General features: G+C 49.1%; 1 protein-coding gene, 1 long non-coding RNA gene and 1 pseudogene across 2 annotated transcripts; all 3 read left to right on the forward strand.

The window, feature by feature from the left end:
- Window positions 1–10,189: 10,189 nt before the first annotated feature.
- Window positions 10,190–11,644, forward strand: LOC125512102. The gene is made up of 3 exons (XR_007285212.1): window positions 10,190–10,273; window positions 11,031–11,112; window positions 11,534–11,644. It is a non-coding gene; the product is annotated as an uncharacterized LOC125512102 (long non-coding RNA).
- Window positions 11,645–12,957: 1,313 nt separating this feature from the next.
- On the forward strand, window positions 12,958–15,203 carry LOC125517513 (probable rhamnogalacturonate lyase B). The gene is made up of 5 exons (XM_048682719.1): window positions 12,958–13,088; window positions 13,183–13,239; window positions 13,333–14,393; window positions 14,480–14,750; window positions 14,834–15,203. The coding sequence occupies exons 1-5, from the start codon at window positions 12,958–12,960 to the stop codon at window positions 15,201–15,203; spliced, it is 1,890 nt and encodes a 629-aa protein (XP_048538676.1).
- A 3,891-nt stretch (window positions 15,204–19,094) lies between these two features.
- Window positions 19,095–54,067, forward strand: LOC125516573 (annotated as a pseudogene).
- The last annotated feature ends 18,022 nt before the right edge of the window (window positions 54,068–72,089 follow it).

Genomic DNA, 72,089 nt, shown 5'->3' on the forward strand with positions numbered 1-72,089 from the left:
TAACCATCTTTGATCAACGAGCTAGTCAAGTAGAGGCATACTAGTGACACTCTGTTTGTCTATGTATTCACACATGTATTATGTTTCCAGTTAATACAATTCTAGCATGAATAATAAACACTTATCATGATATAAGGAAATAAATAATAACTTTATTATTGCCTCTAGGGCATATTTCCTTCAGTCTCCCACTTGCACTAGAGTAAATAATCTAGTTCACATTGCCATGTGATTTAACATCAATAGTTCACATCACCATGTGATTAACACCCATAGTTCACATCGTCATGTGACCAACACCCAAAGGGTTTACTAGAGTCAATAATCTAGTTCACATCGCTATGTGATTAACATCCAAAGAGTACTGAGGTGTGATCATGTTTTGCTTGTGAGAGAAGTTTAGTCAAAGGGTCTGCCACATTCAGATCCGTAAGTATTTTGCCAATTTCTATGTCAACAATGTTCTGCACAGAGCTACTCTAGCTAATTGCTCCCACTTTCAATATGTATCCAGATTGAGATTTAGAGTCATCTGGATCAGTGTCAAAATTTGCATCGACGTAACCCTTTACGACGAACTTTTTGTCACTTCCATAATCAAGAAACATATCCTTATTTCACTAAGGATAATTTTGACCAATGTCCAGTGATCTACTCCTAGATCACTATTGTACTCCTTTGCCAAAATCAGGGCAGGGTATACAATAGGTCTGGTACACAGCATGGCATACTTTATAGAACCTATGGCTGAGGCATAGGGAATGACTTTCATTCTCTCTCTATCTTCTGCCGTGGTCGGGTTTTGAGTCTTACTCAACTTCACACCTTGTAACACAGGCAAGAACTCCTTCTTTGACTGTTCCAGTTTGAACTACTTCAAAATCTTGTCAAGGTATGTACTCATTGAAAAACTTATCAAGCGTCTTGATCTATCTCTATAGATCTTGATGCTCAATATGTAAGCAGCTTCACCGAGGTCTTTCTTTGAAAAAACTCCTTTCAAACATTCCTTTATGCTTTGCAGAATAATTCTACATCATCTCCGATCAACAATATGTCATACATATACTTATCAGAAATGTTGTAGTGCTCCCACTCACTTTCTTGTAAATACAGGCTTCACCGCAAGTCTGTATAAAACTATATGATTTGATCAACTTATCAAAGCGTATATTCCAACTCTGAGATGCTTGCACCAGTCCATAGATGGATTGTTGTAGCTTGCATATTTTGTTAGTACCTTTAGGATCGACAAAACCTTCTGGTTGCATCATATACAACTCTTCTTTAATAAATCCTATTAAGGAATGCAGTTTTGTTTATCCATTTACCAGATTTCATAAAATGCGGCAATAGCTAACATGATTTGGACAGACTTAAGCATAGATACGAGTGAGAAATTCTCATCGTGGTCAACACCTTGAACTTGTCGAAAACCTTTTTGCGACAATTCTAGCTTTGTAGATAGTAACACTACTATTAGCGTCCGTCTTCCTCTTGAAGATCCATTTAATCTCAATGGCTCGCCGATCTTTGGGCAAGTTAATCAAAGTCCATACTTTGTTCTTATACATGGATCTCATCTCAGATTTCATGGCCTCAAGCCATTTCACGGAATCTGGGCTCATCATCGCTTCCTCTTAGTTCGTAGGTTCGTCATGGTCAAGTAACATGACCTCCAGAACAGGATTACCGTACCACTCTGGTGCGGATCTCACTCTGGTTTACCTACGAGGTTCGGTAGTAACTTGATCTGAAGTTACATGATCATCATCATTAGCTTCCTCACTAGTTGGTGTAGTAGTCACATGAACAGATTTCTGTGATGAACTACTTTCCAATAAGGGAGCAGGTACAGTTACCTCATCAAGTTCTATTTTTCTCCCACTCACTTCTTTCGAGAGAAACTCCTTCACTAGAAAGGATCCATTCTTAGCAATGAATATCTTGCCTTCGGATCTGTGATAGAAGGTGTACCCAACATTTTCTTTTGGGTATCCTATGAAGACGCACTTCTCCGATTTGGGTTTGAGCTTATCAGGTTGAAACTTTTTCAGATAAGCATTGCAACCTCAAACTTTAAGAAACGACAGCTTAGGTTTCTTGCCAAACCATAGTTCATACGGTGTCGTCTCAACGGATTTAGATGGTGCCCTATTTAATGTGAATGTAGCTGTCTCTAATGCATAACCTCAAAACTATAGTGTTAATCGGTAAGAAACATCATAGATTGCACTATATCCAATAATAGTACGGTTACGACGTTCGGACACACCATTATGCTGTGGTGTTCCAGGTGGCACGATTTTTGTGAAACTATTCCACATTGTTTTAATTGAAGACCAAAATCGTAACTAAAATATTTGTCTCTGCGATCAGATCATAGAAACTTTATTTTCTTGTCACAATGATTTTCCACTTCACTCTGAAGTTTTTGAACTTTTCAAATGTTTCAGACTTATATTTCATCAAGTAGATATACCCATATCTGCTCAAATCATTTGTGAAGGTCAGAAAATAATGATACCCGCCACGAGCCTCAACATTCATCAGACTGCATACATCAGTATGTATTATTTCCAATAAGTCAGTTGCTTGCTCCATTGTTTCGGAGAACGGAGTCTTAGTCATCTTGCCCATGAGGCATGGTTCGCAAGCATCAACTGATTCATAATCAAGTGATTCCAAAAGCCCATCAGCATGGATTTTCTTCATGCGCTTTACACCAATATGACCTAAACGGCAGTGCCACAAATAAGTTGCACTATCATTATTAACTTTGCATCTTTTGGCTTCAATATTATGAGAATGTGTATCACCACAATCGAGATCCAACAAACCATTTTCATTGGGTGTATGACCATAGAAGGTTTTATTCTTGTAAACAGAATAACAATTTATTCTCTTACTTAAATGAATAATCGTATTGCAATAAACATGATCAAATCATATTCATGCTCAACGCAAACACCAAATAACACTTATTTAGGTTCAACACTAATCCCGAAAGTATAGAGAGTGTGCGATGATGATCATATCAATCTTGGAACCACTTCCAACACACATCGTCACTTCACCCTTAACTAGTCTCTGTTCATTCTGCAACTCCCGTTTCGAGTTACTACTCTTAGCAACTGAACCAGTATCAAATACCGAGGGGTTGCTACGAACACTAGTAAAATACACATCAATAATCTGTATATCAAATATACCTTTGTTCACTTTGCCATCCTTCTTATCCGCCAAATACTTGGGGCAGTTCCGCTTCAAGTGACCAGTCCCTTTGCAGTAGAAGCACTTAGTCTTAGGTTTAGGACCAGACTTGGGCTTCTTCACTTGAGTAGCAACTTGCTTGACGTTCTTCTTGAAGTTCCCTTTCTTTCCCTTTGCCCTTTTCTTGAAACTAGTGGTCTTGTTAATCATCAACACTTGATGCTCTTTCTTGATTTCTACCTTCATCGATTTCATCATCATGAAAAGCTCGGGAATCGTTTTCATCATCCCTTGCATACTATAGTTCATCACGAAGTTCTACTAACTTGGTGATGGTGACTAGAGAATTCTGTCAATCACTATTTTATCTGGAAGATTAACTCCCACTTGATTCAAGCGATTGTAGTACCCAGACAATCTGAACACATGCTCACTGCTTGAGCTATTCTCCTCCATCTTTTAGCTATAGAACTTGTTGGAGACTTCATATCTCTCAACTCGGGTATTTACTTGAAATATTAACTTCAACTCCTGAAACATCCATATGATCCATGACGTTCAAAACGTCTTTGAAGTCCTGATTCTAAGCTGTTAAGCATGGTGCACTAAACTATCAAGTAGTCATCATATTGAGCTAGCCAAACGTTCATGACGTCTGCATCTGCTCCTGCAATAGGTCTGTCACCTAGCGGTGCATTAAGGACATAATTCTTCTGTGCAGCAATGAGGATAAACCTCAGATTACGGATCCAATCCGCATCATTGCTACTAACATCTTTCAACTTAGTTTTCTCTAGGAACACATATAAAACATAGGGAAGCAATAACGCAAGCTATTGATCTACAACATAGATATGCAAATACTATCAGGACTACGTTCATGATACATTAAAGTTCAATTAATCATATTACTTAAGAACTCCCACTTAGAAAGACATCCCTCTCATCTTCTAAGTGATCACGTGATCCAGATCAACTAAACCATAACCGATCATCACATGAAATGGAGTAGTTTTCAACGGTGAACATCACTATGTTGATCATATCTACTATATGATTCACGCTCGACCTTTCGGTCTCAGTGTTCCGAGGCCATATCTGCATATGCTAGGCTCGTCAAGTTTAACCTGAGTATTCTGCGTGTGCAAAGCTGGCTGGCACCCGTTGTAGATGGACGTAGAGCTTATCACATCCGATCATCACGTGGTGTCTAGGCACGACGAACTTTGGCAACGGTGCATACTCAGGGAGAACACTTTTATCTTGAAATTTAGTGAGAGATCATCTTATAATGCTACCGTCAATCAAAGCAAAATAAGATGCATAAAAGATAAACATCATATGCAATCATAATATGTGACATGATGTGGCCATGATCATCTTGCGCCTTTGATCTCCATCTCCAAAGTACTGTCATGATCTCCATCGTCACCAGCATGACACCATGATCTCCATCATCTTGATCTATATCAATGTGTCGTCACATGGTCGTCTCGCCAACTATTGCTCTTGCAACTATTGCTATCGCATAGCGATAAAGTAAAGCAATTATTTGGCACTTGCATCTTATGCAATAAAGAGACAACCATAAGGCTTCTGCCAGTTGCCGATAACTTCAACAAAACATGATCATCTTATACAACAACTTATATCTCATCACGTCTTGACCATATCACATCACAACATGCCCTGCAAAAACAAGTTAGACGTCCTCTACTTTGTTGTTGCAAGTTTTACGTGGCTATTACGGGCTTAGCAAGAACCGTTCTTACCTACGCATAGTTTGTCAAGTTGGTGCTGTTTTAACCTTCGCAAGGACCGAGCGTAGCCACACTCGGTTGAACTAAAGTTGGAGAAATTGACACCCGCCAGCCACCTGTGTGCAAAGCACGTCGGTAGAACCAGTCTCGCGTAAGCGTACGCGTAATGTCGGTCCGGGCCGCTTCATCCAACAATACCGCCGAACCAAAGTATGACATGCTGGTAAGCAGTATGACTTATATCGCCCACAACTCACTTGTGTTCTACTCGTGCATATGACATCTACGCATAAAACCAGGCTCTGATGCCACTGTTGTGGAACGTAGTAATTTCAAAAAATTTCCTACGCACACGCAAGATCATGGTGATGCATAGCAACGAGAGGGGAGAGTGTTGTCTACGTACCCTTGTAGACCGAAAGCGAAAGCGTTAGCACAACGCGGTTGATGTAGTCGCACGTCTTCACGATCCGACCGATCCAAGTACCGAACGCACGGCACCTCCGAGTTCAGCACACGTTCAGCTCGATGACGTCCCGTGAACTCCGATCCAGCAGAGCTTCACGGGAGAGTTCCGTTAGCACGACGGCGTGGTGACGGTGATGATGTTGCTACCAACGCAGGGCTTCGCCTAAGCACCGCTACGATATGACCGAGGTGAAATATGGTGGAGGGGGGCACCGCACACGGCTGGGAAAGATCAACTGATCAACTTGTGTGTCTAGAGGTGCCCCCTGCCCCCGTATATAAAGGAGTGGAGGAGGGGGAGGGCCGGCCCTCTCTATGGCGTGCCCTAGGGGAGTCCTACTCCCAACGGGAGTAGGATTCCCCCTTTCCTAGTAGAATTAGGAGCCCTTCCAAGTAGTAGGAGTAGGAGGGAAGGAAAGGGAAGGGAAAAGGAGAAGGAAGGAAGGGGGCGCCCTCCTCCCTAGTCCAATTCGTACCAGCCCATGGGGAGGGGTGCGGCCACCCTTTGAGGCCTTTCTCTCCTTTCCCGTATGGCCCATTAAGGCCCAATACGAATTCCCGTAACTCCCCGGTACTCCCGAAAATACCCGAATCACTCAGAACCTTTCCGATGTCCGAATATAGTCGTCCAATATATCGATCTTTATGTCTCGACCATTTCGAGACTCCTCGTCATGTCCCCGATCTCATCCGGGACTCCGAACTCCTTCGGTACATCAAAACACATAAACTCATAATACAATCGTCACTGAAACTTTAAGCGTGCGGACCCTACGGGTTCGAGAACTATGTAGAAATGACCGAGACATGTCTCCGGTCAATAACCAATAGCGGAACCTGGATGCTCATATTGGCTCCCACATAGTCTACGAAGATCTTTATCGGTCAAACCGCATAACAACATACGTTGTTCCCTTTGTCATCGGTATGTTACTTGCCCGAGATTCGATCATCGGTATCTCAATACCTAGTTCAATCTCGTTACCGGCAAGTCTCTTTACTCGTTCCATAATACATCATCCCGCAACTAACTCATTAGTTGCAATGCTTGCAAGGCTTAAGTGATGTGCATTACCGAGAGGGTCCAGAGATACCTCTCCGACAATCGGAGTGACAAATCCTAATCTCGAAATACGCCAACCCAACAAGTACCTTCGGAGACACCTGTAGAGCACCTTTATAATCAGCAAGTTACGTTGTGACGTTTGGTAGCACACAAAGTGTTCCTCTAGTAAACGGGAGTTGCATAATCTCATAGTCATAGGAACATGTATAAGTCATGAAGAAAGCAATAGCAACAAACTAAACGATCAAGTGCTATGCTAACAGAATGGGTCAAGTCAATCACATCATTCTCCTAATGATGTGATCCCGTTAATCAAATGACAACTCATGTCTATGGTTAGGAAACATAACCATCTTTGATCAACGAGCTAGTCAAGTAGAGGCATACTAGTGACATCTGTTTGTCTATGTATTCACACATGTATTATGTTTCCGGTTAATACAATTCTAGCATGAATAATAAACATTTATCATGATATAAGGAAATAAATAATAACTTTATTATTGCCTCTAGGGCATATTTCCCTCAACTTTAGTACCGGTTCGTGGCACGAACCGGTGCTAAAGGTTCGCCACAAACCGGTACTAATGATGTCCGCCCGCCTAGCCATTGGAACCGGCACTAATGGACACATTAGTGCCGGCTCAAATTCAAACCGGCACTAATGTGCTTCACATTTGACCCTTTTTCTACTAGTGATTGTGTGTCCGGCTTTCAGCAACATTGGTTGGCTTGGCAAAAAAAAGTGTTGCAACATCGTGCTTCTGACTTGTCATGTCAATTATCTGTCTTGTAGAAGCACCAGTCGGTCTTGCAATGCCGCGCGGTTTTGTAGCACGAAGGTTAGTTTTTTGTCATAGGAAAAAACCAACTACAATGGGGGCTGCAACGTCAAGCACAACGGTTGCAACACCGCCGCCCTTTGATCGTATCGCGGTTTTATAACACAACTATCCGACTTTGCAACAAAATACATTAGCACCCAAATTTGTAGTGTTGAGTATCTGGCATGTAGCATCACAGTCGTCGCTCACGGCATGGCTCACAACACCAGTGACGGTGCCGTAGCACCCGCTCGTGGCACCGGCCATGACCCCCACCAGATGGCTCGCAACACCACTAACGCTGTCGTAGCAACCGCAAGTGCAGTCGTGCACCGGCCATGGCCCTGCCGCATGCATCGCAAAGCTTGCTTCTAGCATGTCTCGCCACACAGTGGCACTGTCATACCATGGTGACACAACATGGCAACATCGATTCTCAACACCGGCGATGCTCCAACGACACAGTGTCGCTTCCTGCCCGAAGCATGGCTCCTCGCAACGTCGATTTGCAGCACTAGTGACACTCCCACAACATGGCGGCATGCCTCGGAACGTCGACTCGCAGCACCAGCGGTGCGCCTCATAATGTCGACTGGCAGCACCGTAGCACGAGGAAGCGCCTCACAATGTCGAGTCACGACACCGAAGACGCTCCCATGACACTGTCGCACTCCTGCAACATGATGATGTGCCTCACAACATAGACTTGCAGCACCAATGACGCTCCCACAGCACGGCAACACGCCTCACAACATCAATTCATAGCACCGACGACACTCTCGTAGCACGGTGGTGTGCCACCGCAACATCGACCGACAACACCAACGACGCTTCCACTTCATGACGAGGCATCGACTTCCCTCGTATCACCGGCTTGTCGTACGCCTTGCATCACAATGGTGGACCCTATAACACGGTGTCCCTCACAGCACCACTAGCAATATAGCGGTGTCACGGCAACAATGATGTAATGAAAATTAGTTATAAAAGTAGGGAAATACCATGCAGCAACAACGGTGCCAATTTTCACGCAATGATAATGAGTGAGAAGCTCCTAGCCTAGACATATTCTCGCAAAAAATAGAAGCAGTTTCTAGCTAGATATATTTTCAACAACAACGTCCTATCACGTGAAGTCAAGGCCAGCATATTTTAATCACAATACTGACGCAATTGCTCATACATACGCGCATACACTCATCTCTATGAACGCACACACTATTTCTATGAGTACATTCGAGAGCCTGGGCCGGCATATCATTTTAAGATTTACGAAGTCAATGTAGGCCTCGTCGTCGACGGAAACGTCTCCTCCCACTGAAAACGCATCGGCGAAAATTCTGAAATAAATCCAGAAATAATGCGAGCACCAGGATTTGAACCCTGATGGACTGGGATACCACTGTCCCTCTAACCATCCAACCATAGGTTGCAAGCTCAAGTTTGTGCAAAGTATAGACAAGGTGATCATCTACTACCCCTATAAAAGCACGAGAGGGCGGACAACCAAAACATCTACACCATTCAGAGCATCGAATCCTACGCTCCAAGTTGCTCCAATGTTTAGCAGCAAACCATGTTTTAGCCGCGCTTAATTAATTACCCACGCTGCCACTCGACCCACGCCGTCACAAAAAATAGAAACAACGACCCACGCGCACACGCTCGCACGTTCCTCACCCCACCCTTCTCGCTCCCGATCCCATCTCCCCACCGGCCTCAACTTGGCTATGGCGACGGGGAGACGAGGATCAACAACTCCTCTCCATTGCCTTCTCCACCGCCGCCCGCCACACGCCTCCCCGCGTCCCTCCTTCATCCCCGTCCCCGATTGGGCCGCCGCCACCACCGCACCATCAGGGGACGCCAGGGGAGTGCAACCACCGCGCCGCCAGGGTACGCCGCGTGTACCGGCCGGCAATGCGTGAGCCGCCGCGGGTACCGCGCCGATCGCTGCTTCTGACGATGCGGGAGCCGCCCCATCCGGTGAGGACGAGGGGCGCCGTCACCGTTGATCCTCACTTCCTCAGGGCGCATGCTGCATCTGAAGCCTCCCTAATGCGCTCCTCCACTCCGTTTCTAACACGTAGTTCGTACCTGGCTCGCCGCTGCCATGCGCCGCTGAGCTCTGGAGCAGCCGCTGTCGAAGCCCATCGCCAGCCGTCCTTGGGTGGGCCGGCACCGAAACTCGGCTCCCAGTGGCATCCCCGCTCGAGGTCCTTAATCGATGTGGTTGCTGGTGATTCCAGGCTGCCGTGTGTGTGTGTGTGTGTGTGTGTGTGTGTGTGTGTGTGTGTGTGTGTGTGTGTGTGTGTGTGTGTGTATTTGGTGATCTTGTTACACTTTGGGAGGTAAACAAATTAGCTTTAGATGAAATTGGGTGCCGCTGAGTAGCAAAAAACTGCTATTTAGGAAATATTTGGGGCGCTTCTAATTGGTTACAACAGCAAGGTCCAGATCGAGTGTGATGCTAAGCTTACCCTTGTGCGATCTATCAATATTTTTCTATAGATAGATGATTCCTATATTTGTAATCTCAATAGACTTTGCCAAATGTTAGTATGGTTCATTTATGTTAGTTCATCCCGTAATTGCTAAGGTGAAGGGATTACGATTTACAAAATGACATTTTTGCCAAGCATCTAGGAGAGAATCAGCTTGTATGAACTTTTTTGCATGCACTTCTGGAGAAAATATTAGTTAGCAAGTGCGGGTAGATATGATGTCATAGGCCTCTCCTGCTAAGCAAAGTCTTCTGAATAGAGAAAATGATAGTGCGATTAGTAATGAATGGTATAATGTTCCTAAATTGGCATGATAGTGTGTTTAAATTTTCTTTACTTGATCATGTTACCTATGGGCGGTTTCCATATTTTGAAATAGGTTCCTGATTTCCTCACTTCTCCTGAGATGAAGTCTATTGATGATGTGCCAATGTGAAGGTACCACTGTGCTTTTCAATGCAATGTGGAGATAAAACTTCTAGCCAATGTGAATTCAATATTATATTTATTTTCTTAAAACTACAGTGGTATCCATGTTAGTACAGAACTACAGACCATTTTATCTTTCCCTTTTGTACGTTATTTCTTTTATACTTTACGGCTACTTCAATATTCAAGATTTGCTTCCGGTCTTCTTTGGATTTAGGTGGATATTTATTCACATGCCTAAATATCTTCCATTTGGTTATGTATTTTTTTATCGCACAGAACAAAATGGTAACTATTCTTTTACCCAAGAAGAAATTGGATTTACCCAAGTTTTTGCAAGCTTGATGCGCACTTATACAAAAGTTGAATTAAAATGTTGAGTAGTGTTTGCCACCCCCTACTGTAGGTGGTCAACTTATATGGAAGCTCATCTATTTAGCATGTTTTTGTTTTAACTGTATACAAACTGCATGTTTACAAAGACTGTGGAACAATTCTGGTAAGTTCCTCGCGAGTCATTTAAAATCTTATGGTCTTGCATTATATAGATCAGTGAACCAAAATATACCATTGTTCCATTAATGAACCAAAGAAATACAGGTAGTGTGTCTGCCTGTACGGGCACCTAAACCATATTGATCACTATATCTCAGTACCTCTATGGTTTGTCTGTTCAGTTAGATGGACTTGCTATCAGATGAGAATACAATTACCATGTGTATTTTGTTATTCGGGAAGTATGTTTGAGATTTCATTTTTATCCCAGCATTGGATTGAAGTTGCGGATCAGGAAGCATTTTTTATCCCAGCAGTGGATCGAGTACTTCTAAACACAGTTAAAGAGTAAGGTATGTATATATTTGCCAGTTTAATTCCGTATTCCACATTGTATGATCTCAAGTTTCGGACATTCTTATATGATTCACTATTCTATGTTGTAGTGTTGGCACGAAGAATCATTATAGGAATATAATGAATATCGTGTCTTACTATCAAGATGAATAACAATCAACTCAGATAGTGTTTGATTATGTTTCTCCTAAAGCTACCTGCTCAACATCTGAACGACTCTAACTGCTGAGTACAAGTCCAGCTATAAGGATCAAAAACACCGTATGGAATTCCGAAAGGTCTTTTCCTAGACCGCGAGACCCTGTTTGGAACATGATAATTTTGTGAATCAACAACTACATTGTTTCCTATGAATTTCAGCAACTACATTGTTTCCAGTGAAATTCAGCAACGACTACATTTTTTCCTATCATCCAGGCATACAGAGGCTTTGATTTTTTCAAGTATAGTTCAGATTTTCAGGGAGCACTTCAACCCAGACATAAACAAAGCAAAGAACTTGATTACAAGGTACAATCGTAACTACCAATGCCGAGCTATTTTTGAATTTGACTAACACAAAGGGTGCAATATGTAGTTTTAGGGTGCTCCTATGCTTGGATAATGCAAGATGATATCCCCCCCCCCCCCTGTTAATTTGTATTTCTGTTGCTGCATGATGATATTATCTAAGTGATGAAAAGTGATTTCTGTATGTGAATGAGGGAAGGGAGGTTTCGCATCACAAAGCAAAAAAAATTACCCTATCACGATCCAGTGTTTGCATTTTACTTGCACATGCTCTAGGAATATACACAGTATGCATCACAGGCTTAATTATAGTGCTCATGTTCTCAATGGTATCCCCTATAAGCGTATGATATTAAATAGGTTTCTATTGATTCATCAACAGAGAAATTTATGTCAATTGATTTAATGTTGATATAAGCTTTATGCAAGTTTGTTTTTTCGAGAGTACACAATCGGTACTATTGCTTCTTTATGCAAGTATGCGATTTCTGAAGTAGTGGGTCCTACCAGGTTTCAAACTCGCAGAGCATATTGAAGGTGGTATAAATCATTGCAGAGTGAATTACATGTAGCTATATGTGGATTTGAATTGAGCGAAGCTTTGCATATTCAAAATTCTAAGTCAAATGAGACTTGCATCGCACGTGCAAACTTATTAGTGCGTCATTAAAGAACAGAGATCCGACGGTGCCGCGAGCGGTTTGCGCGTGCTTAAATTCAGTTTGAAACGTTTTTCCAAATTAGTAGTAAAAGGTATGGCAGTCCGGTTCGGTCCCGCGCCAGTTCGGCGCCCAGGCCGTAGCACCAATATATGGAGACCATGAGCTACGTACGAGCGATAAGTTGAATCGACTCTCGGCATCACGGTATCGATCGCGTGCTAGCTGCTCATCTGTTTTGCACGTACGCCAACCCGGCGACGGCGTACGAACTTGACTCCTCACGATGGCAACGACGGCGCGCTTGATCCTGCTCGCCGTCGCCGTGTCGTTGATGCTGCAGCTCGCCTCCGTGTCGGCGGCGCCACCGTCGGGATCCCGCGGCGGCGTTACGCTGCGCGTGGATGGTAGACAGGTGCGCATATATATAAGTATATGGCTAGCTAGTTGCTTGTCGTTGGTGCAAGTCCATGGATCGAATTCGTCGTCGGTTCCGACAGCTAGCTGTGTTGTCTGCATAGTTCGTTTCTTTTCAAACTACCTGGATGTTGACTATATAGACGGCTTTTTTGGGCCATAAAATCACATGCAATCAAGCGTTTTAAGCTGCATGTACATATATACGTATGACTCCGTACTTAATAGTAACTTGGATACTTACGTGTGCAATGCATGCAGGTGGTGGTGGACAACGGGTTGGTGCAGGTGTCGCTGTCGAGGCCCGGGGGCCACATCACCGGCGTCCGCTACGGCGGGGAAGGGACCAACCTGCTGCACTCCAGCAGGAGCAGAAACACTGGCGGGTTAGTACATGCTTCACGCTTGCTTGCGTGTTAATTAATTTGTTTTGGTAATTAGAAACAAGACCTGTATATATGATTTGTAATAAACTTGCAGGTACTGGGATATGGTGTGGGACATCCCCGGCTCCGATCAACGAGACTTGCTCAATTCGTACGTGATCGCGAATTAACTTAATCGCATTGTCTTAGAAATATATGAAGTGCAAATACTAAGCTAGAATCGCTGTATTGTGTACGTACGTAGGCTGGATGGCTCGGAGTTCAGGGTGGTAACGCAGAGCGACGACCAGGTGGAGCTGTCGTTCCGGAGCACGTACAGCCCGGAACGTCGGAACGCCGTCCGGCTCAACGTCGACAAGAGGCTGGTGATGCTCAAGGGCAGCTCCGGGTTCTACAGCTACGCCATCCTGGAGCACGGCGCGGACACGCCGGCCATCGACATCACCCAGGCCCGGCTCGCCTTCAAGCTCAACACGGACAGGTTCAACTACATGGCCATCTCGGACGACGTACAGCGGTACATGCCGCGGGCGGCCGACCGAGACTCGTCCCGCAGCTCCCCGCTGGCGTACAAGGAGGCCGTGCTGCTGGTCGACCCGGCGGAGCCGCAGTTCAAGGGGGAGGTGGACGACAAGTACCTGTACACGCTGGACACCAAGGACAACCGGGTGCACGGGTGGGTCAGCACTAGCAATGGCCAGCCGAGCCACGTCGGCTTCTGGCTCGTCACCCCGAGCAGCGAGTTCAAGAGTGGCGGGCCGCTCAAGCGAGACCTCACCTCGCATGTCGGCCCGACGTGCATCAGCATGTTCCATGGGAGGCACTACGTCGGGAACGACATTGTGGCGCGCATCGGGGACGGCGAGCAGTGGAAGAAGGTCATGGGCCCCGTGTTCGTCTACCTCAACTCAAACTCGGAGAAGGGAGACCCGCGGGCGCTCTGGGAGGACGCCAAGGCGACGGCCCAGGCCGAGGCGGCCAAGTGGCCCTACAGCTTCCCGGAGTCGCCGGACTTCCACAAGGCCGGCGAGAGAGGCTCCGTCACCGGCCGATTGCTCGTAAGGGACAAGTACGTGAGCAGGGAGAATATGCCTGCTCGGGCAGCTTACGTCGGCCTGGCCGCGCCCGGGCAGCCTGGCTCGTGGGCGACGGAGAGCAAGGGCTACCAGTTCTGGACAACGGCGTCGAACACTTCCGGCGAGTTCACCATTGGCAACGTCCGGGCAGGGGAGTACAATCTCTACGCGTGGGTTCCCGGGGTTCTCGGCGATTACATGAACACCACCCGCGTCACCGTAACACCCGGTTAGTACTACTAGCTAGTGTTTCAGAGTCTGCTTCGATTCAACACCAACTCTGTACTGTTTTGTTGACGATCTGGTTTGAAACAGGTGGTGCAATCAACCTCGGCGATCTTGTGTACGAGGCCCCGAGATCAGGGCCGACGCTGTGGGAGATCGGCGTCCCTGACCGGAGCGCGAAGGAGATGTTCGTCCCCGACCCCGACGCGAAGTACCTCAACAAGCTCTTCCAGAACAAAGACAGGTACAGGCAGTACGGGCTGTGGGAGAGGTACGCCCAACTGTACCCGACGGACGATCTCGTCTACACCGTCGGCGAAAGCCATCACTCCAAGGACTGGTACTTCGCACATGTCACAAGGTAAGACACACATATGGATCCATTTCCGCTTTAGTCCAAGCCAAAACGGCATAGGTACTGATCGGCGTTAATCTGTCGTGCAGAAAGGCCGGCGACGACATCGTGCCGACGACGCGGCAGATCCGGTTCCGCATGGGCCGCGTCGTGCCCGGCGGCACCTACACCTTGCGCGTGGCCCTTGCGGCCGCTCACGCGGCGAGGCTGCAGGTCCAGGTGAACGGGGGGACGAGGCGTGGTGGCGGCATCTTCGGCACGCCGGCGTTCGGCGACGGCAACGCGATCGCGAGGCACGGCGACCACAGCACGCAGTGGAGCTTCGAGTTCCCGATCAGCGGGAGACTGCTCCGGGAAGGCGACAACATCATCCACATCACGCAGACGAGGGCGAACAGCATATTCTTAGGGGTCATGTACGACTACATTCGGTTTGAAGGACCTCCCGGTTCTTCCTAGAACATAGTTTTTCTTTTTCTTTTTGAGTGATCTACTAGAACAGAGTTGCTTGTTGCTTGTTGAGATGTTCTGGAAGACTAAGTTGAACATGAATATTTGTATATAGATAATTTCCTTTTTCAAATTGTTAATGGGTGCCATTGTGCCACGATCCCATGGCCCCACAATCGACCAGCCTATCTTCCACACCCCTAAGGAAAAAAAAACGCTGCGGGAGGAACCCATTGGGCCGGCTCAGTCACGCCTAGGACACGAAACTCCTTGAGGCGAGACGGAAGATAGCGGCGCAGTATGCTGCTATATATAGCACTGGCATTGGTGTCTATGTTTTGTCAAGCCAAAATCGATCGAAAGGCTCGGAGCTATGACCAAGTGGACATGGTGTCACTGTATCATGCCTCGTCTAGGAAGACGTTGCCGTACCGTGGGAGTCCAGCCTTATGGTAAGTCGCCGCTCGTCGACTTTCTATGAGTTGTCCCAGTTCAATTCAGACGCCGAGTCCCTTGTGGTGACGACGATGTCGACGAATCATGAAACGAAGTCAATGAGCTTTGGTCTGATCGACTGCTAACACACTATGCATCGCATGGGACAGTGAAAGCACTGGAATCAAATGGACTTGCGTGCGGCGGGCGAGAGATAGCGTGGGAGACCGACTTGCGTGCAGGAGGATGAAAGGGAGTGGTGGGGGCAGTGTATCGACGGAGTTTCCTCCTTTCTTTCTCTTGACTAGGCTAATATACGCGGCAGACAAGTGGACCGACGAGGAGTCCTGCTTTTCTTCTCTCCCCAATCGCGAACTACTGCAGAAACAGTACATCAGCTGACGTGGCACGCGCGAGGAAGCCTCCTTGATGTGTATCTTATTGTTTTGGATAGCACTCGCGTCGTCCCCTTAAAAAAACATTAGCGTCAGCGTCATTTTTGGTCAAGCCAAAATCGATCGAAAGGCTTGGAGCTATGACAAAGCGGTGTGTCGTGCCTTGCGTAGGAAGACGTACCGTGGGAGTCCAGCCTTATGGTCAAGTCGCCGCTCGTTGACTTTCTACTGGTTGGCCCAGTTCAGTTCAGACGCCAGGTCCCTTGTGGCGACGGTGATGTTGACGATCCACGAAACGAAGTTGGTGAGCTTTGGCCTGATCGACTGCTAACACACGCATCGCATGGGGCAGTGAAAGCACTGCAACCAAATGCACACCTATTTCTTGGCCTCGATCAGAGTTTCCGCTCCAACTAACGGGGTCACCAGCCACCTCGCCCAACACGCGCCAGCCTACATGCAGAGTAGGGCATACTCACGCTCACGACGTTGTTCTGCCCCGCGGGCGTCGACGTACGTGGCATTTTCGCAACCATGCACTAGCCTCCACTGCATTATTGTCTCCGCGTCTTTCCAAAGGCGACCACTTCGTCAACAGTGGGCAGCGGTCGAACCAAGACGACGACTGACTCGGCGACCCCGACCCAGGGCCGGCCCATAGCTATACTGGGCCCAGGGGCAAGTCAAGAATAAGAGGCCCTTCTTCACACACGAAGGCTCAAACAAATTGTAGTACTTCATGTACATAACATAGATTAATGATCTTTGGACTCTAAAACTAGCAGTACAACTATTGACCGACTAAGAGCACTGTATGATAATAGTAATGAAACAATTAATATAGCACCCACAAAAGATCAATTTCCTAACTGTTACAATGGGGGCATCATTTTTCCCCAGAAAAAAATAACCTTGTCAAAACTGGTTGTTACTTTTTTTTAAAGTATTGTGTTACCATGAGATATATAAAGCTGGAGACCTTTTACAGTACATCAGGTGAATATAAGCCATCCATTTTTTGTGCTTGGACGGCCCAGATGAGGCGATACTACAGCCGAATTTTGGTAGTATATATTTTGTGGCCGGGGCATTTTTGACATATCACCGTTCATCAAAACCGCAGGGTTGGACAGAGCAGAAATTTCACCGATTCATTCCACATCCCTTCCCCGCACCGCAACGCATCCTCTCCACCGCTGGCCATTTCTCGACGCTGCACGCTCGCCATCGACAACGGCTATCGCGGACGACGATAGAAGGAGATGACGAAGTCGAGCCATCATTGTTCGCTGTCACTGCCATACGCGCTGCGTGAGGTTTTGCCTTCCGCCGTCGGCCGGATCAACCTGTACTGCACCGTCGCCCTCTCCTGTCCTAGCCGGCTGTTGTCCTTGGCGAATGGCCCTGCCGTTTGGTGCTCCGTTCGAACTTTCGGGATGTTGAGCGGGTCGCCGAGGGAGATGAAAGGCAAGCCGTCGCTCCGGCCGCATGGCCCTCTGTGCTTGCAGCTGCTTGTTGCCGGATGTGCCATGTATGTGGAGGTCGTCAATTGAGGGATCATCACGCTAGCCTACAACATCACGAAGAGGAGCAGCAGGACCAGTCTGCCCTTCACCTACTAAGACGGCATTTACCTCCTCTAGACGTACATGTACTTCACCAAGTCTGAGACCAAGTCCGTGAACGCCCTGCAGATGAAGCTCAACGCCGAGTCGCCGACGGCGCGTGGCGGCTGCATTGTTGAAGATCTAGGGATGTTGACCCAAGGCTGTGGGACGGAGCGGCCGGCCGTGTGCGACCAAGGAGACAGCCAGCCAGGCGACTGGGGTGGCTGCGTACAGTGAGGAATAATAGACAAACTAGAATGAGATTGGATCAAATTGTGACTAATTATATTATTTTCTTATAAGGTGTGATTAATTACATTATTAATCATTACAGTTAACATTAAGAAAGGATAAATCCCTAACTATAAAAGATAAATCTATCCTAATAGTCAATTACCAAAATGTCCTACGGTAAAAAAATCTGGGATTAATACTGACCATTAGATCAGTCATATACTACACGTTATTTTTGGTAGTATGATGCACCGTAAAAACTCTAACCTGACATTTGTTTCTGGATTCTCTCCATTCTGCCATGTTCTTCAATAAGAACGAATAACTCATTTCTTCCAAACTATCCTACATAAGGCATAGTAAAGCAAGCTGAGTATTTCATGTTTATACCAATACCATGACGATCAGAACTTAACATGATACTAGCAGAAAAATACTTTCTTGAAGACACGTAACTAAACAAGCTGCATTAAAATATTTAATACAGATAACAAAAGCACGTGGAAACGGATTGATGTGGATGTACTACGTAGCTAGCTTGATCGGCAGGCCACATCAGTCAACACGAACAAGAAGATGATACCAAGAAGTGAATAAAATTGCTCCCTTATCCTAAGGTCCAGAGCAAGAGCAAAAGAAGATCCATGCGGATGTGGTCGGCGTGCTATGTGGAATCTTTGAATTGAGGAACGAGATTACAGGAAATAAGAACACGTACCATCTCGGTCTCTTCAACATCTAGTTGATGGGGAGTGAGCAGAACGTTGAGAAGGAAGGAGAATCGGCCGGGGAATGGATTCACGCCTTATGTATCCATTAATAGCTAGATGAGACCTTGGAATCGAAGAGGAGTTTGAGGGGTGGCGCTGTGTTAGGAATTCGCGATTTGAGGAAGCAGAGGAGTCCAGGAGTAAATAGAGGAGAACGATGGTCCTGGGTGCAATGCAAACGGCAGACTCTGATTAGCCATCGATCCCTTCGTGCGGCTGGAGAGTTGGGCCTTTTTCCCTGCTGTTTATCAATTACTGAAGGAACATTACCTGGGCTGGGGCCCCTGCCTGCTCGGGGCTCAGGGCGGGTGCCTCGTTTACCCGGGCTATGGGCCGGGCCTGCCCCGACCGTGGACGGGCTGGTGAACTGGACTATATCCAACAGAACCATGCAGATGCAGGGCCGATGTGCAGTGCGCACACCACTACTGTCTGCCCAGCGCCCACCAACCACCCAGCATGCATCCTCCTGCAAAGGTGCTGCTCGCCACCTCACCGCATGCGCTAGCGGAGCAGCCACCGGCGGTAGCCGCCTGCACGCCCCAGGAGCGGGCCGCGCTACTGGCCTTCAAGCAAGGCATTAGCATCAGCAGCGACGCTGCTGGCCTCCTCGCCTCATGGTGCGAAGACGATTGCTGCCGGTGGAGGGGCATCCGGTGCAGCAACCGGACCGGCCATGTCGTCGCGCTCAACCTTCGAGGCCAGGGACTGGCCGGCGAGATAAGCCCTTCCTTGCTCTCCCTGCCGCACCTGGAGCATCTTGATCTCAGCTCCAAGCGTCTCGTGGGCCCGGCTGGTAGTATTCCCGAATTTCTGGGTTCCATGGGAAACCTGAGATACCTCAACCTATCTGGAGCGCCGTATTTTGGGGAAGCGTCGTTTTCTGGCCAAGTGCCCCCCCCTTGGCAACCTCTCCAAGCTGCAACATCTTGACCTCTCAAGCAATAAAAAAGTGTCCTCCAACGATCTTTCATGGTTAACACGTCTGCCATTCCTAAGGTTTCTCAGCCCGAATTTCGTAGACCTGAGTATGGCGGCTGATTGGGATCATGCGGTGAACACCCTTCGTTTGAGGTCCCTTCATCTTGAAGGTTGTTCACTAACAAGTGCCAACCAATCGCTCCCACACTCAAACCTTATTACAACTCTTGAGGTGCTCGACCTTGCTGTCAACAAGTTTGACCAACCAGTTGCATCTTGTTGGTTCTGGAACCTAACAAGACTCAAGCGGCTCTACCTTGAAGGTAACAACGGCGCCCTGTATGGTCCGCTTCCTGATGCATTGGAGGGTATGGTACGCTTGCAAGAATTATCCTTCTCAGAGAGTGGCAGCCACATGATGAGCATGGGATCGACAGACTTGAAGAACCTATGCAACTTGAGGTTCCTATACCTTGACAGTTATTTCTCAAGCGGATTCGAAGCGGAGAGGCTCCGACAATGTTCCTCAGACAAATTGCAGGAATTGCACCTGTTGGGAAACCAATTGACAGGAACTCTAGCGGATTGGATGGGACACCGGACCAGCTTAGTCATTCTTGATCTCGATGCAAAAAACATTACTGGACCTATACCGGAATTTATAGGGAGGTTTACATATCTGAGGGTTCTAGACCTTTGGAACAACCTCCTAACTGGACATGTGCCACCTGAAATCGGTACTCTCACTAATTTAGCTAGCTTGGATCTTGGTCTGAATCACTTGGATGGTCTGATTACAGAAGGACACTTTCATGGTCTAAAAAGCTTAGAGAAAATAGATTTATCTGACAATCAATTGGAGATTATGGTGGGTTCGGAATGGGAGCTTATTTTGCATCTTGCCAGATGGGTCCTCTGTTTCCTGCATGGCTTAAGTGGCAAGTGGATCTTACTTACCTTGACATCTCAAGCACAGGAATAACCGATAGGTTTCCAGATTGGTTCTCTAGTTCCTTCTCAAAGATCACATACATGGATATCCCCAATAACCAAATAACTGGTGCCTTGCCAAAAAATATGGGTAACATGTCATTAGGAATACTATATTGTCCTTCGAACAATATATCTGGTAGAATACCTCGACTGCCCAGAAACCTAGACACATTGGACATATCAAGAAATTCTTTGTCACGGCCCCTGCCATCAGATTTTGGGGCTCCAGAACTAAGTACGATAAGTCTATTCTCCAATTACATCATAGGTCAAATTCCATTGTTTGTATGTGAATTGTACATGTATTCCTTGGGTTTTTCCAACAATCTTCTTCAAGGAGAACTTCCTCAATGTTTTAGTACAAGAGACAAGGCATTTCTATTGTTAAGTAACAATAGGCTCTCTGGCAAGTTTCCGCCGTTTCTAAAAAACTGCACAATGCTATCTTTTTTTAGATCTGGCAAGGAACAGATTCTCTAGAACATTGCCAATGTGGATTGGGAACTTGGGGGAACTGCAGTTTCTATGGCTGAGCAACAACATGTTCCATGGGCATATTCTGAATAATATCACAAATCTCAGGAAAATTTATCATTTGAATCTGGCGGCCAATGGGATATCAGGTTCCATACCTCATCATCTATCAAATCTAACAATGATGACAACACCATATGTACACGTTCCTGGCACCGTCGTTGCAGATTTCCAAATTATGGTTGGCAGTGGCGTAGCTGGAGGGTGGACAGGGTGGTCCATGGACCACCCTGTACACCGGCCCGGTACTTCAGTATACCCATAAGAAAAATTAATCAGGCCACAATGCACATCTAAGGCCTAAGCCCAAAAACTATGGATCTGATAACTAGCTCACTCGTTACTTCCTACGTTCTAGGTGTATGCTTTACCCAAGAAATGTTCCCTCGTATGCTTAAAGCAGTTTTTTTGTACGCTAAAGGATGGACTTGATGACTCGAAGTCTCCAACCGACCACACGGCGACGACAAACCCTAGCTTTCAGCGTGATAGAAGCCGATGCCGCATTGCGCCATGTAGGCATAGGGCGGAGGAGTGCCAGCGAGGCAGATGGTAGTAATGCATGCACAGGGTAGAGCTAAACACCAAGGCAGGAACTCCACCGACTTCACACCACTACAATTTAAAATATGATTTCCATTTTCAGTTCAAAGTATGATTTTGCCTTCAAGGTTTAACTATGAGCGGTTTTTATTGTAGAATTGCTACAAAAATTAAACTTCCACATGCATTCTATTGATAAAATCTATACTAGCATGCAATGGTGGAGCAAGACGACAAGTTAGTTTGGATCCTTCCTATGCTCGCTATATGCCAATATTGGTGCGTTAAATAATTGGCAGAGGATTCTGCCGCCGGTCATTGGCTTAGAAACCAACAGGGAAAATTATTGCGGCTAGGTCTAACCAAAAAATTAAACAAGGTCCAAATAGAGGCCAACATTGAAGTCAACGTCATTTTTTTTGGATTGCTCGGAGTGTCAAACCAGACAGATCCTATATCTCTTCCTGCGGAGGGCACAAACCATGATTGGTTGGGGGCAAAGGATATACAATTTCCTATCCAAGTCCTTCCATTATTTTTTCTAAAATAAGTTTAAAGCTGGGGAGGGGGCATTGGCCCCCTCATCATCTTAACACACATAGCTCTGCCTAAATATATTGGTACATCATATTTTTTATATAAATATTGTATATATCAATTGGACCACCCTGGCCAAAAATCCTGGCTACACCACTGATGGTTGGTGATATGCCAGTAGTCTTCAAGAGGCAAGAACTTCAATACAGAGGTGTTGGTGTTTTGGAGATATTGAGCATTGACTTCTCTTGCAACTATTTAACTGGTAAAATTCCAGAGGAAATAACGTCTCTTGGTGGATTGATAAAACTGAACTTGTCATGGAATCAATTGAATGGAGGGTTCCCTAAGAAGATTGGGAACATGCAGACGTTGGAGTCACTTGACTTCTCGGACAATGATATTTCAGGAGAAATTCCGTCAAGCTTGCCGAATCTAACATACTTGACCATTCTGGACCTGTCATATAATCATCTAGCAGGAATAATACCATCAGGAGTTCAACTTGACACTCTTTATACAGAGAATCCATTCATATACAATGGCAACCCTGGACTTTGTGGTCCTATCCTTCATAGAAGTTGCTCAGTCAACAAAAATGCAGCACAGCGTGACCATCAACAAAGAAGTAAAAAAATTCAGAGTCGACGTTGTCGGAGTAATGGGCCATGAGTAGGCCAACCCGAGTCCCATGACCCTTCAAGACATCGGGGCAAGCTGCGCCCCTCAAGACCCCAGGGCGAAGAGCCGCCTCCTGAGGAGTCGACGGCAGGGCGGTCGACTGCCCGCTCACGGCCGAGTTTCAGGGACAACTTCCAGAGAAGCCGGCTTTAGGGAGTCGGCCGGCGACTCCAGCAAACCCATGACCTCATCAAAGGGGACGGGGCAGAGGCGTGGCTACAGTGAAGCCCACTCCCGCCCCTTACCAAGGGCAGGCATGGCCACAGCACGCCGTACCCGGAAAGATCTCCGTGCGGCGTGGCACTGTTGCTCGGCCGGCCCTGACATCAGCACCACAGTACCAAGTCCTGCGCCCACGACGGCTTGTCTGTACGGCCTGAAGGCAGCGGGGCCCACCAGTCAGCGAGACCTTGGGAGACGGCGGGGGAACCGCTAGTCGGACCCGTCGAGAGTCGGCCCAGGGGAGTCGGCCGAGCCCTCCCCCGGGGCCCACGCGCCATTAATCAAGATGAGATGGGGAGTGGCCACAGTGATCGCCCGCCAGGCGGCGGGGCTGTTGCCACGACCCCATGACCAAGCCTGCGTCATCAGAAGCACGGCTACAGTAATTAGCGGCCGGCAAGACCCGCCCGCGGCGGACGCGGCCTGTTGGCTCCATACCAGACAAGTCGGCGGGGCCCACCAGTCGGCGGGCCCCAGCAGTCGGCGGAGAAGTCGAAGGTCGGAGGCACTGACGGCTGGGCCCGCGCCCAGTCGAATTACCATTGTACCCCTGGGGGGTAGGCCTATATAAACCCCTCAGGGCACCCATGCAAGGGGTTGGATCCCAGTAGTTCTAGACCATACCAGATAGAAGGAGAGAGCTAGCCTTGCCCTCTTCTACCACCAGAAATAGCTCATGGAGCCACCGTGTAAACACTTGGCCATAATGATCATGCGGAGACCCCGCAGAGCAGCAGTAGGGGTATTATCTCCCCGGAGAGCCCCGAAGCTGGCTAAGATTCGCCGGCGTGCATGTCTTCGCCTCATCCCGTTTCCAGGCACCGGCGACGTTCTACTCGCCCCCACCATGATAAGCCATCCGTTGGCATATGTCGCACCAAACTCCCGACAGTTGGCGCCCACCGTGGGGCCTGGTGCACCGCCGTCCGGAGATCTGTTCTGGACGGGAACCCTTTTCCTCCCTGGCGAGAGCAGCCAGCCAGGCACGCCAGGCGAAGTTTGCATCGACGCGCTACGCGGCGTTGAGATCGCCTGCGCAGCCAGCTCCTTGGCCAAACTTGTCGGCGAGGTCCGCCTCTCCGACGAACCTGCGTCCGACGCAGGCGCGGGCGGCCTCGAAAACCTTCTCGCAGGCCTCCTCGATCAACTCCACGTTTCCGGCGAGCCTGCCGTAGACTTGGAGTCCATAGGCTCCACCGACCCGATGCTGGTCGACTCCGACACCGCGTCGATCGACGCGTTCCCCACCAACGTGGTGGTCTACGATGAACCTCTCCCCCACGCAGAGAGCGACGGAAGCACCGTCACTGAGGTGCTAGTCATCAGTCATGACAAGTTCCCTAGCGGAGGAGCGCCCGACTCACTCGCGCAGCGCTGCAAGACCTGACTGCGCCCATTCCGGAAGATGCTGACGTGGAGACGTTAGAAGCGTGCCGCCTTCAGCTCGTTGAAGGCGCGAAGAAGCTGGCCAGCATGAGACGCTTGTCAGAAGCTTACCTGCGGAAGATGGATCGCGCCGTCGGCGGCTCGCCGGCCCCGGCAGGGCCCAGCCGCCTTGGCGCGGTCCAGCAGCGTGGCGTAGCCATCGCCAGCCTGTTTGGGGCTAGCCGCCCCGTGTACGCTACACCGGCGGAGAACATCCGAGCCGCCCAGGCAGCGGCGGATGAGCTGGACAATTTCGAGGGCGAAGAACGCCGCCTCATGATGGAGCGAGTCCAGCGGCTCCTCGACGCGGTTGCCGCACAGAATGAGGCCGGCTGCCGCACGGAGGCGCCGCAGCGGCCAAACGACGACCCGCACCGAGATCAAGGCACGACGTCTCGAACGCCGACTGGCGGCGCCCGAGGAAGAAAGGACAAGGAGCCGGCCGTCAGCGACAGTCGGACTCGCATTACCATAGAGCGCGACCGAGATGGCCGCCCGAGAGCAGTGGAACGATGGGACGACTGTCCGCCTCCCCCTCCCCGCAAGAAGAGGCGAGTCTCCCCGCCGCCTGTTGACCATCCGACTCTCGGTGACCGCCTTGGCCGCCGAGAGGGAGTTGGAGAGAATGACGCCCGCCACCGGATCGACCGACTTCACCGGTCCCTGGCGCTGGAAGAAGAAGACGAGCTGGGTCCGCCTTGTTTCGGGCCCCGCATCCGGGACGAGCCTTTTCCCAGAGGGTTCACGCTCCCAAGAGGCACGCCCAAGTATACCGGCTCCGTGAAGCCGGAAGACGGGCTAGTCGACTATTCCACGGCTGTCAGCATAGCAAACGGCAACAAGCTTGTCGCCGTAAAATACGTTCCGCTCATGCTCCAGGGCACGGCCCGGACATGGCTGAACAGCCTAAAGCCCTGCAGCATCAACAGCTGGGTCGATTTCACTGAAGCGTTCGTCCGCAACTTCACCAGCACGTACAAGCGTCCTCCCAAGCCTCGTCAGCTCTCCTTGTGCGTGCAAGGTCCTGACGAGTCGACTCGTGACTACCTCACGCGTTGGTCTGAGCTCCGGAACTCTTGCGAGGGCATGCACAAGGTGCAGGCCATCGAGTACTTCACAGCCGGGTGCCGAGAAGGCACCCTCCTCAAGCACTGTAACGCCCTCGATGCGGCTATATCTCCCACGTGTCGAAGCACGACTTAGAGGCATAACCGCATTGAAAGCAATATCGCAAGTGAGGTAATCTTCACACAACCCATGTAATATAATAAGGGAAAGAGATACATAGTTGGCTTACAATCGCCACTTCACACAATTACATGAATAAAACATTACATCATCTAGATACAATCAAGGTCCGACTACAGAACCAAAATAAAAGAAGAACCCCAAATGCGACAAGGTCCCCGATCGACCCCAACTGGGCTCCACTACTGAACAACTAGAACGAAACAACACAAAGGACAAGATCTTCATCGAGCTCCTCCTGAGCTTGGTTGCATCATCTGCACGGTCTCATCGGCACCTGCAAACTGGTTTTGGAAGTATCTGTGAATCACGGGGACTCAGCAATCTCGCACCCTCGCGATCAAGACTATTTAAGCTTATAGGTAGGGTAAAAGGTATGAGGTGGAGCTGCAGCAAGCGACTAGCATATATGGTGGCTAACATACGCAAATGAGAGCGAGAAGAGAAGGAAAAAGTACGGTCGATAAACTATGATCAAGAAGTGATCCTAGAACAACCTACGTCAAGCATAACTCCAACAACCGTGTTCACTTCCCGGACTCCGCCGGAAAGAGACCATCACGGTTACACACGTGGTTGATGCATTTTTAATTAAGGTCGACTTCAGGTTTTCTACAACTGGACGTTAACAAATTCCCATCTGCTCATAACCGCGGGCACGGCTTTCGAAAGTTCAAATCCCTGTAGGGGTGTCCCAACTTAGCCCATGACAAGCTCTCACGGTCAACGAAGGAATAGACCTCCTCCCGAGACATTCCGATCAGACTCGGTATCCCGGTTCTACAAGACATCCTCGACAATGGTAAAACAAGTCCAGCAAAGCCGCCCGATGCGCCGACATCCTGATGGGAGCTGCACATATCTCGTTCTCAGGGCAACACCGGATGAGACATCCTACGAGTAAAACCAGCCCTCAAGTTTCCCCGAGGTGGCCCCGCAGTCTACTCAGTTCGGACCAACACTTAGACAAGCACTGGCCCGGGGGGGTTAAAAAAAGATGACCCTTGGGCTGGCCTAACCCAAGGGAAAAAGAGGCTAGGAGGCGAATGGTAAAACCAAGGTTGGGCCTTGCTGAAGGAGTTTTATTCAAAGCGAACTGTCAAGGGGTTCCCATTATAACCCAACCGCGTAAGGAACGCAAAATCGGGAACATAACACCGATATGACGGAAACTAGGGCGGCAAGAGTGGAACAAAACACCAGGCATAAGGCCGAGCCTTCCACCCTTTACCAAGTATACTAGAGTACACTTAGAAAAAGGGCTATAGATGGGATTGACACTAATGGCGCACCAGACAAGCGGTGCGCCATTAGTATATACTAATGGCGCACCACCTTCTGATACGCCATTAGAGTTGAAACTACTAATGGCGCACCTGGCCCAGGGTGCGCCATTAGTATCAATTTTTTTAACTAGTGCGCCTGTCCAAACATACTAATGGCGCATCCAGACACAGTGCGCCATTACTAGTTGTAACTAGTAATGGCGCACCCTGCCGGAAAGTGCGCCACTAATGTTGTTTTTTTATTATATTTTTTATTCCCTTTTTTGCAAAACTACTAATGGCGCACTTGTTCCACCGTGCGCCATTACTAGTTTAAACTAGTAATGGCGCACTGTGGGACAGTGCGCCATTAGTATGTTTTTTTTTGCAAAACTACTAATGGCGCACCACCAGAAGGTGCGCCATTAGTAACCTGGATTACTAATGGCACATTTAGAGTTGGTGCGCCATTAGTAAGTGGGCAGCAACAAGATATTTTGGACAGCCTCTCCTACCCACACTCACTTTCTCCCCACTTCATTCTCTCCACCTCCTCCTTGTCTCGGGTGCCTCCTCTTTTTCACCTCATTTCCACCATAGATTCATTCAATTTAAGTGGTTAAATTACCTTGTTTTGATAGGTAAGTAAGGGGGGAAGCTATATTTATGTTGTTCTCCCTACAACAATGTGCACATGCACTTTTTATGGCCTAGCTAGATCTATGTATGTTCGTGGTGTTGCATATGTTTGTGGTGTTGCATATGTGTTTGTGTTTGGAGGTGTACCGGTATTTGAAATGCGATAGTTGCCAATATTTTGCCGGAATGTTGATTCATTTCCGTTTCGGCGAGAATTTTGGCATTAAGCATTCTTTTTGGTCCTATTTTTAGGGAAAGTCATGCCAAATTTTTTCTTGGTTCTAAAATATCGTTTTGCTCTACCCCGCAGGCGACCATGGTCCGCATGATGACCGAAGGCATCGTGAATAGGTTTTTGAGGTCCGCGAAGGCCGAGATGCTTCAAAAGAACGAGACGGAGATAAGATGTCCGTGTTGAAGATGCAAGCTGAAGAGCCTTATTACGGACCCGGAATCCGGGCAGGTGCGGGACCACCTGCTCTTGCGTGGTTTCATGGATGGCTATCGGTGGCAAGGTGATGAAGATGACTACGAAGTCGTCCATGGGGGCCGGGCAAGAAATGAGGAAGGGCAGCAAGACAACCACCGCGGCTCGGGCGGGCGAGAAGACGAAGAATCCCCAGGAGATGATCACGACGGTGATGCTGTACACAGTCATCATGTAGAAGATGCAGGACATGATGATGAGGAAGATGCCGGAGCAGACGACGGGCATGATCATGAAGATGATGATGTCGGCGGAGCAGACGACGCTGGACCATCGATGGGCTGGGTGCAGGACCCTCATATTCAAGAGCTGCTTCTCAAGCAGACGGATAACGCAAGAGCTGCCGCCCGAGAGAAAGCCAAGATGGATCAACTTGAGTGAGACGCGGTTACTCCATTGTATGAAGGATGCAGGCCCGAGGATACCCGCCTGAAAGTAACGCTCATGGCTCTGGAGATGAAGGTAAAACACAAAATGACCGACACATGCTTCGACGAGAACATGTCATTTTGGCACGAACGTCTTCCCAAGGGGAACAAGTGCCCGACCAGTTTGGAGGAGGCGAAGAAAATCGTGTGTCCTCTGGATTTACTGCACGTGAAATACCATGTGTGCATGAATAATTGCATCATTTATCGGGACGAGCATGCGAAGTCTACCATATGTCCGGTGTGCGGCGTCACTCGATACAAGAAGAGGAAGAAAGCTCCTCAAAAAGTGGTGTGGTACTTTACGATCACTCCTCGTCTGCAGCGGTATTTCGCGGACCCTAAGGTAGCAAAGCTCCTGCATTGGCACGCGGATAGGGAGGAGAAGAAGCGAGAAGATGACGCAAATGATCCGGAGATAGATAAAAAAGACAAGATGCTGAGTCACCCTAAGGATGCGAGCCAGTGGCAAGCGTTGAACTTCGAAGACCCAGAATTTGGGAACGATCCAAGGAACATCGTGCTGGGCGTGAGCACCGATGGAGTCAATCCGTTTGGCAGCCAGAGAAGCACACATAGCACCTGGCCTGTGTTTGTGTGGATGTACAACCTTCCCCCCTGGTTGTGCATGAAGAGGAAGTACATTCACATGAGTATGCTAATTGAAGGACCGAAACAACCAGGGAACGACATCAATCTGTATCTAGGGCTGCTAAAAGAGGAGCTTGACACGCTGTGGAAAACGCCAACCAATACATGGGACGCCGCAGAGAAAGAATATTTCCCTATGAGAGCCGCGCTGCTCACGACGGTGCACGACTATCTCGGTTACGGATATGTCGCGGGGCAGGTGGTCCACGGATTTTCTGGATGCGTCAGGTGCATGGATGACACAACGTATCGCCAGCTAGATAGAGATCCCGGGTCTTCGAAAACCGTGTTCATGGGACATCGAAGGTGGCTTCGCGACGATGACCCGTGGAGAAAACGCAAGGATCTGTTCGATGGTGAAACCGAACCCCGAGGACGCCCGCGTACGAGGAGCGGCGAGGAAATAGACGAGCTGTTGAAAAATTGGAAAGACTGCCCACTGCCGGGAAAGAAGCAAAAGGCGCCAGAGCCGGGAAAGAAACGAAAGGCGCCAGAGCCGCTGCTGAAGGTATGGAAAACGAGGTCTGTTTTCTGGGACTTGCCGTACTGGAAGATCCACCGTGTGCCTCACAGCCTTGATGTCATGCATATCACGAAGAACGTGTGTGAGAGTCTGCTTGGTACCCTGCTCAACATGCCAGAGAGGACCAAAGATGGGCCGAAAGCAAGGGCAGACTTGAAATCAATGGGCATCAGGCAGGAGCTTCACGCTATATATGATGATCATGATGATGATGATGATGAGGCGAAGCAGGACACGGAAAGTCGTCGCAAAGGCAAGAAGGCCAAGAAGACCGGAAATGACAACCCTCCCGCGTGCTTCACTCTAAGTCAGGAGGAGATCGAGCAGTTTTTCACCTGCCTCGTAGGAGTAAAACTTCCTTATGGTTACGCGGGGAAGATAAGCAGATACCTAGACCCAGCGAAGCTGAAGTTCAGTGGGATGAAGTCTCACGACTGTCACGTGCTGATGACGCAGATACTTCCAGTTGCAATCTGTGGGATCATGGACGCGCACGTCCGTGAAACCCTATTTGGCCTATGCAACTTTTTCGACGTCATCTCTCGGAAGTCTGTTGGCGTGAGGCAACTCAGAAGGCTACAGGAAGAGATCGTGGTGATACTATGCGAGCTTGAGATGTACTTCCCGCCCGCATTCTTCAACGTTATGGTGCATCTGCTGGTCCATATCGTGGACGATATCATCCAACTCAGGCCGACGTTCCTGCACAGCATGATGCCGTTCGAAAGGATGAATGGTGTCATCAAAGGATACGTTCGCAACATGTCACGTCCAGAGGGAAGCATAGCCAGAGGCTTTCTGACCGAAGAGTGCATCTCCTACTGCACGAATTATCTAGGCATCGAGAACCCCGTTGGTCTGCCCGTCAACAGGCACCTCGGCAGGCTCGCTGGATGGGGTCACCGTGAGGGTCGTCGCGAAATGCATGTCGACTTCGAGGGTCGACTCGCCGACTTTGAAAGAGCAAACCTAGTCGCGCTAAAATACATAAACGTGGTCGATCCTTGGGTGGTACAGCACAAAACCTTTATTAAGAAGACGTACAATGACCGAGGCCAACAGAGGACGGACGGAGATATACTCAAAGAGCACAACTCATGTTTCACGCGTTGGTTCAAGCAGAAGCTTCTATCGTACCCTTTACATGAGGATTCTTCCGCGGAAGAACAACTCATATTCGCCTTGTCACAGGGCGCTGAGCACAACCTGATGACCTATGAGGCGTACGATATCAACGGCTACACATTCTACACTGAGGCCAAGGACATGAAGAGCGATGGTTATCAGAACTCCGGGGTAACGATGGAATCCTACACCGGTAACGACAAGGACAGATACTACGGAAGGATCGAGGAGATCTGGGAGCTGAGCTACGCTGGAGAGAAGGTCCCGATGTTCTGTGTCAGATGGGCCAAGAGCGTCCTAAAAGAAGACCGGTATTTCACCACCATGGTTATACCCGAAGCCAAATCCAAGACCGCGGGCGCAAACGTCACCGCGAAAAATGAGCCATGGGTACTGGCTTCCCAAGTGGACCAATGCTTCTTCATTACTGACCCGTCAAAGCCCAGTCGTGTTGTCGTGAGGAGAGGCAAAAGGAAGATCATCGGAATGGATGGAGTAGCCAATGAGCAAGACTTCGACAAGTACGGCGACCCGAGGATCGAACATGACGACGATGATGAAGTAGCAGCATACACCACAAGAAGAAGCAGGACCACCCTACCTAAAGGATGTCCGTTCCATAGAAGAACTCCATTTGCGAAAAAGAAGGGCAAGAAGATTGTGAACAGATAGCTAGCTAAGATCGATTGTATTTAAATCGTAGCCTTCATTTCTCGATTGTATTTCATGGGCACTTTTTGAACTATCATGAATATTTTTAAATTTCATGGACACTCGATCTCGATCCCCCTCCATCTCGATCGCTATCCCACCTCGCCAGATCCGGTCCCCCTCGCCGCCGAGCACCCCCTGGTCCACCGGCCGCCGCCGCTGACCCCCCGCACCCTCGATTCCCCTACTCAACCACCGCCGCTGACCCCCCGCACCCCTCTCCTACTCAACCGCCGCCGCCGACCCCCCGCACCCCGCGCACCCTCCCCCGCTCCACCGGCATTACTGTTTGATGATATTTTTTTTAAAAATATTACTGTCTTATAAAAAAATATTACTATTATGATTTAAACAAGTTTGAACATATTTAAACACAAATAAGTATCAAACAGCATTTTAAATGCATAAAAAAAATTTTGTGGAGCCTGGGAATCGAACACAGGACCTCCTGGTGTGAGAACTGGCTGCTGACCAATCGAGCTAGTAGAGGGAACTTGGAGTGGATCAGGTCAGGTGGAAGATAACCTGTTGGCTCGAGCAGAAATCAAAAAAAAAATACTAATGGCGCACCACGGTGAGGTGCGCCATTAGTATGGATGTACTTATGGCGCACCGAGGGGTGGTGCGCCATTAGTATTGTGCCCGATCCCCCCTTCCCTCTCCCCCTTCGCCCGATCCCCCCTTCCCTCTCCCCCTTGCCAGTTCCCTCTCCCTCGTCCCTCCCTCCACCGCGCCGCCGCCGCCGCTGCCCTCTCCCTCTAGCCTCTCTCCCTCCCTCGCCAGATCCACCTCTCGCCCAAACCTAACCCGACGCCGTTCGCCCGCGCCCGCTCCACCGCCGCCGCCCTGCCTTGCCCTCTCCGCCCTCTCCTCGCCCTCGCCCTCTCCCTCCCTCGCCCTCTCCTCGCCTTCCCTCTCCCTCGCCCTCTCCCCGCCTTCCCTCGCCCTCGCCCTCTCCCTCCCTCGCCCTCTCCTCTCCCCAGAGCCCAGAAAGCCTCGCCGCTGTCGCACCGTCCCGGACAACCACCTCTGCACATCGATCGCCGGCCGCGGGGAGACACCAGCACTTCTTCTCACTCGGGACGCCGCTGCACATCAAGGTAATCCTTGATTTGCTCTTCTCTTCCCTTCCCTTCCATTCCCTTCCCTTTGATTTTCTCATGCGCTTTGGCTTCCTTTGCTCACGCAGGTGCACGCGTCAGACGCCACCAACCTTTGATTTGCTGGCCGTGGAACAAGCAGCTCTGCCTGCACATCTGGTTTGGTCTCTTAGACTAGGTATAATCCCATCCCCCTCTCCTCTGCCCTGCTCTTTCTCTGCCTGTGCTGTTTAGGGATGGAATGCATGCCCAACTGTGCGATTGCTTAATTTGTCTAGCCATTATTCTAGCTGATTAGGTTGGTTCTTTAGCTGTCCCCATGTAATTACTCAGCCCGATCAAATTGCCTGGAACTCGTTGGCGAAAACCATTAGTAATTAGATAAGTGAACTTTTGCATCTTATTTTTCACACAAAAACCCTCTTTTGGCACTTGAAAAATGAAAATTTATTTTTTATTACAAAAAGTTAGAACCTCCCATGTGCAATCTTGTTTGGCATGCTAAGCACCATGTTTGTGCCAACTATCGTCACATTATATAAAATTGACATGGATATAGCCATGAACTTGGTCATTTGGCTTGAAAGCCATGAACCTTCATATTTTTTAGGAGAGATGCCTCCCAAACAGACACATCTCCGTCCCATTCACATATCTTGTTCTAGAAAAACTGTTTTGAGAACAATGAAACTAGATGGAAAACTATTTGAGAACCTCAGACAACATTTCAAATACTCCATCCAATTCAAAATAGTGCACAGTAGTTTTGCCCCAAGCCAAACTTTGTAAATATCACCAAGTTTATAGAGAAACATAGCATTGACATTTTCCCTATAATCAACCTGGTCCAAATTTACAAGGTTTGGTTTTTGAACAGAAACTAACATGCAATGTATTCTGAAATGTTAGGAATATAGTATAATGCAAAAGCACTGCCAACCAGCAATCAAACTAAACTGCGACGACCATTGGTGATTTTATCTGCTTGGTGTCCTCGTTGGCGCTAGGACCCTAGCATAGCAGCGTGCATACGTGTCTGTGCTGTGCACGGAACTGACCGATGTCAGGGCGGGTTTCACTACGTTTCAATGGTTCTGGTAGGCCGAGCCACCTGTAATTTTTGTGCATTCCATCCCTAAACACCACCACGCAATCAACTGTTGGAGTATGTCTGTTTCCCAGTGCTGTTTGGAGCAGCAGCAGGATCCTTCTTGTACTCCTAACATAGCAGGTTGCTTTTACTTCATGTTTGACAGTTTGACTACTTCTTGTTGAAGGTTGCTGGTACTTCATGTTTGAGCAGTGAACATGACAGGTTAATTTCAGATATGACACTGTTTGAACATTAATTTGAGTAGATGAACATTTTGTGGTTCTGCTAGGACTTGCTCCAGATTTTTTAACCCTAGGATTTCTTTTCTTTTAGTTCTTTTCTTACAGAAAATTTACTGAAAATTCAGAAACTTGGAGTAACCTGTGGACTGTACTTTTGTGATCTCCTACTCCTGAATTTTCATGTCGCTTGTGCTATTGCCAAGCATGACATGGCCATTTTTTATTCTGTTTTTGATGGAGCTTGGTGTGTGTTGTTTCGTACTACTAAGCAACCTATTTTGAAGTGAGTAATCAGCATGAGCAAAAATAGACGTTAGATCTTAGCGCTAATGAGAGATGAAAATGTCACATATATATGGTCTACTGCTTGCATACAGAGAACAACCTATGAAGCTGTATTTCTGAAATGTGGTGATGATCTTATCTGCAAGAATGAAAATGATGAGCTATGTTTCTAAAATGTGGTGATGATCTTATCTTAGCTGTATTTCTGAACTGGTAGCTAAGTGTATTACTTGTGATGATGCTGCTGCTGCTGCTGTACTACTTGTGATGATGTTGCTGCTGTACTACTTGTGATGCTGCTGCTAGTTGTGATTTTGTCAAGTGATGCTGCTGCTACTTGTGATCTTCTAAAATGACCCCTTTCTCCTGAAACGTTGATTAATTTCCATTTCGGTTGAGAAATGGGGCACTCCTAGGTCAAGAAAATTAGCAAAGGTCATGCCCAATTTTCTTGACCTAGAAGGTGCCCGATTCTCAACCGAAATAAAAATTAATTTGCTTTAGTGGTTGGATTAGTTTAGTATTTTTTTCACACACTCAGACACCCTTGCTTGCCATGTGTGTGAGAGAGATAGTGAGAGGAGACAAGAAGAAGGGGGTTAGGAAGATGTTGCCTGCTCATCAAAGCTAACCATCTCCCCCTTTTCACCCCTTTTCCTTTGTCTTTTGTGGGTTGCAAGGAAGCTACTGTCTTAGCTAGCTTAGCTTGTGCACAAATCCCAGTGTTACAATCTAGAAAATTAGCCTGCAAAGATGAGGTCCCATGCTGGCTGTACCACTGCATCATGCAACAGTGCCTTTAAGATCCAAGGCAATATCACAAACATCATAGGCAATTTGACCAAACTCACAACCTTGTATCTTTGCAGCAACCAACTTTCTAGACACACCCCTCAAGAACTAGGTTACCCTGAGAACGTGGACTTGGACCTTAGCAACAACACACTAACAGGTTCTATCCCAAAACACCTAGGCAATATCACAAACATCTCTCAATTGTTCCTTGACAATAACCAACTTTTTGGTGACATTCCTTGAGAATTAGGTTATTTGGTCAACTTAGAGATCTTGTTCCTTGACAATAACCAACTTTTTAACCAAACTTTGTTCCTATTTAGAGAGAAACATGGCCAACAATGATGAGGCCGGGGGTTCGTGCGTCAAGCCATTCTGGGAGCTGTCCTAGGAGATGGAGGAACAACCTCACTTGTATGAGGACGCCGCCTTCCCCACCGATCCTGAGACCACTGATGGTACTGCCGAGGATGACCCCACTGATGCCACCACTGATGGTGCCGCCGAGGATGCCACCACTGATGATGGCGGCGCACGCACAGATGGCAGCCAACCGAAGAGGCAACGGAAGGACCGGCGCCCGACCGTGCTCCGCGCCCTCAAGGAGGAAGTTACTGAAGTGGACTCGACGGGAATCCAACGGCTCCCGAATGAATAGTCAAGGGGTACTCGCTTCAGCTCGGGTGCATTCTCCGGAGCACCGTCTCGATCAACACCGAGAACCTGAGGCATCCTGACCGAGGGAATTTGCGCAACCTCCTCTTCACGAAGCTGCACGAACGATACAAGTTCCCCGCTGAATTTGAAAACACAAGCCTCAAAGGGAATAAAGTGAACAATGTTGCCCTCACGAAGATGAGCAAGGCCCTGTCTACTTGGAAAAGCAATGTGAAGAGAATGATCGAGAAAGGTGAGAGTTATGAGAAGATCAAGGAGAAAAATCCTTCGATCACCGAAGATGACTACAATGACTTCAAGATCAATTGCTCGAGCACTGCAAACTCCGAATCAAGTAAGTGGGGGAAAGAAATGCGGGAGCTGAACTTAGGGGAACACACACTCGGTCCCGGCGGTTACAGAGTGGCGGAGCCTATATGGGACAAGGACGAGGCGGACCGTGCCGAGCAAGGCCTACCGCCCCTCTTCGATAAATACGGTGACAAGCAGACCAGGAACTTCGTCAGGGCCCGGTACAAGAAGGACCCAAAAACAAAGGAGCTTACCACGGATCCGAAGACCAGGGCGCTTGAGCTTGTTCTGGTAAGGAATACACCCCCGTGTAATTAGCTCCATATGGTTGCATTCTAATTAATGAAGCCAAATTTCTAAATGGTTCACATTCCTTCCGCAGGCGACTGAAAGCAGTAGCGCGGGGTCGACTAAGAGCAACCCTTGGGACACCACTCTAAGTAGGGCGTTGAATGTAATGAAGAACAAGGATAAGCTCAGTAAGCCGACGTCAGCTGGTCGTGTGGCCGGCAAAGGCTTGTCGACAAAATGGTCGTCATACTATAACACTGGTGGGCGAAAGGAGAAAAAGACCAGCTCGGAAAGCCAGGCGCGCGAGGTTCAAGAACTCAGGGCACAGGTGGCGCGGATTCCGGAGATTGTCCAAGAGCAAGTGCAACAACAACTCGGAGTGATGATCACCGCCATTGTGCCTACCTTGATCCAGGGGATTAGTGCGTGGATTGCGGGCGGCCAACAGGGGCCGCCCCCGATTCCTAGCTTCATGGCCAGCAACTCGCAGAACGCGATGGCGGGGCCATTGGTGTCTCCGACGGAGGCGGCATTGGTGTCTCCGACGCCGGCACGGAAGCTTAATGCACCCGGGTGTACGTCGGCCGGCACCTCTGCAGCAAGCGGCCCCTCCGTCAACTTCACGCCCGCCGTTGGCGGTGCCTCGACATTAGCCGAGCTCGACGCCATCATCAGGTAACTAATTAAGCCTCTCTCGGTCGAGGACTTCATCTCCTTGCCTTTGACTGGGCATCCCTGACGCCCTACATGTTTTCGCAGGGCGTCGCCGACGTTCCGTGCACTCTCCTGCACTTCGTGAACAACGAGTTGGTCGATGTCGCCAAGGGCAAAATCGTTCAACCGGGCAACCCCTTGTTCCACGGTACCCAGATGCCACCCAACTTGTTTAGGGTTCAACTGGTTCGGGTGCTGCCAGGCTGCGACGAGTTGTTACCTCCGATTCGACCCGTCGGGGCCGACAATGATGACGTGATGACCCTCAGCGCCTGCCTGAGCTGGCCCCTGCTTTGGCCGAAGAGCCAGATTCGTTTGGGGGCGGGGGACACCACCCCAAAGACAACACCGCCAGTCGTGCCGGCGCCAAGTTGGCCCCATGGCAAGACCGCCGCAACGGTGCCGGACATCCCTATGCCACTGGATCCAAACATGCATATGGCACAGGATCAGAACGACGACGACGATGATACATTTGCCAACGTCGATCAGTACTTTGCCGTTCATGGGTACGGTGGCGACTTCATGGGGCCTCCTTCTCAAGAACCCAACCCAACAAAAGACGTGCGCGATCTAGCTGGTACCGCGGAGAAGCCAAGTTGCAACAGGCGTCGTCTGCAGTTCAGCTCTCAGGAGACGCCTCCAGCTGCCGACTTCACCGAGCCTCAGATAGGCGAGGTGCGAAATATGATCAGCCCCAACACACTCAAGAAGGCGGTCTGTGAGCAGAACTCGGTCCCATTACAGGAGAAGAAGAAGGCACGCAAAAGAAAGACTAACAAGGGTGCGGGCCAGCCGGCACCGAGTACGATCCGTGCTCAGGACGGGCCACCTTCACCTGAGGATATCTCGAGGAGGGTGCATGTGGTGGGTAGGCCGATGCTACCGAGAAATATGCTCGATGCTGCAATCGGTGCTATGCGGAGTCTGCATGACAGTGTTCTTTCTTTGGATAAGCGGCGTCTCGCAGAGAAGGATGTGGCATACCCGGTTTTCGCGGCCAAGGTGCCAGAGGGCAAGGGCTTTGTGGATAACTCCATCGGGGGTACGATCGTCCTGCGGTTTGATGACATCCACGCTATGTTGAACCTTCATCTGCTGCACTACACCTTCGTTCGGCTATTTTCGCCGAGTATGGAGATGCGGATCATTCGCGACAAGACCCCAGACATCGTGATAGTCGACCCCTTCTACATGCGTGCCAAGATCTTGGGCAGCGGTGGGGACAGGCAAGTCGCGACTTCTTACCTCGAAGGCGTCATTCTGGCAAACCAAGATAAGGATAACTTCCTCGTGCCTTACTTTCCCGAGTAAGTCCTCCCCTCAACTGCCCCGTAACATATGAATTCTTAGATTTCGATCGTTTTTCTTTTAACATTCCGTGTTTTCTGTAGTGACACACATTGCACGCTCATCCTCCTAAGCCCCAAATATTCCATGGCCACGTATTTCGACCCGGACCGTCAGTCGAACTTAGACTACACAAATGTCAAGAAGGTTCTTGATGATGTTCTCCCCGGCTACGTCAAATCTGGAGGCACCTTCACCAGGCCTATTCGTAAGTACGACAAGCACGTGTTCTCCCACAATACGATGTTCTGCTGCGTCAAGCAGCCGCCTGGCAGTCAGAAGGGTGCCTACTACGCCATCCATCACATGCGGGCGATCGTACGGGACCATCATCAACTTCTGCTACCGAGTAGACTCAATGATTGGGCCGCGAGTGTGTCGGCAATCCAGGACGCGGACATCAGACAAGAATTCTTTCGCATCTAGTCGGAGTTTGCGGAAATCATCCATCAAGATGTCCTTCGTACCTCGGGGCAGTTCTACCTCAGAAATCAACCGTCCAACAGTGACATCGACACAATCCTACAAATGCAGGCTGACAACGCCCGTTGTTTCATGACTCCCACGATAGACGGCGGCTTCATCCACGCTCCGGTCCCTTGAGTCGAGTCGAAAGCAGTGATGCTGTGTCTAGTTCTGAAACATCGATTGGCTCATGTTGTAATTAAACTTTAATGAACTTGTAGTATGTCTCTTTGGTTTCGAGAGTCGTTCAACTTAGATGTAATCGATGCTATTAATGTCTTGCTTTTCTCTTCCGATCGTTCTGTTGCATACTTATATATTGCTTATGTATTGTCTGTGAATTGGTACTAACATTTCGTTTGGCTACTGCATAGCGATGCCATGGTATGTCGTGTACAAGGGTAAGGTTCCCGGAGTCTACGACGACTGGGAGGAGTGTCGGAGACAGGTTCACCGATTCAGCGGTAACAGTTACAAAGGGTACGCCACTAGGGCCAAGGCCGAATCTAGATACGCCTGCTATCTAGCGGGAGAGGGGAGGGGCGTTGGAGGAACCGAATGAAGACGAGTTTCATCGTGATGACCGCAGCTCTCTTCTATGTGATGGTAGTTTAGATGATCGATATCGACTTGTAATGTGAAGACAAACTCGCGGTCTCGAGACTTGTAATATAATGTTCTATCTTTGTTCGGTCTTTTCAATTCGGAGACTAATATGATGAATTGTATTTGGAGACTAAAATGATGAATTGTATTCAGAGACTAATCTTCTATTGTATTCGATGAATCTGTTGTTGATGTGTGCTGTCTATATTTTGTCCAATTATACATTTTGTAACCTGTGCAAAAAACAGAAAATAAAAAAATAAAAAAACCTAATATTCATACTAATGGCGCATCACATCATAGTGCGCCATTAGTATGCCAAAGGATACTAATGGCGCATCATTAAACAGTGCACCATTAGTATGCCGAAGTTACTAATGGCGCATCCTGTTGTCGTGCGCCATTAGTATGCCAAAGCACCTGGGTATACATGGCCCCCTGGGAGGCATACTAATGGCGCACTATTGTATATACTAATGGCGCATCTGAGGTGCGCCATTAGTATACCAGATACTAATGGCGCACCAGTAGTGCGCCATTAGTAAAATATACTAATGGCGTGCTACTAATGGCGCACCACTAATGCGCCATTAATGGCCAAATTAGGTGCGCCATTAGTAGGCCTTTTCCTAGTAGTGGATGCATTAATTAAATAAGATATATTGTGATATCCCAACAAGTGAACATGTTCCAACAAGGAACAATCATCTCCATGTTCCAACAAGGAACAAACTTCAATCTTCACCTGCAACTAACAACGCTATAAGAGGGGCTGAGCAAAGCGGTAACATAGCCAAACAACGGTTTGCTAGGACAAGGTGGGTTAGAGGCTTGGTTCAACAATATGGGAGACATGATAAGCAAGTGGTAGGTATCGCAACATAGGCATAGCAAAAGAGAGAGCAACTAACAAAGCAAAGATAGTAGTGATTTCGAGGGTATGATCATCTTGTCTGAAATCCCGCAAGGAAGAAGAACGATTCCATGAAGAAGATAAATGGACGTAGACAAACGGGTCCTAACAAACACGACGTTACCGGAACCAACCCGAAGAAGCAACACCGGAAAAGAAGCACACAACAAAGTAAACAACCAACACATAAACATGGCATGATGCACAACCAAGTATGATGCATGTCCGGGTTAAAGAGGCATGGTAAGGCAAAGAGCACAAGCAACCCTACAAATTAAGTGGAGCTCAAAATGCAACAAGTTGTATATTGACGAAACACCGCATTAATTATTTAGTTCTCTCCCGGTTAGGTACTCAACAAATTTAAATGTTGGTTAGCATGGCAAGAGGTGAAGCATAACAAAACTATACTATCTAAACAATTTAAATGGGGTCGGACATAAAAAATAACGAATCCAGTAAATCCCCATATGCATTTATCAATTTGGTGCAACAACAATTTAACATTTTAATTGTTTTTATCATGATGCGGATGACATAAACAAGTTTATGCAATTTCAAGAAAATGTTGACATGAAAAGATATGAGGCATTTGTCATCGTGGCGGAAAGAAAGGGTGCCACAGCGACGATAACGGAAACGGTGCCACGGCAACGTTCCGTTTCCGGAAACTCGATTGATACATCGGTGCAAAGAAAAAGACGGGAGCGTGTCATGCAAAGAACGGTGGGGTGCTCCCAGTTACCGGGTTCCCACATGTCGACGGCATGGCAACGAGGAGGAACAACTAAGGTTCAGAAGCGAAAACAATAACAAACCATGCATCTCATACAACACAAGCATTCGGTCCACGGGCGTCGTCTTGGGGTTATACCTTTGGAGCGTGCAAACGGGACGGATCAAGTTCGTAGAGGGAAGTAGGCGTTCTCGCGACGGCGGTAGTGGAAGTAGTCGTTTACGTTCGTTCGGAGAGGTACTTGCACCTTCTGACTTGATGAATCCGAGGGCTTCGGGGTCGATAGTAGTGATACACGTTTCGTAGACGTTCGAGCCATATCGGTAGCGGTACTTGACGAATCCCGAAACGGAGTTGGCGTCTTCACGCGTAGGGATACTTGGCGTTTCCGGTTCGGTGGTTGTTCGGGCGCCGTATGCCGTGGTACTTGGCGTGCAACCAAAGATGGACTCTGGGTGTCTGTGTTGACCTGGCCACGACAAAGGCAGCAAGGCCAACGGGGCAGCCAGCTCGTCGGGGTCCGATGCAGGGACGGGCAGAACAGGCGGCGATGGTGTTGCCGAGGACGGCGGCTCCGGCGATGGACTTGGCGGCGGGGATGACCGGACGAGATCCCGCTGGATCCAAGGCCAGGGCGGCGGTATGGGGAGGCAGACGAGCTCCAGGACGGCAGCGAGGTCGGGCGTCCAAGGCGGCGGGTTGCTCCGACGGCGTTGAACGGTGATGACAAGAAAGGGTTTCGGGAGGAGCTCCTCTCCCTGGGTCGATGAGGAGAGCGAGGAGGCTCAGGCACAAGGCCTCCTGTTCGGCTGCTTCAGCCACGAGGATGAGGAGGCGGGCACGCGTGATGGAGCTCGGGCGCGCGAGAGGCCCGGCGAGGATGCGGCTTGAGCTGCAGCCATCCATGGCGCGGCGGCAGAGGAGGTCCTGTGCTCTGGCGAGGTGGGACTCCGGCGTGGGGTGGAGGAGGATTGGGGTCGAGCCGCGGCTTCCCCTGACGGCGCGGTCGGGAGGAGGATGAGGGGGATCGAGAGAGATGACGGCGCTGAGGGGAAGCACGAGGGAGAGATCGAGAGGAGGAGGTCGGCTCCCTGGCGGCTAGGGTTAGAGGTAAGGTGCGGCTGGGCCTAGGTGGCCGCGGGAATGGCTGGGCCCGGTTGAGCTAATGGGCCGGCGTGGGAGCAAATGGGCCTTGGAGGCTGCTCATGAAGGAGGCCCAAGTGGCCTGCTGCGCTGGGCTACTCTATCCCCCTCTTAATTTTCCTTTAACAGGAAAACATTAAAGAGAAGTAAAGAAAGAGAGGGTTAGGAAAAGAATTTGGGCACGCGGATAATTTTCCTGGACTCGCAAAATATGCTTGTTCCGAGAAAATAGAAAAGGCCATGATAGGAAGATTTAAATTCAAATCCATTTGAATTTAATTCAAAAGGTTGAACTAGGACAGGTTTTTAGGAGTATCCAAAAATGTTCGGATTTTTGGTGGAGCTCCGGAAAAGCGATGAAAAAAAATAATGGGCAAAGTTTGGAGGTGCAACTTGAAGCATAAGAGGCGTGGAATTAAGTTGCAAGTGTGTTATGGTGATCCCCAAGAATGGAAATATTTACTATAGCTCTCTAAATATCGAGAGGATATGTTTTAAAGAGAATCACCATGTGAATTCCCTCGATTTAAATGGATCAAAGATCCATACCATTTGTTTAGTTGAGTTTTTAAAACGGGTTGCATGATGACATGATGCAATGCACATGATGCAAAGATGAAATGCAGTAGACCAAACAAAACACGACGAAAACCGGAAACCCTGGAAGGCAACTGAAGCTCCGGTCTTGGGGCGTTACAAGCACAAGCTCCTCTGCGACGAGCCAGAAACCCTCGACGAGCTGCTGATCATAGCAGACAAGTACGCCATGGCCGACTCCTCCATGTAGGCGGAAATTCAAATCAGCACGACTGGCAAAGTAGCTCCTTAGGCTCCAAGAACTCCGGCGGCAGACGCCGGCCGGCGACAACAGCAGGGCGACAACAAGCGCAAGGCCCCGCAGCCGACTTCCGGCAGCCGGCAGGTCGCGACCGTTGAAGCCCAGCAGCCAGAAGAGCAGCCTCCGCCCAAGCGACAGAAAGGCGGCAAGCCAAACTAGTTGCCGGCCTTCTCCTATGAGCAGACCTTGGATGGACCTTGCAAGTTCCACAGCGGCGCGAAGCTGTCGAATCACACCACCCGGAAGTGCCACTAGCTCACCAGGATCGCCAAGGGAGACGACCTCCTGCCACCCCCGCCTGCTGGACAGCCGCCTCCGCCTCCGCCCCAGCAGCTGGCAGTCAGGCCAGTTGGCGCAGTACAAGATGAATACCCTGAAGAGCATGGAGCCTATGTGGTGTTCACCAGTGTGGATGATGATCGACGCAGCAGGCGGCTGCAGCGACAAGAGGTGAACGCAGTAGCCTCAGAGACGCCAGAGTTCATGCACTGGTCTGAGAAGCCCATCAGCTGGAGCAGGGCTGACCACCCAGAAGTGATGCCGAGTCCGGGCTCCTACGCCTTGGTCCTGGACGCCACCTTTGCCACGGACAAACGGGCCACGCATTTCTCGCGAGTTCTGATAGACGGGGGCAGCATCATCAATATCCTATACAAGGACACCATGGAGAAGTTAGGAATCAAGCAAAGACAGCTTTAGAACAGCCGGACTGTGTTCCACGGCATTGTTCCTGGGCTTTCCTGCTCACCAATCGGCAAGATCCTGATTGACGTCCTCTTTGGGGACAAAGATCACTTCCGAAGAGAGTCTGTTTGGTTTGAGGTGGTGGACCTTGAGAGTCCATACCATGCGCTACTTGGCCGACCCGCCTTGGCCAAGTTCATGGCGGTCCCCCACTACGCCTACCTCAAGATGAAGATGCCCAGTTCCAGGGGAATTTTGACTATGGCCGGCGACTACTGGAAGTCATCCGCTTGCGCGGCCGAGAGCAGTCGGCTGGCCGAGTCCCTGGTGATCGCAGCCGAGAAGCGACTCCTTGAACGAGTTGTGGCGATGGTCGGCAAGCAGCCGGAGATATCGCCCGACCCGAAGGAGTCGGAAGCCGAAGGTTCCTTCAAGCCGGCCAAAGAGACAAAGAAGATACCCTTGGATCCGGAGCACCCAGAGAGGTACGCCGTCGTAGGTGCAAACCTCGATAGCAAATAGGAAGGCGAGCTCGTCGATTTCCTCCATGAGAATCGGGACATCTTCGCATGGTCTCCCAAAGACATGCCAGGTGTACCGACGGATTTCGCCGAGCACAAGTTACATGTCCGATCTGATGCAAAGCCGGTCAGGCAGCCCCTGCGCCGCTTATCAGAAGAAAAGAGAAGAGTTGTCGGAGAAGAGATAGCCCGACTCCTAGCAGCCGGCTTCATTATGGAAGTTTTCTTCCCGGAGTGGCTGGCAAATCCGGTCCTGGTGCTAAAGAAGAACAAGCAATGGCGAATGTGTATTGACTACACGAGCCTCAACAAGGCCTGCCCCAAGGACCCATTTGCTCTACCAAGAATTGACCAGGTGATAGACTCCACAGCCGGATGCGAGTTGTTGAGTTTCTTGGATGCATACTCAGGATATCACCAGATCAAGCTGAACCCGGCCGACAGATTGAAGACCGCCTTCATCACGCTGTTTGGAGCATTCTGCTATCTCACCATGACGTTCGTCTTAAGGAATGCCGGCGCCACCTTTTAGCGTTGCATGCAGAAGTGCCTCCTCAAACAGCTCGGCAGGAACGCCCACGTCTACATAGATGACGTGGTGGTGAAGACGGAAAAGCGTGGAACACTGTTGGAAGACCTCAAGGAGACCTTTGAGAACCTACGCCGGTTCCAGATCAAGCTCAACCCCGAGAAGTGTGTCTTCGGAGTACCAGCCGTCCAGTTGCTAGGTTTCCTGGTCTCTGAATGTGGCATAGAATGCAACCCAGTAAAAATCAAGTCCATCGACAGAATGGAGGTACCCAGCCGACTGCTGGATGTGTAGAAGTTCACCGGCTGCTTAGCATCCATCAGCCGATTCATCAGTCGGCTGGGCGAGAAAGCTCTCCCCTTATACCAACTCATGAAGAAGACCACTTTTTTTGAGTGGAACCATAAGGCGGACGAAGCTTTTCACCAGTTGAAGAAGATGCTGACTACTCCACCCATCCTGGCGGCTCCGACTCCTAAGGAACCTATGCTCCTGTACATCCCTGCCACCAGCCGGGTAGTCAGCACAGTCATGGTAGTGGAGCGCAAGGAGGAAGGCAAGGCGCTGCCTGTCCTGAGACCAGTATATTACCTGAGTGAGGTACTGTCGACCTCCAAGCAGAACTACCTCCACTACCAGAAGATGTGCTATGGCGTACACTTTGCTGCCAAGAAATTGAAGCCTTATTTTCAAGAGCATCCAATCACGGTGGTCTGCACGGCTCCACTTGCCGAGATCATCGGTAGCCGAGATGCTTCTGGTCGAGTGGCCAAGTGGGCCATAGAGCTGGCTCCTTACACCATCTACTACCATCCCCGCACCGCTATCAAATCACAAGCACTGGCCGACTTCCTCGTCGACTGGGCCGAGACCCAGTACCTGCCTCGAGCGCCTGACTCCACCCATTGGCGGATGCACTTCGACGGCTCCAAGATGCGCACCGGCTTGGGAGCCGGCGTCGTCCTCACCTCTCCTAAAGGCGACAAGCTCAAATATGCACTACAAATCTATTTTGCCGCCTCCAACAATGTTGCCGAGTATGAGGCGCTCATTCACGGGCTCCGGCTTGCCAAAGAACTTGGCATCCGCCGGATCTTGTGTTATGGCGACTCGGACTTAGTGGTCCAGCAGTCATCTGGCTACTGGGACGCGAAAGACGCAAACATGGAGAGCTACCATTTCCTCGTGCAGCAACTCAGCGGGTATTTTGAAGGGTGAGAGTTCCTCCATGTGCCAAGAAACGACAACGACCAAGCAGACGCCTTGGCACGAATCGGCTCTACCCGCCAAGCAATACCATCTGGCGTCGCCCTTCAACGCCTCCTCAAGTCGTCTGTCAAGTCTTCACCAGAATCAGACTCCATTTTTGTGCCGGCTCCTCCCGAAGACGGTGGATCCGACTCCAGAGCTCCGGCAGACGGAACGGGGACTTTGGTGGATGACTCCAAAGCCGCCACAGTCGAGCCCGGCCCGGGGACTGCGGTGGCGGACGCGAAGATTCCAGAACTCGGCCCAAGGACCACGCCAATCGGCCTGGGGACTTCATCAACCCAGCAAGCGGCTGTTGACTCCAACCCGCCGCCTCCCAGCCCAGCTACCCTCGTCCAAGTCGCAGTTCTAGTAGTCGAAGAAATAGCAGCACCCTCATGGGCCAAGCCCATCCTCAAATTCCTGGTGAACAAAGAGCTACCAACTGATGAGACCTCAGCTCAACAAGTACAACGCCTGGCGGCGGCCTATACCATAATCAATAGAGAGCTGGTCAGGCGCAACGTCACTGGTGTCTACCAGCGCTGAGCTAGAGCAAGGCCAGGCGATTCTCAAAGACATCCATCAAGGCGAATGCGGCCACCATGCGGCTTCAAGAGCACTCGTCGCCAAAGCCTTTCGGCACGGTTTCTTCTGGGCGACTGCCTTGGAAGAGGCCAAGGAGTTGTTCCAAAAATGCAAAGGGTGCCAGAAGTTCAGCTCCAAGCCGCACCAGCCGGTTTCTGCGCTCAAGACCATCCCCATTGCCTGGCCTTTCGCAGTTTGGGGTCTAGACATGGTGGGACCATTCAAGACAGCACGAGGTGGTTTAACTCACCTACTTGTCGCAGTAGACAAGTTCACCAAGTGGGTGGAAGTGAAGCCAATTAAGAAACTGAACGGTCCGACTGCCGTGACCTTCATCACCGATATCACAATTCGGTACGGCATACCGCATAGCATCATCACCGACAACGACACAAATTTTGCCAAAGGCGCCTTGGCCCGTTTCTGGGCAACACAGGGCGTCCGACTGGACCTAGCGTCCGTCGCCCATCCGCAGTCAAACGGACAAGTGGAGCGAGCAAACAGCCTCATCCTGTCTGGCATCAAGCCTCGATTGATTGAGCCTCTGGAGCGCTCGGCTGGCTGCTGGCTCGATGAGCTGCCAGCCGTCCTCTGGAGTCCGCGCATGACTCCAAACAAGTCAACCGGCTTCACGCCCTTCTTCCTCGTCTACGGTGCCGAAGCCGTCATCCCAACGGACATAGAGTTTGACTCCCCACGAGTCACCATGTACACCGAGGAGGAAGCAGAAGAAGCACGACAAGACGACGTCGATCTGCTGGAAGAGGGCCGGCTGTTGGCACTCAGCCGGTCCAGCATCTACCAGCAGAGCCTGCGCCGATACCACAACAGGAAGCCCCGAGCACGCAAGAGGGACGACTCCGGCAAGGAGACAGAGCGGCCATGGAATGCAAATCTCCTCCGAAGATTTTACAGTTGATGCAGTATGTACCACACTACCTTTTGTATTAAAGTACCAAGACTTCGGGCCCCCCGAGACGAGCTCGGGGACTGCCCTCTTTCGTCTGTATGATAAAAATTATGCCTACAAGTATGTTACTCTTTGTCATGCCGCTTGGCACCGGGCTCGACAAGTCGGCCCGGGGACTTGCCGCCTTGCACTATGAAATGCTTCCTGCAGCCGGACAAGTAGTGTGTAACACCTAAACCGTCTTCTGACAGAAGCCGCAGCTCGCAGAGCGACTGTACGGTGGGCAGATGTAAGGTAGAATGGGTGTTCGCATGAAAAATGGCTAAGGACTCAAAGCGTAAAACATAGCTCAAGACGGTTTCCAGCCTTTCTCGCAAACCGACTCTCGGACAGTCGGATTGTCGTCTTCTATCCAACTTGCTCAAGCAATCTTGAAATTGGCTAAGTACTTGCTTTCCCAAAGTAGCCTAGCACTTGATCCAGCAACAGTCTGCAGAGCGGCTGTCCGATTGGCAAGGCAGGCAACTAAGAGAAAGCGGCAAAGGAAAAAAGCCAAAAGAACAATGGGCAAGAAAAGATATATATATATATATATATATTTACATAACATAGGCCTTTGGCCGAATTGTCGAGTAGAGGTTCAAAATACACCCCGCGGGTGGAATTGTGCGAATTAACAAGTTCTTTAAAGACTATTGAAGCAGATAAAATGAAAGATACAGCGGCAGCTTAGGAGGCAGCAGACGGATTCGGAGGGTCGGAGGAGGCGCCAACGTCAGGCGTCGGGGCAGCCGGCTGGCTAGTCTCGGCTTGATCACCTCCGGTGGCAGTCGACTCGTTCGCACGCGGCTCGTTGCTGGAGGCGCGTCGGGCTGAGGCTGGCCGTCTGCTCCATCTTCTGGTGCCTCCGCCTCGCCTCCATCCTTCGCTTCGTCCTCCTCCTCGACGCTGGAGCCAATCACCTCCGCCGAGTCTTCGCCGTAGTCTGGGTTCATCCCAAACCACTCCGGCGGTACCTCCTCACCGTCTTTAGACCGCTCGGGGACGAAGATACTGGTGTCGGTGTACTCGGCGATCGCCGCAGCACGTTTGACGAGGGCGTCTTCCGCAGCCGCCAGCTCCGGCTGGGCCTCCGACCGAAGCGTGGCCAACCGGTCTAGATCCAGCCCCGGGTACAACGCCTTAACGAACTCCAAGGCCCGGCGCGCTCCAGCCCGGGCCGAAGAGCCCTTCCAGGCCTCAAGACGACCAACCGTGACCTCCAGCCAGTTGGCCATCAGGCTGGGGGTGCACGGAGCCTGCACATCCGGCCAAAGGGCGGTAATCGCTTGGGCACCGACGCGCTGGAGCCGGCGCAGCATCCGGTGATCCGGCCGGAGGCGAGCCTCGATGCTTAGGATGTGCTCATCAAGAGTTTGGGGGGCATCGGCGCCGATCTCCGCGCCCTCCGCCCTCCGACCTTCACGGTCAGCCTCGGTGGCTTGGATGGTGGCCTACGACTGCCCAGGGAAGAAGTCTGCACAGACACGAAGAAACGAAGAAGCAAGTCAAAAACCAGGAGTCGGCACGATCTAAGTCGGCAGGTCGAAGAAAGAAAATAAAGAGGCTCACCATCAACGATGTCTTCAATCTCATGGAAGCCGGAGGACAACAGCGCCTCCTTGTCAGACCAGGAGGAGCGCTCGCTCGCGAACTCGGCCAAGAGGGCGGCTTCCGTCTCCTCCGCCTCCCTCTGCGACTTCACAAGCAGCTCCTTCTGCTCTGCCAACTGAGTGGCCAACACATCGCGCTCTGTGGCGAGCTTGCTGCACTCCTCCCCTTTGGCGCGCAGGGCGGAGTTGGCTTCGCTCAGCTGCTGTTGAAGAGCAGCGTTGGCTCCTGAAGGAAAGGAAGAAAGACAACAGTCGTCAATAAAGTAGGTCGCCGGGGAGATCCGGCCCGGCTGCTCAGCAGCCAGCCCAAATCTCGGGGACTACAACCCGCGGGTGCGCTAGCGCGCCCCCGCAGAAAAAAAGGGGGACTTACTCCTGCTCTCCGCCACCTTGGCGGTCTTCTTGCCCAGCTCTTCAACATTACGGTTGAAGGCAGTGACGCGGAGGTTGTGGTAATCCCGCGACAAGCATTTCAGACAAAGTTAGTATCCAGAAGTTCATCAATTGGAGTTTCGGGCCGCCTGCTCAGTAGCCGACACGAAACTCGGGGACTACACCCAGTGGGTGCGCTGGCGCGCCCCCACAGAGAGGAGCAAGAAAACAAAGACCAAAGAAAAAAAAACATACCCGAACGGCTACCCGCGACGCTAGGAACGCCTTGGTGCAACTCTGGAGAGCGTCACCCTCAGCATGAAGCTTTGCCTGGATGTCCAGGAGCTCCTGGTTCAGAGGCCCTGTGCCGCCTCCTCGCACCCACCCAACAGGTGCGGCGCTCGTCGCTTCGGCGTCTGGGGCCGCCGAGCTAGCGGTGCCGGCTTCCAGGGGGCGGGGTGCCGAAGTCGCCTTCTCCAGACGACGGCGCGCTGGCGAGCCGACTTGGAGGAGTAGCCTCGCCATGACCTCGTCTTCGGTTGGCGGCACCGGAGGGTCTGCTGGCTGCTCACCTTGCGCGCCTTCAGACGGCGGCGGAGGCGGCGGCGGGACGTGCGCGTCCGGAGTAGAGGGGTCGCTGCCTTCCCTCTCCTCGACGAGGTTCTCCCCACCGGCTTCTCCAGTTGGCCCCGTGAACTCCGGAGGCGGCGGCGCAGAGTTCAGCAGGGAGACAAGCAAGGCCGACTGGCGGCGTGCGGCTTCCTCAGCCTACTGCTTCACTGCGGCGGCCGTTTCGGCCTCCGCTAGTTTTTTCTTAGCGGAGGCCTCCGCCCTGTCGGCCTCTGCCTTCTCCAGGCGGAGGGCCTCTTCTTCGTTGCGCCTCTCCTGCGCTTTCCGCTCCGTCGCCTCCCGGAGGTCAGCAGCGGGGTCAATCCGCCGAGTGGTGGCGGACGTCTCCGCTGACCCCATGACAGAGGCGGCGGTGACCCGCTCAAGAGAGAGGGGAGCCCTGAAGAAAGAGGGGCAAGCATAGACTCAGACAAATCACGAAGAAAGAATAAACTTTATAGACAAAATACTTACGCGGAGACCAACGGCGGCTTCTTCACTTCCTTACGGAAGCGGATGGCCTTCGCGGCTGCCTCGTCCCGTCGGGTCGCCGCAGCCGAGCCCTTGGGCTTCTTCGGCCGACTGCCGAACAAGGTCGGCACGGTCCTGCACTTCTTCCCGCCGCCTGGAGCGCCCGGCGCGGCGGAAGAGCCCGCGCCAGGCTGGCTGGCTCCTGGCCGATGGCGAGGGGCGACTTCTCCCTCGGCGCTATCTTCAGGCCAGTCGGCGAAGGTAGCCGAAGGCCTGAAGTCGCCTGCTGTCCCTCCTCCTCCATCGGCGTCGTCTTCCAGAGCCGCCGCCCCCAGATCAGGGTTGTCGACGTCGCTCTCTGCCCGGTCGGTGACGAACTCACGGGCCGGCCCCGAGGTGCCGACTGGTGGGTGAAGAAGGGGATTCTAACCAAAGCTGACTGGTCAAAACAAAACTCGGCAAGAAGAAGACAATCTAAAGAAAGAAAAGAAAGGCGACTCACCACGGGCGGGGGGTTGGCGTGGGAGTACGGCTCCTTGCCGAATCGCCAGTCCTCCAGGAGCCTGCTGTCCGAGAGGTAGTTCACCATGAAGGCCACCTCTTCGTGAGGCATGTCGTTGGTGCACATCCGACTCGGGTCGCGGTGCCCGTTCATCTGGCATATCATGTGAGGGCGGCCTTGGAGTGGGAGAACTCGGCGCGAGACAAAGGCGGCCAGCAGGTCCCGACCAGTCAGACCCTCCGACTGTGTTAGCACTCGGAGTCGCGTGATGGCGCCGGTTCCCACAGGCGTCAGTGACCTGGCCCGGTACGACCAGTTGGGAAGTCTCCCAGCCGGCGGGCCGGCTTCGAAAGCCGGCAGATTGACCCAGTCGCCCCTCGTGGCGACGTTCCTGACGTAGAAGTAGGATCTCTGCCACATCTTCACCGACTTTATCAGCGAGATGGAGGGTAAGGGGTTGTCGGCTCCTGACCTTCGCACGGCGATGAAGGCGCCGCATTGAGCCGGCACGCCTACGGCCTGGGTGCCGAGCTTGGAGAAGAAGAACTCCTCCCAGAGCTCGAGGGTGGGGAGGACTCCGAGGAAGCCCTCGCACAAGGCCACGATGGCGGACAGCAGCACTACTGTGTTGGGGGTGAGGTGGTGCGGCTGGAGGCCGTAGAACTCCAAGAAAGACCGGAAAAAGCTGCTCGCCGGCAGCCCCAGCCCGCGCAGGCAGTGCGAGCGGAAGATGACCCGCTCGCCCTCCTGCGGGGCGGGGGAAATCTCCCCCTCTGGCGCAAGACGCACCTGCACGCGATCCTCGCCGGGAAGCCGACGGGTCCGGCAGAGGAACTCGATGTGGTCTTCATGAACCTCAGAACCGTCCCAGGTGCCGGAGCGCACTAGGGAAGGCGCAGCAGCAGAGGAAGAACTCATCGCGAGCTATCGCCGCGGCGTTCGCCAGAGCTTGGGCATGCGGCGGAGTGAAGAAGAGAAGAGGAAGGAGGAGTGCGAGGAGCGGCAAGGAGGAAGAGAGCGAGGAGTAGTGGGAAGGAGGGGCGCGCGTGCCCCCCCTCTTCCCCCTACTTATAGCCCTGTGGGCTGCGAAGCCGAGGGGCGGACGTGGGGATTTACTGCGCCCACAACCCCACGACCCCCATGATCCACGTAGTTACTGCGAACAGTAACTCCACGAGAATCCCAACCGTCCACCGGGGCCGCAGCGGATCCGCTCGGGCGCCGAGGCGCGGTAGTGGCGGGCCCCGCCCGTGGGCCTGTCCCGTCGCACGCGTGGGCTGGCAGGACGGCCTAGCCACGTGCCCTCACGTGACAGGCCAAGAACGGGCGGCGGCCAGGAGGCTTAGCTAGCACACCACTTAAAATCCCGCTGCGACGTTCGAAATACCGAGCAAGTCGAAATTGAGTGAAGTCCAAGTTGAGCAAGTCCGACTCCTTCTAGATGGCCCGGCAGAAGTCGATCAAGACCATGTGTTGAGCACCCGGAAAGAGAAACTGCTGAGGCTTCTCGGTCGATCGTCCATGGCGCCTCACCATCTTCGGGGACTACTGTCGGAGTAATGGGCCACGGGTAGGCCAAACCGAGTCCCATGACCCTTCAAGACATCGGGGCAGGCTGCGCCCCTCAAGACCCCAGGGCGAAGAGCCGTCTCCTGAGGAGTCGACGGCAGGGCGGCCGACTGCCCGCTCACGGCCGAGTTCCAGGGACGACTTCTAGAGAATCCGGCTTTGGGGAGTCGGCTGGCGACTCCAGCAAACCCATGACCTCATCAAAGGGGACGGGGCAGAGGCGTGGCTACAGTGAAGCCCACTCCCACCCCTTACCAAGGGCAGGCATGGCCATAGCACGCCGTACCCGGGAAGATCTCTGTGCGGCGTGGCACTGTTGCCCGGCCGGCCCTGACATCAGCACCACAGTACCAAGTCCTGCGCCCACGACGGCTTATCTGTACGGCCTGGAGGCAGCGGGGCCCACCAGTTAGCGAGACCTCGGGAGACGGCAAGAGAACCGCCAGTCGGACCCGTCGAGAGTTGGCCTAGGGGAGTCGGCCGAGCCCTCCCCCGGGGCCCACGCGCCATTAATCAAGATGAGATGGGGAGTGGCCACAGTGATCGCCCGCCAGGCGACGGGGCTGTTGCCACGACCCCATGACCAAGCCTGCATCATCAGAAGCACCGCTACAGTAATCAGCGGCTGGCAAGACCCGCCCGCGGCGGACGCGGCCTGTCGGCTCCGTACCAGACCAGTCGGCGGGGCCCACCAGTCGGCGGGCCCCAGCAGTCGGCGGAGAAGTCAGAGGTCGGAGGCACTGACGGTTGGGCCCGCGCCCAGTCGAATTACCATTGTACCCCTGGGGGGTAGGCCTATATAAACCCCCCAGGGCACCCATGCAAGGGGTTGGATCCCAGTAGTTCTAGACCATACCAGATAGAAGGAGAGAGCTAGCCTTGCCCTCTTCTACCACCAGAAACAGCTCAAGGAGCCACCGTGTAAACACTTGGCCATAGTGATCATGCGGAGACCTCGCAGAGCAGCAGTAGGGGTATTATCTCCCCGGAGAGCCCCGAAGCTGGGTAAGATTCGCCGGCGTGCATGTCTTCGCCTCATCCAGTTTCCAGGCACCGGCGACGTTCTACTCGCCCCCACCATGATAAGCCATCCGTTGGCATATGTCGCACCAAACCCCCGACAGATGTTGTTCTTTTACTTTGGACTTCGGTCAGGGTTTGTGGCTGGCCTCTAGGTTGTGTTTTGTGCTCTGCTCTTCAATAAAGCATGGAGGGTTGCTTATTTCCCCTTCTTTGACAAGGTGGATGACAAATCCTATGTGTTTATTGTTGTCACTTGCGGCAGGTTAGTCATGAAAAGATAGAGTGTCAGTCTATCATATGGGTAGTACAAATAAATGAAAATGAATAGCTTGTATTTAGAAACTTGTGCTAATGTATGCCTTTTTATTTTCGGTAAACTTGTAATAATGAATGTCGTTAGTGGTTTGTACTTGTGAGCTATGATGAACCCTGGTGATTTTGGAGCATAGAGGCAGCTAATACTAAAAAAAGGCATCAGACATGCCGGAAAAAATGCATAGTGAAGCTGCTTCTTACACACAACCAATACAAGTGACCCTAGACAAAGAGAGACTCATTTTAGAAACCCTAAAAGATTTTCTTCCCCGTTGCATTAGCTTAAACTTTGAAAATGCCATTCCAGTATTCGGGCCATTTAAAAAAATCAGGAGATATATGAATTACATATTTTTTCCTTTGAAAAAAATATTATTCTCCAAGATAAAGGCTACCACACGTAAATCAAGCCACTAAAAACATGTAATGCTTAGTGAAGGAGGACTGAAGAGCACAAAACATGGCACGGTGCTATCTAGCATATTGAGAACCGAGCCCCATGCCGCTCCCACGAGCGGCCCAGGCGCAACCCTAGCTCCCCGCCACCGCCGCCCCCACCTCGCCTCTTCCCTCCCTCGCCACAGCTAGGGGATGCCGACGGGCAAAGCCATGCGGAGGCGGCGGGACTCTTCCCTCCCCATGAGGCGTCCAGGCGGTGCGGGACGGTTGGCCTTGTGGAGGCGTGCAGCTCGGCGGGGAGCATCGGGCCGACGGTGGCTTGGGGTAGCACCGAGGGGTGCGCCGGTACTCTGCTGCACCGGGCTGGGCGAGGTGGCCACGGCACGCGGATCAGGCGCGGCTGTGGGTTAGAAGGGGTCGCTGTGTCGGGCGGCGGTGTAGCCATGCGGGGAGGTGCAGTGTGGGCGCACTGGGCGGGACATGGGCGCTGTGGGTCTCTGGGCTGAGTGGTGCTGCAGTCGAGTGTTGTTGCAGATTGCTTGGGGTGCTCGGAGGTGGCTCGTCACGAGGTGCTTGCTTCGGTCGCCAGCGGGTGCGTGGGCCAAGGGACAATGGTGGTCCATGGCCTCGGGTAGCGCTCCTCCGTGCCTTGATGACATGGTGCTCGGTACGGCGTGGTGGCTCATGCCATGTCCGGTGTTTCTGCTTCAGTCGAGCATCGATGAGTTTGCTGACCTGCATGCGGGGAGGGCCGGCTGTGGCCGTTGCGAGGTGCGGGTGGTCGTGTTGGTTGCGATGTGCTTGTTCGGTGGTGGTGGTAGGGGTGGTGCAGTGGGCCCTTGTGCTGGAGGTTAACCGTCGGTGGGCTTCCCGTGCGGTTGGCTGTGGCGGTCCCAACGCCTCTTCGTCGATGGGAAGCTTCGATGGTGGTGGCGGTTGGTGGGCTTGCCGACGTTGCTGCGAGATGATGTGCGACAAAGGTGGTGTGAGAGCTTGGGTGAAGACCCTGTCTCGGCCTTATGTCATCACCAACGATGACCGTGGATGTGGCCATAGTTGACCTCCCTAGGGGCATCAATGATCTGCTACCACACCCCTCCCACATGAATCTAGCCATTGCAGCCTCTCCAGGGGAAACTCAGCTTGATCTTGTGAACGGACAATGGCGACGCTTTAGTGGTGTGTCGTTTCCCTCTAGGAGTTTCGTTTCAGAGCTCGGCATCGGCAAGCAAGACCAGTGGTTTGCGGTGGTTGTGGCGGCCAGGCTTCTATGGCAACTATGATGGTGGGAGCGATGAAAGCAGCACAACAATGGTTGCGATAGTCGGCTCTTCTCCGGCGTGTCCGCGGTATTTCCTCAGTTTGTTTGTTGCTGTGAATTCAAAGCTGCGGTAGCGGGGCCCTATGGCATACGATGACTGGCTGTAGGTGGCCCATTTGGTGATCTTCTGTGGCGCCAACCATGCCTAGATTTGTCCTTCAGAGCTTTCCGTCAGAGTCGGAGATGCGCTGTCTGGCCGCAAGTGGCTAAGCTTTAGTGTAGATCTTCATGCAGCTTCACGTGTCCGCAATGGTTTGGGTTGAGTTGACGATCGCCGATGGCGAAGTCAGAGCCGTTTGCTTAAGAGTTTTTAGGGATGGCAAGGACACCTCTAGGGGAGGAGTGATGACGATGACGCCTGCGTGCTTTCTTGATGGGGCCCTCTTTGGAGTGGTGTGCGTGTGGTTTCTTATGTGTGCTGCTCAATGGCTTTGATGATTTTCGCCCGGTTATCCATAATTAACCGGGCAATCTGGTTTTCACTCGGTTTCCTGTAATTAAATGTGCAACTCTTTTCTTCTTAATGAATGCAGGAATCCTGCCATTTTGAAGAAACAAAAGAGCACAAAGCATATTTGAAGAACAGAAAAACATATCCAAGGGGGTGCTGAACGCATATCTAAAGAACAGTAAAACATATCTAAGGGGGTGCTGAACAACACAAAACATATCTGAAGAAATAATATACAGAAACAGACAAGGGAAGAACGACATCACAAGACAAAAAGACTAAAAAGGTAAATTAGCAAGGCAAGAAGAGAAATGACTGTTGGGTAACGTAGCATTTCAAAAAAATCCTACGATCACGCAAGATCTATCTAGGAGAAGCGTAGCAACGAGCGGGGAGAGTGTTTCCACGTACCCTCGTAGACTGAAAGCGGAAGAGTTTAGTAACGCGGTTGACGTAGTCCAACGTCTTCGCGATCCAATCATCAAGTACCAAATGCATGACACCTCCGCAATCTGCACACGTTCAGCTCGGTGATGTCCCTCGAACTCTTGATCCAGTTGAGGCCGAGGGAGATTTTTGTCAGCACGACGGCATGGCGACAGTGATGATGAAGTTACCGACGCAGGGCTTCGCCTAAGCACTACGACAATATGACCGAGGTGGAAAACTGTGGAGGGGGGCACCGCACACGGCTAAAGATCAACTTGTGTGTCTATGGGGCGCCCCCCTCCCCGTATATAAAGGAGGGAGGGTGGACGCCAGATGGCCCCTAGAGGCGCGCCCAAGGGGGGAATCCTACTCCAAGTAGGAAACGGTCCCCCCCTTTCCTAGTCCAAGTAGGAGAAGAAGGAAGGAGAGGGAGAGGGAGAGGGAGAGGGAAAGACCCCCTCCCCTAGTCCTATTCGGACTCCCCTTGGAAGGCGCCATCTCTTGGATGCGGCCCTCTCTCTCCCCTAAGTCCCACTAAGGCCCATAACTTCCCCCCCCCCCGGGGGGGGGGGGTGGTTCCGGTAACCCTCCGTCACTCCGGTTTTATCCGGAACACTTCCGGTGTCCGAATAACATGGTCCAATATATCAATATTTATGTCTAGACCATTTCGAGACTCCTAGTCATGTCTGTGATCACATCTGGGACTCCGAACAACATTCGGTCATCAAATCACATAAACTCATAATACAAATCATCATCAAACGTTAAGCGTGCGGACCCTACAGGTTAGAGAACTATGTAGACATGACCGAGACACATCTCTGGTCAATAACCAATAGCGGAACCTGGATGCTCATATTGGCTCCTACATATTCTACGAAGATCTTTATCGGTCAAACCGCACAACAACATACGTTGTTCCTTTTGTCATCGGTATGTTACTTGCCCGAGATTTGATCGTCGGTATCATCATACCTAGTTCAATCTCATTACCGGCAAGTATCTTTACTCGTTCCGTAATGCATCATCCCGCAACTAACTCATTAGTTACATTTCTTGCAAGGCTTATAGTGATGATCATTACCGAGAGGGCCCAGAGATACCTCTCCGATACACAGAGTGACAAATCCTAATCTTGATATATGCCAACTCAACAAACACCATTGGAGACACCTGTAGAGCATCTTTATAATCACCCAGTTACGTTGTGACGTTTGATATCACACAAGGTGTTCCTCTGGTATTCGGGAGTTGCGTAATCTCATAGTCAGAGGAACATGTATAAGTCATGATGAAAGCAATAGCAATAAAACTAAACGATCATTTATGCTAAGCTAACGGATGGGTCTTGTCCATCACATCATTCTCTAATGATGTGATCCCGTTCATCAAATGACAACACATGTCTATGGTGAGGAAAGTCAACCATCTTTAATTAACGAGCTAGTCAAGTAGAGGCATACTAGGGACACTCTGTTTGTCTATGTATTCACACATGTACTAAGTTTCCAGTTAATACAATTCTAGCATGAATAATAAACATTTATCATGATATAAGGAAATATAAATAACAACTTTATTATTGCCTCTAGGGCATATTTCCTTCAGTCTCCCACTTGCACTAGAGTCAATAACCTAGTTCACATCGTCATGTGATTTAACACCAATAGTTCATATCGCCATGTGACCAACACCCAAAGGGTTTACTAGAGTCAATAATCTAGTTCACATCACCATGTGATTAACACCCAAAGAGTACTAAGTTATGATCATGTTTTGCTTGTGAGAGAAGCTTAGTCAATGGGTCTGCCGCATTCAGATCCGTATGTATTTCGCAAATTTTTATGTCTACAATGCTCTACATTGAGCTACTCTAGCTAATTGCTCCCACTTTCAATATGTATCCAGATTGAGACTCAGAGTCAACCGGATCGCTGTAGAAGCTTGCATCGGCATAGCTCTTTACGACGAACTCTTTATCACCTCCATAACCGAGAAATATCTCCTTAGTCTTCTAAGGATAATTTTGACCGCTGTCAAGTGATCCACTCCTGCATCACTATTGTACCCTCTTGCCAAACTAACGGTGAGGTACACAATAGGTCTGGTACACAGCATAGCATACTTTATAGAACCTATGACTAAGGCATAGGGAATGACTTTCATTCTTTTTATTTTCTGCCGTGGTCGGGTTTCGAGTCTTACTCAACTTCACACCTTGCAACACATGCAAGAACTCCGTCTTTGACTGTTCTATTTTGAACTACTTCAAAATCTTGTCAAGGTATGTTCTCATTGAAAAATCTTATCAAACGTCTTGATCTATCTCTATAGATCTTGATGCTCAATATGTAAGCAGCTTCACCGAGGTCTTTCTTTGAAAAACTTCTTTAAAACACTCCTTTATGCTTTCCAGAAAATTCTACATCATTTCTGATCAACAATATGCCATTCACATATACTAATCAGAAAAGGCTGTAGTGCTCCCACTCACTTTTTTGTAAATACAGGCTTCCCCAAAAGTCTGTATAAAACCATATGCTTTGATCACGCTATAAAAACGTATATTCCAACTCCGAGAGGCTTGCACCAGTCCATAAATAGATCACTGGAGCTTTCACACTTTGTTATCACATGTAGGATTGACAAAACCTTCTGGTTGTATCATATACAACTCTGCTTTAATAAATCCATTAAGGAATACAATTTTGATATCCATTTGTCAGATTTCATAAAATGTGGCAATTGCTAACATGATTCGGACAGACTTTAAGCATCGATACGAGTGAGAAAATCTCATCGTAGTCAACATCTTGAACTTGTCGAAAACTTTTTGCAACAATTCGAGCTTTATAGATAGTAACACTACTATCAGCATACGTCTTCCTCTTGAAGATCCATTTATTCTCAATGGCTCGCCGATCATCGGGCAAGTCAACCAAAGTCCATACTTTGTTCTCATACATGGATCCCATCTGAGATTTCATGGCCTCAACCCATTTTGCGAAATCTGGGCTCATCATCGATTCCTCATAGTTCATAGGTTCATCATGGTCAAGTAACATGACCTGCAGAATAGGATTACCGTACCACTCTGGTGCGGATCTTACTCTGGTTGACCTACGAGGTTCGGTAGTAACTTGATAAGAAGTTTCATGATCATCATCATTAGCTTCCTCACTAATTGGTGTAGGAATCACTGGAACTGATTTCTGTGATGAACTATTTTCCAATAAGGGAGCAGGTACAATTACCTCATCAAGTTCTACTTTCCTCCCACTCACTTCTTTCGAGAGAAACTCCTTTTCGAGAAAGGATCCATTCTTAGCAACGAATATCTTGCCTTTGGATCTGTGATAGAAGGTGTACCCAACAGTCTCCTTTGGGTATCCTATGAAGACACATTTCTCCGATTCGGGTTCGAGCTTATCAGGTTGAAGCTTTTTCACATAAGCATCGCAGCCCCAAACTTTAAGAAACGACAACTTGGGTTTCTTGCCAAACCATAGTTCATACGGTGTCGTCTCAACGGATTAGATGGTGCCCTATTTAACATGAATGCAGTTGTCTCTAATGCATAACCCCGAGATAATAGTGGTAAATTGGTAAGAGACATTTGAGATCGCACCATATCTAATAAAGTACGGTTATGACGTTCAGACACACCATTACGCTGTGGTGTTCCAGGTGGCGTGAGCTGCGAAAATATTCCACATTGTTTTAAATGAAAACCAAACTCGTAACTCAAATATTCACCTCCACAATCAAATCGTAGAAACTTTATTCTCTTGTTACGATGATTTTCTATTTGACTCTGAAATTCTTTGAACTTTTCAAATGTTTTAAACTTATGTTTTGTTGGGGAACGCAGTATTTCAAAAAATTAACTACGATCATGCAAGATCTATCTAGGGGATGCATAGCAACGAGAGGGAGAGTGTGTCTACGTACCCTCGTAGACCGAAAGCGGAAGCGTTTAGTAACACAGTTGATGTAATCGAACGTCTTCGTGATCCAACCGATCCAAGTACCGAACGCACGGCGCCTCCGCGACCTGCACACGTTCAGCTTGGTGATGTCCCTCGTACTCTTGATCCAGCTGAGGCCGAGGGAGAGTTTCGTCAGCACGACGACGTGATGACGGTGATGATGAAGTTACCGACGCAAGGCTTCGCCTAAGCACTACAACGATATAACCAAGGTGGAAATCTATGGAGGGGGGGGGACCACACACGGCTAAGACAATTGTCAACTTGTGTGTCTATGGGATGCCCCCCTCCCCCGTATATAAAGGAGGGGAGGAGGGGCCGGCTGGCCCTTCATGGTGCGCCCCAAGGGGGGATTCCTACTCCTACTAGGAGTAGGTTTCCCCCTTTCCTAGTCCTAATAGGAGGGGGAGGAAGGGGATGAGGAGAGGAAGGAAAGGGGGGCCGCCCCCTCCCAATTAGGATTGGGCTTGGGGGCGCGCCCCCACCTCTTGGCCGCCTCCTCTCTCTCCCACTAAAGCCCATGTAGGCCCATATTGAAGGAAATATGCCCTAGAGGCAATAATAAAGTTGTTATTTATATTAGCTTATATCATGATAAATGTTTATTATTCATGCTAGAATTGTATTAACCGGAAACTTAGTACATGTGTGAATACATAGACAAACAAAGTGTCCCTAGTATGCCTCTACTTGACTAGCTCGTTAATCAAACATGGTTAAGTTTCCTAGCCATAGACATGTGTTGTCATTTGATGAGCGGGATCACAAGAGAATGATGTGATGGACAAGACCCATCCGTTAGCTTAGCACTATGATCGTTTAGTTTATTGCTATTGCTTTATCCATGACTTATACATGTTCCTATGACTATGACATTAGCAACTACCGAATACCGGAGGAACACTTAGTGTGCTATCAAACGTCACAACGTAACCGGGTGACTATAAAGATGCTCTACAGGTGTCTCCGATGGTGTTTCGTGAGTTGGCATAGATCGAGATTAGGATTTGTCACTCCGTGTATTGGAGAGGTATCTCTGGGCCATCTCCGTAATGCACAACACTATAAGCCTTGCAAGAAATGTGACTAATGAGTTAGTTGCAGGATGATGCATCACAGAACGAGTAAAGAGACTTGTCGGTAACAAGATTGAACTAGGTATTGAGATACAGACGATCGAATCTCGGGGAAGTAACATACCGATGACAAAGGGAACAACGTATGTTGTTATGCGGTTTGACCGATAAAGATCTTCATAGAATATGTAGGAACCAATATGAGCATCCAGGTTCTACTATTGGTTATTGACCAGAAGTGAGTCTCGGTAATGTCTACATAGTTCTCGAACCCGTAGGGTCCGCTCGCTTAATGTTCGATGACGATCGGTATTATGAGTTTATGTGTTTTGATGTACGGAAGGTAGTTTGGAGTCCCGGATGTGATCACGGACATTACGGGGAGTCTCGAAATGGTCGGGACATAAAGATCGATATATTGGAAGGCTATGTTTGGACACCGGAATGCTTCTGGATGAGTTCGGACATTTACCGGAGTACTGGGAGGTTACCGGAACCCCCCGGGGGCTAAATGGGCCTACATGGGCTTTAGTGGAAGAGAGAGGAGAAGGCCAAGAGGAGGGGCGCCCCCCAAGCCCAATCTGAATTGGGAAGGGGGCCGGCCCCCATTTCCTTCCTCCCCTCTCTCCCTTCATTCCCCCTCCTAGTAGGACTAGGAAAGGGGGGAACCTACTCCTAGTAGGAGTAGGATTCCCCCCTTGGGGGCACGCCCAAGGTGGCCGGCCGGCCCCCTCCTCCAGCCCTTTATATACGGGGGAGGGGGAACCCCATAGACACACAAGTTGATTGTTTAGCCATGTGCGGTGCCCCCTCCACAGAATTCCACCTCGGTCGTATCGTTGTAGTGCTTAGGCAAAGCCCTGCGTCGGTAACTTCATCATCACCGTCATCACGCCGTCGTGCTGACGAACTCTCCCTCGGCCTCAGTTGGATCAAGAGTACGAGGGACGTCACCGAGCTGAATGTGTGCAGATCGTAGAGGTGTCGTGCGTTCGATACTTGACCGGTTGGATCGCGAAGACGTTCGACTACATCAACCGCGTGTCATAATGCTTCCGCTTCCGGTCTACGAGGGTACGTAGATATACTCTTCCCCTCATGTTGCTATGCATCTCCTAGATAGATCTTGCGTGGTCGCAGGATTTTTTTTGAAATACTTCGTTCCCCGACAGTGGCACCCGAGCCGGGTCTATGCATAGATGTTATATGCATGAGTTGAACACAAAGGAGTTGTGGGCGTGGGTATATACATATTGCTTGTCGTCACTAGTTGATTCTTGATTCAGCGGCATTATTGGATGAAGCGGCTCAGACCGAGATTATGCGTACGCTTACGTGAGACTGGTTCTACCGACGTGCTTCGCACACAGGTGGCTAGTGGGTGTTTCTTTCTCCAACTTTAGTTGAATCGGATTCAATGAACATGGTTCTTTCTGAAGATCAAAAAGAATTCACTATACCGTGTTGTGGTTTTTGATGTGTAGGTAAGAACGGTTCTTGCTAAGCCCGTAGCAGCCACGTAAAACTTGCAACAACAAAGTAGAGGGCGTCTAACTTGTTTTTGCAGGGCATGTTGTGATGTGATATGGTCAAGACATGATGATATATAATTTGTTGTATGAGATGATCATGTTTTGTAATAGTTATCGGCAACTGGCAGGAGCCATATGGTTGTCGCTTTATTGTATGAAATGCAACCGCCGTGTAATTGCTTTACTTTATAACTAAGCGGTAGCGATAGTCGTAGAAGCAATAGTTGGTGAGATGACAATGATGCTTCGATGGAGATCAAGGTGCCAAGCCGGTGACGATGGTGATCATGACGGTGCTTTGGAGATGGAGATCAAAGGCACAAGATGATGATGGCCATATCATATCACTTATTTGATTGCATGTGATGTTTATCCTTTATGCATCTTATTTTGCTAAGTTCGGCGGTAGAATTATAAGATGATCTCTCACTAAATTTCAAGGTACAAGTGTTCTCCCTGAGTATGCATCGTTGCTATAGTTTGTCGTGCCGAGACACCACGTGATGATCGGGTGTGATAAGCTCTATGTTCACATACAACGGGTGCAAGCCAGTTTTGCACATGCAGAATACTCAGGTTAAACTTAATGAGCCTAAGATATGCAGATATGGCCTCAGAACACTGAGACCAAAAGGTCGAGCGTGAATCATATAGTAGATATGATCAACATAGTGATGTTCACCATTGAAAACTACTCCATCGCACGTGATGATCGGACATGGTTTTGTTGATATGGATCACGTGATCACTTAGATGATTAGAGGGATGTCTATCTAAGTGGGAGTTCTTAAGTAATATGACTATTTGAACTTAAATTTATCATGAACTTAGTCCTGATTGTATTTGCATATCTATGTTGTAGATCAATTGCTCGCGTATAGCTTCCCCGATTTATTTATGATATGTTCCTAGAGAAAACTATGTTGAAAGATGTTAGTAGAAATGATGCGGACTAGCTCCGTGATCTGAGGATTATCCTCATTGCTGTACAGAAGAATTATGTCCTTGATGCACCGCTAGGTGACGGACCAATTGCAGGAGCAGATGCAGACGATATGAATGTTTGGCAATCTCGGTATTGTGACTACTTGATAGTTTAGTGCGCCATGCTTTACAACTTAGAACCAGGACTTCAAAAACATTTTGAAAGCCATGGAGCATATAAGATGTTCCAAGAGCTAAAATTGGTATTTCAGATTCATGCCCGAGTCAAAAGGTATGAGACCTCTGACAAGTATTTTGCCTACAAGATGGAGGAGAATAGCTCAGCTAGTGAGCATGTGCTCAGAATGTCTGGGTACTACAATCACTTGAATCAAGTGGGAGTTAATCTTCCAAATAAGATAGTGATTGACAGAGTTCTCTAGTCACTATCACCAAGCTACTGGAACTTTGTGATAAACTATAATATGCAAGGGATAATGAAAACGATTCCCGAGCTCTTTGCGATGCTAAAATCGGCGAAGGTAGAAATCAAAAAAGCATCAAGTGTTGATGGTTGACAAGACCACTAGTTTCAAGTAAAAGGGCAAGGGAAAGATAGGGAACTTCAAGAAGAATGGCAAGCAAGTTGCCACTCCCATGAAGAAGCCCAAAGCTAGACCCAAGCCTAAAACTGAGTGCTTCTACTTCAAAGGAAATGGTCATTGGAAGCAGAACTGCCCTAAATACTTGGCGGATAAGAAGGATAGCAAAGTGAACAAAAGTATATATGATATACATGTTATTGACGTGTACTTTACTAGTGTTCATACTAGCCCCTGGGTATTTGATACTGGTTCAGTTGCTATGATTAGTAACTTGAAATAGGAGTTAAAAATGAACAGAGACTAGTTGAGGGCAAGGTGACGATGTGTGTTGGAAGTAATTCCAAGGTTGATAAGATCACCTTCGCACACTCCCTTTACCTTTGGGGTTAGTGTTGAACCTAAAATAAATGTTATTTGGTGTTTGCATTGAGCATAATATGATTTGATCATGTTTATTGCAATACGGTTATTCATTTAAGTCAAAGAATAATTGTTATTCTATTTACATGAATAAAACGTTCCATGGTCATACGCCCAAGGTGAATGGTTTATTGAATCTCGATCATAGTGATACACATATTCATAATATTGAAGCTAAACGATGCAAAGTTAATAATGATAGTGCAACATATTTGTGGCACTGCCGTTTAGGTCATATTGGTGTAAAGCGCATGAAGAAACTCCATGCTGATGGACCTTTGGAATCACTTGATTATGAATCACTTGATGCTTGCGAACCATGCCTCATGGGCAAGATGAATAAGACTCCGTTCTCCAAAACAATGGAACGAGCAATAGACTTATTGGAAATTATACATATTGATGTATGCGGTCCGATGAGAGTTGATGCTCGTGGCAGGTATCGTTATTTTTTGACCTTCATAGATGATTTGAGCAGATATGAGTATATCTACTTAATAAAACACAAGTCTGAAACGTTTGAAAAGTTCAAAGAATTTTAGAGTGAAGTGGAGAATCATCATAACAAGAAAATAAAGTTTCTACGATCTAATCACGGAGACGAAATATTTGAGTTACGAGTTTGGCCTTCAGTTGAAACAATGTCGAATAGTTTCGTAACTCACGCCACCTAGAACACCACAGCGTAATGGTGTGTCCGAATGTCGTAACCGTACTTTATTAGATATGGTGCGATATATGATGTCTCTTACCGATTTACCACTATCGTTTTGGGGTTCTGCATTAGAGACAACTGCATTCACATTAAATAGGGTACTGTCTAAAAACCCTTTGAGACGACACCGTATGAACTATGGTTTAGCAAGAAACCTAAGCTGGCATTCCTTAAAGTTTGGGGTTGCGATGCTTATGTGAAAAAATTTCAACCTGATAAGCTCAAATCCAAATCGGAGAAGTGCGTCTTCATAGGATACCCAAAAGAAACTGTTGGGTACACCTTCTATCACAGATCTGAAGGCAAGATCTTTGTTGCTAAGAGTGGATCCTTTCTAGAGAAGGAGTTTCTCTCGAAAGAAGTGAGTGGGAGGTAAGAAGAACTTGATGAGGTAATTGTACCTTCTCCCGTATTGGAAAAAAACTTCATCACAGAAATGAGTTCCAGTGATGCCCTACACCAATTAGTGAGGAAGTTAATGATGATGATGATGATCATGAAACTTCAGATCAAGTTACTACCGAACCTCGTAGGTCAACCAGAGTACATACCGCACTAGAGTAGTCCGGTAATCCTATTCTAGAATTCATGTTACTAGACCATGACAAACCTACAAACTATGAGGAAGCGATGATGAGCCCAGATTCCGTGAAATGGCTTAAGGCCATGAAATCTGAGATGGGATCCATGTATGAGAACAAAGTATGGACTTTGATTGACTTGCCCGATGATCGGTGAGCCATTCAGAATAAATGGATCTTCAAGAGGAAGACAGACGCTGATAGTAGTGTTACTATCTACAAAGCTCGAATTGTCGCAAAGGGTTTTTGACAAGTTCAAGGTGTTGACTACAATGAGATTTTTCTCACTCGTATCGATGCTTAAAAGTCTTTCCGAATCATGTTAGCAGTTGCCGCATTTTATGAAATCTGGCAAATGGATATCAAAACTACATTCCTTAATGGATTTATTAAAAAGGGATTGTATATGATGCAACCAGAAGGTTTTGTCAATCCTAAAGGTGTTAACAAAGGGTGCAAGCTCCAGCGATCCATCTATGGACTAGTGCAAGCATCTCGGAGTTGGAATATACGCTTTGATGATTTGATCAAAGCATATAGTTTTATACAGACTTGCGGTGAAGCATGTATTTACAAGAAAGTGAGTGGGAGCACTACAGCCTTTCTGATAAGTATATGTGAATAACATATTGTTGATCGGAAATGATGTAGAATTTTCTAGAAAGCATGAAGGAGAATTTGAAAGGAGTTTTTCAAATAAAGAATTACCTGTAAGCTACTTACATATTGGGCATCAAGATCTATAAATATAGATCAAGACGCTTGATAAGACTTTTGATGATTACATACCTTGATAAGATTTTTAAGGAGTTCAAAATGGATCCATCAAAGAAGGAGTTCTTGCCTGAGTTGTAAGGTGTGAAATTGAGTAAAGACTCAAAACCCGGCCACGGCAGAAAATAGGAAGAGAATGAAAAGTCATTCCCTATGCCTCAGTCATAGGTTCTATAAAGTATGCTATGCTATGTACCATACCTATTGTATACCTTAGCATGATTTTGACAAGGGGGTATAATAGTGAACTTGGAGTAGATCACTTGACAGTGGTCAAAATTATCCTTAGAGGACTAAGGAAATATTTCTCGGTTATGGAGGTGATAAAAGAGTTCGTCGTAAAGAGTTACGTCGATGCAAGCTTTTTACACTGATCTAGATGACTCTAAGTCGCGATCTAGATACATATTGAAAGTGGGAGCAATTAGCTAGAGTAGCTCGGTGCAGAGTATTGTAGACATAGAAATTTGCAAAATACATACAGATCTGAATGTTGCAGACCCGTAGACTAAACTTCTCTCACAAGCAAAACATGATCACTCGTTGGGTGTTAATCACATAGCGACGTGAACTAGATTATTGAATCTATCAAACCCATTGGGTATTAGTCACATGAAGATGTGAACTAATCACATAAAGATGTGGACTATTGGTGTGAAATCACATGACGATGTGAACTAGATTATTGACTGAAGGAAATATGCCCTAGAGGCAATAATAAAGTTGTTATTTATATTACCTTATATCATGATAAATGTTTATTATTCATGCTAGAATTGTATTAACCGGAAACTTAGTACATGTGTGAATACATAGACAAACAAAGTGTCCCTAGTATTCCTCTACTTGACTAGCTCGTTAATCAAAGATGGTTAAGTTTCCTAGCCATAGACATGTGTTGTCATTTGATGAATGGGATCACATCATTAGAGAATGATGTGATGGACAAGACCCATCCGTTAGCTTAGCACTATGATCGTTTAGTTTATTGCTATTACTTTCTCCATGACTTATACATGTTCCTATGACTATGAGAATATGCAACTCCCGAATACCGGAGGACACTTAGTGTGGTATCAAACGTCACAACGTAACTTGGTGACTATAAATATGCTCTACAGGTGTCTCCAATGGTGTTTGTTGAATTGGCATAGATCGAGATTAGGATCTGTCACTCCGTGTATCAGAGAGGTATCTCTGGGCCTCTCGGTAATGCACATTACTATAAGCCTTGCAAGCAATGTGATTAATGAGTTAGTTGCGGGATGATGCATTACAGAACGAGTAAAGAGACTTGCTGGTAATGAGATTGAACTAGGTATTGAGATACCAATGATCGAATCTCGGGCAAGTAATATACTGATGACAAAGGGAACAACGTATGTTGTTATGCGATTTGACCGATAAAGATCTTCGTAGAATATGTAGGAACAAATATGAGCATCCAGGTTCCGCTATTGGTTATTGACCAGAAGTGAGTCTCGGTCATGTCTACATAGTTCTCGAACCCGTAGGGTCCGCACGCTTAACGTTCAATGACGATCGGTATTATGAATTTATGTGTTTGATGTACTGAAGGTAGTTCAGAGTCTCGGATGTGATCACGGACATGACGAGGAGTCTCGAAATGGTCGAGACATAAAGATCGATATATTGGAAGGCTATGTTTGGACACTGGAATGGTTCCCGATGAGTTCGAACATTTACCGGAGTACCGGGAGCTTACCGGAACCCCCCGGGGGGCTTAATGGGACTACATGGGCTTTAGTGGAAGAGAGAGGAGAAGACCAAGAGGAGGGGCGCCCCCCCGCCCCAAGCCCAATCTGAATTGGGAAGGGGGCCGCCCCCCTTTCCTTCCTCCCCTCTCTCCCTTCCTTCCCACTCCTAGTTGGACTAGGAAAGGGGGGAACCTACTCCTAGTAGGAGTAGGATTCCCCCCTTGGGGGCGCGCCCAAGGTGGCCGGCCGGCCCCCTCCTCCACCCCTTTATATACGGGGGAGGGGGGCACCCCATAGACACACAAGTTGATTGTTTAGCCGTGTGCGGTGCCCCCTCCACAGAATTCCACCTCGGTCATATCGTTGTAGTGCTTAGGCGAAGCCCTGCATTGGTAACTTCATCATCACCGTCATCACGCCATTGTGCTGATGAAACTCTCCCCCGGCCTTAGCTACATCAAGAGTACGAGGGACATCACCGACCTGAATGTGTGCAGATCGCGGAGGTGCCGTGCGTTTGGTACTTGATCGGTTGGGTCGCGAAGACGTTCGACTACATCAACCGCGTTTCATAACGCTTCCGCTTTCGGTCTACGAGGGTACATAGATATACTTTTCCCCTCTTGTTGCTATGAATCTCCTAGATAGATCATGCATGATCATAGGAATTTTTTTGAAATACTGCGTTCCCCAACATATATAGCCCCCAAGGGGTTCCGGTAACCCCCGGTACTCTGGTATATGCCCGAACTCATCCGAAACATTTCCGGTGTCCAAACATAACCTTCCAATATATCAATATTCATGTCTCGACCATTTCGAGACTCCTCGTCATGTCCGCGATCTTATTCTGGACTTCGAACTACCTTCGGTACATCAAAACACATAAACTCATAATACCAATCGTCATCGAACGTTAAGCGTGCGGACCCCACAGGTTCGAGAACTATGTAGACATGACCGAGACTCACTTACGGTGAATAACCAATAGCATTACCTAGATGATCATGTTGGTTCCTACATATTCTACGAAGATCTTTATCGATCAAAACCGCATAACAACATACGTTGTTCCCTTTGTCATCGGTATGTTACTTGCCTGAGATTCGATTGTCAGTATCATCATACCTAGTTCAATCTCGTTACTGGAAAGTCTCTTTACTCGTCAGTAATGCAACATCCCGCAACTAACTCATTAGTCACATTGCTTGCAAGGCTTATGGTGATGTGCATTACCGAGAGGGCCGAGAGATACCTCTATGACAATCGGAGTGACAAATCCTAATCTTGATCTATGCCAACTCAACAAACACCATCGGAGACACCTGTAGAGCATCTTTATATTCACCCAGTTATGTTGTGACGTTTGATAGCGTACACTAAGTGTTCCTCCGGTATTCAGGAGTTGCATAATCTCATAGTCATAGGAACATGTATAAGTTATGAAGAAAGCAATAGCAACAAACTAAACGACAATAGTGCTAAGCTAACGGATGGGTCAAGTCAATCACATCATTCTCTAATGATGTGATCTCATTCATCAAATGACAACGCATGCCTATGGTTAGGAAACTTAACCATCTTTGATTAACAAGCTAGTCAAGTAGAGGCATACTAGTTACACTCTGTTTGTCTATGTATTCACACATGTACTAAGTTTCCGGTTAATACAATTCTAGCATGAATAATAAACATTTATCATGATATAAGGAAATATAAATAACAACTTTATTATTGCCTCTAGGGCATATTTCCTTCAGTCTCCCACTTGCAAATCTCTATGTCTCCCTCCTTGACTTGATCGCGGATGGAATTGAAGTGTCTCTTGATGTGTTTGGTTCTCTTGTGAAATATGGATTCCTTTGCCAAGGAAATTGCACCAGTATTGTCACAAAATATTTTCATTGGATCCAATGCACTAGGTATGACAGCTAGATCGGATATGAACTCCTTCATCCAGACTCTTTCATTTGCTGCTTCCGAAGCAGCTATGTACTCCTCTTCACATGTAGATCCCGCCACGATGCTCTGCTTGGAACTACACCAACTAACAGCTCCACCATTTAATAAAAATACGTATCCGGTTTGTGACTTAGAGTCATCCGGATCAGTGTCAAAGCTTGCATCGACTTAACCATTTATGATGAGCTCTTTGTCACCTCCATAACGGAGAAACATATCCTTAGTCCTTTTCAGGTATTTCAGGATGTTCTTGACCGTTGTCCAGTGATCCACTCCTGGATTACTTTGGTACCTCCCTGCTAAACTAATAGCAAGGCACATATCAGGTCTAGTACACAGCATTGCATACATGATATAACATGTGGCTGAAGCATAGGGAATGACTTTCATTTTCTCTCTATCTTCTGTAGTGGTCGGGCATTGAGTTTGACTCAACTTCACACCTTGTAACACAGGCAAGAACCCTTTTTTTGCCTTCTTGAAAACTTTATCAAGGTATGTGCTTTGTGAAAGTCCAATTAAGCATTTTGATCTATCTCTATAGATCTTGATGCCCAATATATAAGAAGCTTCATCGAGGTCTTTCATTGAAAAATTCTTATTCAAGTATCCTTTTATGCTATTCAGAAATTCAATATCATTTCCGATCAATAATATGTCATCTACATATAATATCAGAAATGCTACAGAGCTCCCACTCACTTTCTTGTAAATACAGGCTTCTCCAAAAGTCTGTATAAAACATATGCTTTGATCACACTATCAAAGCGTATATTCCAACTCCGAGATGTTTGCACCAGTCCATAAATGGATCGCTGGAGCTTACACACTTTGTTAGCACCTTTTGGATCGACAAAACCTTCTGGTTGCATCATATACAACTCTTCTTTAAGATATCCATTTAGGAATGCAGTTTTGACATCCATTTGCCAAATTTCATAATCAAAAAATGCGGCAATTGCTAACATGATTCGGACGGACTTAAGCATCGCTACGGGTGAGAAGGTCTCATCGTAGTCAACTCCTTGGACTTGTCGAAAACCTTTCACAACAAGTCGAGCTTTGTAGACAGTAATATTACCGTCAGCG

The sequence above is a fragment of the Triticum urartu genome, chromosome 6 (assembly GCF_003073215.2).
Source record: "Triticum urartu cultivar G1812 chromosome 6, Tu2.1, whole genome shotgun sequence".
NCBI lineage: Eukaryota > Viridiplantae > Streptophyta > Magnoliopsida > Poales > Poaceae > Triticum > Triticum urartu.

Bases quoted from the DNA above. Each gene is read 5' to 3' on its own strand.
- LOC125517513 (XM_048682719.1), top strand. From the start codon at position 12,958: ATGCAGGTGGTGGTGGACAACGGGTTGGTGCAGGTGTCGCTGTCGAGG. The intron at 13,240-13,332 runs GTACGTGATCGC...GTACGTACGTAG, and splicing joins CAACGAGACTTGCTCAATTC to GCTGGATGGCTCGGAGTTCA. The intron at 14,751-14,833 runs GTAAGACACACA...TCTGTCGTGCAG, and splicing joins TACTTCGCACATGTCACAAG to AAAGGCCGGCGACGACATCG.